Source organism: Pipistrellus hanaki (assembly GCF_964339955.1).
Source record: "Pipistrellus hanaki genome assembly, chromosome: 12".
NCBI classification, from domain to species: Eukaryota; Metazoa; Chordata; class Mammalia; order Chiroptera; family Vespertilionidae; genus Pipistrellus; species Pipistrellus hanaki.
This window is the reverse complement of record NC_140514.1, coordinates 51856271-51917218: the sequence shown is the minus strand read 5'-3', so window position 1 is coordinate 51917218 and position 60948 is coordinate 51856271. Positions and strand designations below refer to the sequence as shown.

General features: G+C 46.3%; 1 protein-coding gene and 1 pseudogene across 10 annotated transcripts; one reads left to right on the top strand and one right to left on the bottom strand.

Annotated features, from left to right (window-relative positions):
* Positions 1-2319: 2319 nt before the first annotated feature.
* Positions 2320-3753, bottom strand: LOC311631160 (corepressor interacting with RBPJ 1-like; annotated as a pseudogene). The gene is made up of 2 exons: positions 3667-3753; positions 2320-3600 (listed from the first exon to the last, which is right to left on the bottom strand). The product of its transcript is annotated as a corepressor interacting with RBPJ 1-like (transcript).
* Positions 3754-8637: 4884 nt separating this feature from the next.
* CHST10 (carbohydrate sulfotransferase 10) lies at positions 8638-38196 on the top strand. 9 transcript variants are annotated; one of them, XM_084900853.1, is made up of 8 exons: positions 8851-8928; positions 10806-10884; positions 21241-21329; positions 22090-22221; positions 29144-29235; positions 32069-32303; positions 34584-34689; positions 36074-38196. In XM_084900853.1, exons 3-8 carry the CDS (start codon positions 21287-21289, stop codon positions 36609-36611), a joined length of 1146 nt encoding a protein of 381 aa, XP_084756979.1. In that variant the 5' UTR covers positions 8851-8928; positions 10806-10884; positions 21241-21286; the 3' UTR covers positions 36612-38196. The 9 variants fall into 9 exon arrangements, with proteins under 9 accessions (XP_084756985.1, XP_084756979.1, XP_084756977.1 ...); XM_084900851.1 differs by having other exon boundaries at positions 21241-21333; positions 22094-22221; XM_084900854.1 differs by having other exon boundaries at positions 8865-8928; positions 10806-10868.
* The last annotated feature ends 22752 nt before the right edge of the window (positions 38197-60948 follow it).

Here is a 60948-nt window from a genome sequence, read left to right as displayed (position 1 = left end):
AGAAACATATGAAAAGATGTGCAACGTCACTAATTATCAGAGAAATACAAATTAACACCACAATGAGACATCACTTCATACCTGTCAGAATGGCTATCTATATAGCCTAATATATAAATTATCCCCTCAGGAGTTCCATGAGGAGACCAGGAGTTCGATTGCTTGCTATGATGTGTGCTGACCACCAGGGGGTGGTGCAGAACGAAGGGAGGCCTCTGCAGGCAGTTGGAAGGCCCCTATTACTGGCCAGGGCTAGGGACCCTCTCAGTGCACTAATTTCATGCACCATGCCTTTAGTTATCAGTAAATCAATAAACAAGTTTTGGCAAAAATGTAGAGAAAGGAAACCCTGATGCACTGCTGGTGGAAATTCAAACTGGTGCAGCCATTATGGAAAACAGTATGGAGATTACCCAACAAATTAAAAGTGGCACTGTTTTATGACCTAGTGATTCCACTTCTAAATATATATCCAAAGAAATCCAAAACACTAATTCTAAAAAAAATATGTCCTTCTATGTTCTCTACATCATTACTTATAATAACCAACCTAAGGAATCAAACCAAGTGCCCATCAAAAATGATGATATAGCCGAAACCGGTTTGGCTCAGTGGATAGAGCATTGGCCTGCGGACTGAAAGGTCCTGGGTTCTATTCCGGTCAAGGGCATGTACCTTGGTTGCGGGCACATCCCTAGTGGGGAGTGTGCAAGAGGCAGCTGGTCGACGTTTCTCTCTCATCGACGTTTCTCTCTCAATTCCTCTCTGTGTAAAATCAATAAAATATATTTTTAAAAATGATGATACACATATACAATGGAATATTACTTGGTCATAAAAAAGAATGCAGCACTACCATTTGTGACAGCATGATGGACCTAGAGGGTATTATGCTAAGTGAAATAAGTCAGTCAAAGAAAGATAAATACCATATGATTTCACTTATATATGAATCTAAAGAAAAAAATAAGTGAACAAACAAAATGGAAACAGACTCATAGAAACAGAGAACAGACTGATAATTGCCAGAGGGGAGGTGGGTGGGAGGCTTGGTGGAAATGGTGAAGGGATTTAGAAGTACAAATTGGTAGTTACAAAATAGTTACAGGGATGTAAAGTACAGCATAGAGAATATAGTCAATAATATTGTAATAACTATGTATGGTGCCAGGTGGGTACTGAAAATATCAGGGGAAACATTTTGTAAAGTATATGATTCTCTAACCACTATGATGTACACCTGAAACTAATACAAAGTAATACTCAAAAAAATAAAAATATAGTGGAAAAAAACATAAAGGTCATAATAAACTCACTAGAGATATTCTGAGGACCAGAACATGGACTCCATCCTGTTTCTGTCAGCCATCTACTGGTAAAAAGTAACAAAAACGAATAACAAAAACAGCCTTTGAGTTGCACAGCCATCTATAAATTGCAAAGGGGAATCAATTTGTGTGGGTTTGAGTAACCCCTGTTCTAACATGTCTACTGAGAAAAGCCCTCTAATTAAGCAAACATTTTATAGGTCTAGAACTACATACAGATGCCTAGCTATGGCCACCACAGCTTTCCTAAAGCCTTAACCTGGACAAAATCTCATTTCAACTCTGGTAAGCATCTCCTCATATGCCCATCAAGGGAGCCAAGTGCAATTTTTCAGTGGGCTCAGAAAAAGCAAGTGGGATATGCTCTCTCGGTGAGTAATTTACCATTAGCTTTAAAAAACAGGGTGGCTGAGAAATAATTTCCACCCACTTCTTTCAGGCTTCCGCCCATGGAAGCCTGTGAGTGTCCATTGAGATGAAACCAGAAACAAGGGCATTGTGGGAACGGTCTCCTGCTCCAGCTGACCCCGAGAATGCAGGAGCCTTCCCATGGCATAGCAAAGGGTTGGGGAAGAGGCAAGAAGGAAAAAAATGTCCATTTATAGCCGACACCAAAGGACTCCAAATTCATACATGCTTGGCTCAACATAAAGAACTAGAGAGAAATTTATAAAATGTTTTCCCCCCCAAAGTTTATGATGTGTGTGTTTTTTATATCTGGTGTAGAGAGCACAAAAAATATTTATCAACAGAAAATATTTTTACAGCTCCAAAATGGAATACTTACAAATATTTGCAAAGTTCATTCTTATGAGATCCATGTAGTTTTTCCTTGATATGACAGTTTACAGAGATTGAAAACTAAACAGAGCTTTTTCTATTAGAAAGACAATAGTACACATCAGCCCTTGCTAGAAGTATTTGGTAAGAAAGTAGAGATATTTTTATTCCCAGCTAATTGTTATGAGCAGTCTTTATTCTCTCTACTTTTTCATTCTCTATGTGTCACTCTAGTATGCTCATCTCCCCTCGAGTTTTCTCTGTGCATTTTTCCTCCTCTGTACATATCTGTGCCGTGGCTTCTGGTATCATTTCTTATATTCCACTCTTCACTGGGTCTCTGCGAAGACCATTTTCTTCCTTTCCTTTGCTTGTAACTACTATGACTTCTGCTTCGGCTTCTCTCATCTCTGCGCCAGCCTCTCCTGGTCCTCTCATTTATTTCAGATCTTTTCTCCTCTGGACTGTGCCATGGCTCCTAGATTTTTTTTGTCAAAATCAGAATAATTCCATTTGCTAGCCTCCCTAGAACTCTCTTGCTTTAAAAATCTAGGCTCATTCTTGACTTTTTCCTTATTACAGTGATTGTTAAAAAGTTCTTCATAAAATTTTCTCTTCATGAACTTGTCCTTTTCTCCTATATTACTGTTTTTCTTTCTTGCACATTTGTTTTTATTTCCTTTCTTCTTTTGTATTTTTTTGTTGTTGTTGTTGTTGTCACTCCCACTGCTGCGTTCTGAAGTCTCACTGGAGAAGAAGGAGGAAGAGGAGGAGGTGGAGGAGGGGAAGGAAGAGGAGGAGCAGTGGGAGAAAGATTTGTGTTTATGTTTTTTGTGTTTATTTCTATTCTTCTGAAGCTTTTTCTCTTTTCTATCTTTTTTCTTTTTCTTCTCAAGTCAATTCTATTTCCTGAGAAGTTTCTGGTTTTGCTTGGTTGTTAGTAATTAAAAAAAAAAAAAAATCAATTTCTGGATCTTTTTCACCCTCACTTGCAACATATTCCTGTGATGAACCATTTGTGGTCAAATCTCTCCTGAGTACATTTTGTTTCAGTGCAAACCCACTGTTTCCCAACTCCACTCTTTGCTCTGAGGGGTGCATTGATGGTCCTGAGCCATAGGTGGGAACTGAACTTGTATTGATTCCAGAAAGACCAAACAAAGGACATTCCTGATTTGTGTTGACATGACTCTATTTGTGATATTTAATGCACCTCACATTTCGAATCTGAATACCAAAGGGCTGACCTCGGATGTTCATGCCATCTTTGGCGTATTTTTCTCCTGGCTCTCCTTCCTGCCATTCAAATTTGTATTCAGCCTCTCCTGTTTCTTCTTTCTCTTTATTTATTTATTTATTTTAGGTCCTAGTGGGGCCTCATGAAATTAAGGCCATTCTTTATATGTTCATTTTCTATAAGCAATCTATTATCATATGATTCTTGTTCTTTAAGATATTGTTGCATTAATTCTTCTTGTTTCTTCTTATCACGATATATATATATATATATATATATATATATATATATATATATATATATATTTTTTTTTTTTTTTTGTCCTGCCATCCATACTTTCTTGATATTGGATTTGGAGGCAAGATGGAAGTCCTCCTTGCACATGAAATTGGTGAAGGATTTCCCCATCTTGGAGGCTGAGCTGGAGAAAGCAGCTGGTAGGTCGGAGAGCAACATAAACGAATTCTCTATAAAATCTTAAAATCCCAGAATGTTCAGATGAAATGGCAAATTTCTACTCTTGTAGGATGATGGTTCTCCATATAACTCCCTATAAGAGGCATCTGGGTTTTTCTAAAAGTATCAGTTTGATTGATGCACAGGTTTGGTTCAAACAGCAATAGTTTTTGGTTAGTGGTTAACTTCTGTCATTCCCAGTGCCACTTCCAGTTCAGGCACCTTTAGCCTTGACTTTAAAAATACACACTTGGCAGTTATGAAGGGTAAAAGAATCTGGTATATTTTTCTTTGACCATTAAAAATTTGATAAAAGAATAGCAGTTATTGTAGAATAGCAGTTTTCAAACCTATGCACAGTTCTTAAAAATTATCAAGAAACCCAGCCTGGCCAATGTGGTTCAGTGGTTAAACACTGACCTATAAACCAGGAGGTCATGGGTTCAATTCCTGATCAGGGCACATGCCCAAGTTATGGGATCAATCCTCAGTGTTGGTCATGCAGGAGGTAGCTGATTAATGATTTTCATCATTGATGTTTCTATCCCTTCCCTTCCTCTTTGAAATCAATAAAAATATATATTAAAAATTATCAAGAAACCCAAAGAGTAGGAGTTTTGTTAGGAACCAGGAACAAAGACCAAATATTAGAACACGTGATGACCCTATCACCCCTATCATTTTGGACTTTACAAAGGTTTTAGAAGTTTCAGTTATGAACTGGAGGAAAGGCCCGATATATATTTCTTATTTTGCCACAATCAGAATATCAATATACCACATATTAAAAAAAAGATTGTTAGCATGACCACTGATTTCATCAGAAAAATCTTTAAATATTGGGATGTTGTCTAACTCATAGTGGCAGATGCAGGTTTTTTAAAAATTTGAATTTTTACTTAAAAGTTTGAATTTTACCATTGGTGACAAAGGCTACAGTTGTTTTCCTTGAAGTGATAGGCTCATTTCATTCATTTGGGAGGAAATGATTGCCAAATACCCAAGTGTGTGGAATCAGTTTGTCAGTTCTTGAGAGTAAAGTTGGTGATGTTCCATTAGACAAAGCAGCTAGCTGTTTTGCATTGCAAACCATGGCCCAAGAGCTTTGCCTCCTGACAACCACCACACCTGGGTATGCGGGAGTGCTCTGTGCGCTTCCCCTCCATTCTGAAGGGAAGGTCCTCTGTGACCCTTCGGTATGCTTGTTTTTACTTTAAGTGTATGGTGGTGACTCCCAAGTCAGTTTTGTTCCACTGCTTGGATTCACGCTAAGTGTCATCGGTTTTATCCACTGTGACTTTTGCACCATCAGAGCAAATACCTGTATAGTGAAGACAACTAACATCCTAGTATTACTTGAAAGTAGGTGTTTTGTGTGTTTTTTCACTTTTGTTTTCTTGCATTCAGGGAATTTTTATTTTATTTAAAAAAAAAACACCCGATTTTAAATATAATAATGTTACATGCAATAAACATTAATAATTCAAGAAAAAATATTTTAAACATAATATTACCAAAAGTCTCTATACTAAAAAAAAAGGGTAATATGCAAATTGGTTGGGATGCCGCCACAGTAACGACCGGCATGGGTGGGCGCGGACTTGCAGCTTTGGGGACACGATGGTGGCTGCCACGTGCTCTGGGCTGGCCCTGGGCAAGTGGCAGTGGGGACGGGGTGGGGGAAGCAGGTGGAGGATGGCCTGTACTCCCCACGTGGGGGCGGAGGCGGCTGTGAGGGTTCGCGAAGGATGCTGCCGCTTGCCCAGAAGGACCACAGGCTTCTTCTGCAAAGTGGCAGCAGAGCCAGTCTGCGGGGAAACCTCCACACTGGCGGCCAAGGCAGGTGAGTGAGGGACAGCCCACCAGCAAAGGCAGGTGAGAGCAAGGGAAAGACCAGCATTGAAGGCATGCGAGGGAAAGTCTCAGCTTCATAGCTAAGAGCTCCAGACCCAACCACACCCCACTTTGGCCTCCAGCACTGCGGGTCAGAGGTTCTGAGAAAGGCAGCTCCTTCCTGTGGTTCCTCTAACTCCCAGGCCGCCTCCATTACCCCTCAACGCCCCTCGGGTCAGGGTCGGGAATCGGTGGAGGCCTCCAGGTGTCTGGGCAACCAATGTAGGGAATTTCTTCTAGCAGCCAGACCCAATGGCCCAGGGCTGGAGGGAGACCTGCACACGCCCCTGCAGCCAGGAGAACACTGGAAGACACAGTCTGCCCATCACCAGATGAGCGCACCCGACTGGTTAAGCATGGGTAAGCTCACAGCCCCTGGCCACTGCCACTTGCCCAGGGCTGGCTAAGGCTCAGGCAATGAGGGCTGGGCAAGGCTCAGGCAAGCTGCAGTGGCTGCGATGGCTCAGGCAGCCTTGCAGCTGGCAGTGGCAGCAGCAGAAGCATGATGGAGGTGTTGCCTTCTGATGATTGCAGGGTCACCTCCTGCAGAGGGAGGCCAGAGGCAGCAGCAGCGAGGGAGCAATGGGGGCAGTGCCTTTCCCTGTTTGGCCAGTCACCTCCTGCAGAGGTAGGCCAGAATGTGGCTTAGGCCCGCTCCCTTAGGAGCCATCAGGGGGACATCCCTGAGGGTTCCTGGACTGTGAGAAGGGGCAGGCCAGGCTGAGGGGTATGAAGGGCACATGTTTTGTGCACTGGGCCTCTAGTGCTAACATAGTATAATATCACAAAGGTTGTAGAAAATATTAAAATATGCAAATAACAGGATTACTTCTATTATATTCTAATATATATTTTTTCCTCTAGCTCTATTTTGGTTCATCAGTTTATGTTGTTCATTATATTCCACAAATGAGTGAGATCATGTGATATTTATCTGTCTCCAACTGGCTTATTTCATTTAGCATAATGCTCTCCAGGTCCATCCATTCTGTTGCAAATGGTAAGAGCTCTTTCTTTTTTATAGCAGCATAATATTCCATTGTGTAGATATACCACTGTTTTTTAATCCACTCATCTGCTGATGGACACTTAGGCTGTTTCTAGTAAATTGTAAATTGTGCTGCTATGAACATAGGGGTGCACATATCCTTTTTGATTGGTGTTTCTGATTTCTTGGGATATATTCCTAGAAGTGGGATTACTGGGTCAAATGGAAGTTCCATTTTTAATTTTTTAAGGAAACTCTGTACTGTTTTCCGCAGTGGCTGCACCAGTCTGCATTCCCACCAGCAGTGCACGAGGGTTCCTTTTTCTCTGCATCCTCGGCAGCACTTGAATGTTGACTTGTTGATGACAGCTATTCTGACAGGTGTGAGATGGTGCCACATTATTGTTTTGATTTGCATCTCTTGGGTGATTAGTAACTTTGAGCATGTTTCCGTCTCTCTTTTGCCTGCGGTAGGTCCTGTGAAAGTAGTTTTGACATTGTAACCTCCAGGGGTCTACTTTGAGAACCACTATTTTAGAAGCTATTCTTCCATTATAAAGATTAACTGCTAATACTTTCCTGAAGTTCATTTATAGAAACAAAAAAATGGAACTGAAATAATTTGGGAAAACCCCAAGAAAAATACTCAGTTATCTTAGTAATCAAAGTACAAGCCCATGGAAAGAACTATTATATTTTAATATTTGAACAGCTTCCTGGGGATGCAGTAATTAATAATAATGAAAGTAGCTTATGTTTGTTGTAAGGCTCACTACTGGGGAAGAACTGTGCTTTAAATGCAGTATCTCCATTACTCTTTTGCAAACTCTGAGGTAAATGCTATATAATCCCACTTTCTAGATTAGGAAACTGGACAGAGAAAAGTAAAAGAAGACAAGATCACAAGACAGATGTGGGTTTGAACTCAAGAAGTCTAATTCCCAGAGCCTGGGCCCTTAAATCCTGCATAATATTCCATGTCACATCTCTAAGGTCCAATTTTACTTAGTGTGCTTCTCCCATCTATGTGGGCCTATTCAAATCCTCAAGAGAAAGGAAATGTTTTGTGTTGACCATAGTGCCCAAAGGGCTGAATATCTTGATGTTTAGGCTAAGTAAAACATCTTGCCATTTTAAGCCATTATGGCTTAAATTTCACATTAAAAGTGAAATCTTGAACGACTGTGCCCCATTGATATATTTAACCAATTGAGGAGGGAACCAACAGGGTAGACAAAAACAAAACAAAAAAGCTGTTTTCTTGAATGCTTGACAAACATTTGTGTGTTTCTGTGCACATATCTATATTACCCTATTTGCTAAATAGATAAAGAATAGTTAGGTAGTTAACAAACATGTAGGTTATATCAAAACAACACTACCTTTCCCAGGGCAATGAAACCTCTGACACTTTTGGGAGTGACTTCCATACCAGGTTCTACAATCCTGCTGCCTCATGCACTTCTGCAGGTTAAGTTACAACTACCCGTGTTTCCCCGAAAATAAGACATCCTCCGAAAATAAGACCTAGTGCATGGAAAGATAAGACATCCCCTGAAAATAAGACCTAGCGCAACTTTGGGAGAAAAAATTAATATAAGACACTGTCTTATTTTCGGGGAAACAGGGTAGTAACTTGTACTTTTTAATCCCTTCACCTTGTACACCTGAAACGAATATATTATTTTATATCAAACTGTAATTGAAAAAAATAATTAAAGTTTGTAGTTACAATGCCACAGGACTGTGCACTGTTCTGGCCTTTCTCAGCTGTTTATTAACCAACGAAGTTAAATCCCCCGCCGACTGGCTGCCTCGGAGACTAGGTGGGCAAAGTCCCTCTGCCTCGCCACCTCCCGCCTGGGTCGGTTCGCTCCTGCCCGGCCCGGAGGCGCGCGCCGTGGGTGGGCGCGCGCACGTAGGAGCAGGCGGCGCGCGCACGTCGGGTCGGCGGCGTGAACGCGCACCGCCCGCGGGCGGCACGTACAGACACGTACGGACGCGCGGGGCCGCGGGGGCCGCGGGGGGCGGTTGGTGGCCTCGCCCCCCGAGAGGGCCCGGCGCGTGGGGCTTCCTCTCCCCGGCGCCGCGGCCGGCTCTTCCCGGGCCAGGCGGCGGCGCGGGGCCTGCGGGCGGGCGGGCGGGCTTCCCGCTCCGGATCCGGGACCCGCGCCCTTCGCCCCCAGACCCGGAGGCCGCGCGGAGCGTCGTGGAGGAGCCGCGGAGACGCCCCGGCTTCGCGGAGGGTGAGCTTGGGGCCCGGCCGGGGGCTGGTTCCACAGATGTCCACACCCGGCCCCACTCCACTCGGTGCACTGATCGGGGTGAACCGCCTTTTCTCTGCGAGCTGCATCCCAGCTGGCGACGTGAGGACCCTCCTCGTCGGCGGGTTTCGTGGGAAGAACCTTCCTCGCGTTCATTAAAGCGATGAGGCGGCTTCCTCCCCGCCGGATGCTGGGCTCACTGGGATTGTGGACACTCGGCGATCTGTCATTTACTCCTTTCATCCTTGTCTGAGATTTTGCATTAGTAACTGCGGGCGGAAAGAGGAAGAAAATGTTCCGCTTGGGTGCAGGGAACGTGCAGGGATGAGGGGCCATGTGCAGCCTTTCCTACATGCACAGTTTTGGTGGGTGAGCTGAAAGGGAAGGTTGCAAATGCAGCCTTCTTCCAGCCAGGCTCCAGGGTGCTCTCCCTCTGCTTTTGGCAATCCAGAGGCCTGTCAGAAGTTGAGGTTGAGGCATCCATTTCTGCACTTGTGGCTGGGAAGATGAGCCAGGTTTCCCAAAGCTGTCATTTTTGTTTTCCAAGTCTGCCAAAGGCTGAGGGCCCCACCTTGAGTAGAAAACCGCGCGGCCAGGTTCTGGTTAGCTAAGCGGGAGCACAGTCATAAAGGAGTTTTTGTCTGAAAAATCCAAAGTCTGGGGCTTTGAGCCATGAAAGGTTGGGTACTGGTCAAGTTTTAACTGCCAGGGTGAGAAATGTCTCAGACATTTTTAAAATTAGGCAGCTGAGTTTAGCTCCTGCTTGCTGATCTCCAGCACCTACATTTACCCTTTTCAGTGACTGGGTGAAAGAGGAAAGACACAGAGAAGTGGTCTTCTCCATTTTCCCCTTAAAACGAGGTCATAGTCCACCTTGGGTTAAGAGGAAAAGAAAAACTGTTCCAGCTTTGCTCTTGACCCTGAAGAAAAGAATCTCAAAGAAATACCGGACAGAAAAATTCTCTCCTTACCTGGAGTGAAAATTGAAGTGCTTACAAAAAACTGAGCAAAGAAAGGAGAGAATTAGTACACATCGCAGGCCATCTGCATTTATAGGCCGGTCATTTTCCAGATGCTTGATGTTATACAATAAAAAGGTGGGAGAGAGCCAGAAAAGGAAACGAGGGAGAGAGGTGAATGCAGGGCCTTAGAGACTGCAGCAGCCAAGAGAGTATGTTTTCTCCTGATACTGGTCAGGAAGAATCTGGATTGAGTACATCAAGCTTAATCTTTTTATCTACATAACATGAAACTGCTTTTAATGTTCACATTGAGTTTTTAAGAGTTGAGGGAAGCACAGCCGACTGTGCCACATGCCTCCCAGGCAGCTTGGGCTGTATTGTGTGTCAAATGAGTTGTTTATTTTGCCATGTAATTCTGTCAAATATTGTCAAATCTGTAATCTCCCTAATTCCATGAGTGTTACTTATTTCTAGTTATTCACTCACGATATGACATTTGCTAGGGTGTTAAAGCTTGGATAAATGCAAAGCCCAGGGGACACCTTGCATTGGAAGTTTTGATCATCTTACACAGGGATTCTTTATCCATAATCAAATATATAAAACAGCTATAATAGGATTTGATTATTTTTGCTACAAAACATATATATATTTTTTCACACTACATTGCAGGTCAGTCTTTTAAATAGTTGGCATTGTTGGTACATTTAGAATGCTTGTTCACTTACCAAGAAATCCAAGTGTTACCCACCTCTATAAGAAACCTGTTGTGCAAAATGTACCTGAATAATCAAAGTGGTTAACCACTTTGTATAAAACCAAGTTGTGTTAAGTAAGTTGATCTTGTCACTTTTAATGGTGCTTATTGGTTTTAAAATTTATCCTATACATTGACAGGAGGAAGCAAGAACCTCGGGCAAAATAAATACTGCTGGGAATGTGGACCCCCGGCCGCAGAAGGTACGTGAAGGAGAACGTGAGCTCACTAGTTAATTGAGATTTGCGTCATTTTGTACTCTTACTACCTCCTTTCTTGCCCATGTGGAGATTTTAGGACCATTAAAACTCTTCAATAGGAGTATGTACACGTATATTTTGAATAAATGTTTTCTTAAATATAATAGGAGCAAGTCTGACCTGGAGATGAGTTGAGTTTAGTACTTGCTAAGAGGAGTGCCTGACATGCAGCGAGCCCTACACAGGTATTTGCTAATGATTTGTTCTTCATTATTATTCATGAGAATCTGTCTTAACCTCACATCCGTCCTGAGTTAGGACAGATGTGACTAGATGAACAGTCATTCAAAGATGGTAAATTGTAATGATGACCACGTAGACACAGGAAATTTCTGAACTTAGAGAGAAACCCTAACTATGATCTAAAAATCACAGTTACCATAATTTATATATGTTATGATCACATGCAATGTTTCATTTTATTAAGCTGTAATTTAATAATTTTATTGTTTAGGTAATATATTTTATTTCAAACTCAAAGGTCTGAAAAGGTTGACTTGTTTGTAGAATGTCCCCCATTGCTCTAGCCCTCAGCTGTCTAGTTTCCCTTCTTCCTGCGAGTCCTCCCAGGCTATCAGTTTCTTGTGCATAACCGGATTACTTTTGTACAGTTTACTTTAGTGTCAAGATATGTTTAGGGAGAATGTTTTAAAAACTGAACCCTGGATACATGGTCCTTCCCCTGGAGTTCGTGTGTGATGGGGATGGGACCAGGAGCTTTCATCTTAGCAAAGAGCCATTGACAGGATCCTTCATTGGTGCTCAGTCCCCGAGGGGCATGGGTGTCCTGGCTGCTCTTGGGATTCTGGGACCCAGCCAAGGTCCTCATCCAGGTGCTGTATCATTTGTTTCCTCACTGTGCTCTGCCTCTTCTCAGCATCATCCCCTACTGGAGGCCTTTCCTTTGTCCCTTACTCTTCTTTGTTACTCTCAGTGGCATGTGTGCCCTATACATAGGTGTGAGCCTATACGTTAATGGCTCTGTTTGTTTATATCTTGTCTTCCTCTGTTAGCCCCAAGCACCATGTGAGCATGAGTGTGTATTGCCTTACATATCCCCAGGACCTAGAAAAACTCCTGGCCTAGTTGTAGGCACTTTGTAAATATCGGTGAATGAATGAATGAATGACATTTGGGAAAAAGCTGCTTTAAACAGTTCGATGGGCTTATTTACCACAGGACTTTTCAGAATGTTTGATAAGCAAATGTGCCTGGCAGAAGTGGAGCATGGCAGGTGGGAGTCAAGCTCTTCAGCAGAAATTCAGAAAGGCTTTGTGCTTTTGGGTGACAACTCAAACACTGGGGGAAAAGCCTTTGGCAGGAGTGTGATTGGCAGCTGAGTGAAATAGGTTTACAAGCATCATTTTGAAAATGTAGGGAAGAGAGAATTGGCACCCAAAGATGGTAATACAGGCATACCTCATTTTATTGTGCTTTGCTTTTTGCACTTCACAGATGTTGTGTTTTTTATAATTTGAAGGCAAGACCCTCCACCAACAAAGAGATTATGACTTGCTTTATTGCAGTACTCACTTTATTGAGGTCGTCTGGAACTGAACCCACAATATCTGTACTAGTACCAAGCCCATTGTTAGTAATTACCAACATGTAAATTGTGTGCTTTCTATTAGTTTAGACACACACACACACACACACACACACACACACACGCAGAATAGGATTTCTTGTATGTTCAGTCATATTCTTTGTTTCCTGCCCCTGCTTTCCCAGTAAGGTCTTAGGTTCCTCCTTATGGGTTTTAAAGAGCCCAGCTCTGTGACTTGGTTTTAGACCCTGCCACCTTGTCACGTGAAAATCTCCTTTAATGACTGGAAATAGGAAAGCTCTGAAGTCCTCAGGGTCTGCAGGGCTCTGTTCAGAGCAGCACACCATGACCAGAGGGGACCTTGGCAGACTTAGGTTTGCACTGTTAGCTGCAAGAGGCACTCGCAGAGTTGTCTTGTCTCCTTGAACAAAGGAGAGTTAATTACAGAAAATCTGAAGATTTTTAAAGGCCATTTGTCACCGGCTGCATAGAGAGCCGCGGCCCTTGGCAGAGCCATGAGAAGGACTGCTTACGTCAGGCCCAGTCTGTGCAGACAGAAATAGTGAGCCTTGTGGGTGTCACTCTGGACAGGAGGTAAACTCCATGGAGAACGTGTATTCACGGAAACAACGCAGACTCTGGCATAGGTTTAGAGGAGCTGCGTGAAGGGAATTTGGAATGCCTTTCTTTTTTGTCTAAGTAGTTGGGTCAAATTATGATTGTTCCCAGGTCAGACCAAACCCTAATTCTACACAGTCCGTTATCTATAGATGGGAGGGCTGAAAAACAGTGGTGGAGGTCTTTAATTCTAATTAATTTTAAGCTGTTTTTACAGAGCTCTGACATGATTCAGATCATCAGTAGATTCTAGTTGGCAGATACTATTTTGCTACCAGTTTTCCTTATAATGGAAAGAGGTGTTAGGAAAATATCTGTTATGTTAGAATGCCTAGAATCTGCAGGTTAACAAGATTCCCCAGTGGATTCCTTTGGTCATCAAAAGTTGAGAGGGGCTGAGGGCTTGGACCAGCATGTCTCAGTCCTGGCTGCTCATTGGAATCCTGGGCAGAACTTTAAAAACCTGCCCAGGATCTATCTCCAGAGATTTGTCTTGTCCTGGCTCAGGTGATCTTGGGGCCCAAGGGCATTGCTACTTACTTACTTACTTATTTATTTATTTATTTATATTGAATAAATCTTTATTGTACAGATTATTACAATTGTTCCTCTTTTTTTCTCCTATAGCTCCCCTCCACCTGGTTCCTACCCCCACCTCTGCCCTTTCCCTCCCCCCACCCCCGTCTTTATCCATAGGTGTACATTTTTTATCCAGTCTTTTCCCACACCCCCCACTCCCTTTTCCCCCTGAGAATTGTCAGTCCACTCCCTTTCTGTGCCCCTGATTCTATAATATTTACCAGTTAATACTGTTTATCAGATTTTTTTATTCCCTTGGTTTTTAGATTCACTTGTTGATAGATACATATTTGTTGTTCATAACTTTTATATTTATCTTTTTCTTTTTCTTCTTCTTTCTCTTCTTAAAGAATACCTTTCAGTATTTCATATAATTTTGGTTTGGTGGTGATGAACTCCTTTAGCTTTTTCTTATCTAAGCTCTTTATTTAACCTTCAATTCTGAATGATAACTTTGCTGGATACAGCAATCTTGGTTGGAGTTTCTTGCTATTCATTACTTTGAATATTTCTTGCCACTTTCTTCTGGCCTGCATAGTTTCTGTTGAGAAATCAGCTGACAATCGTTTGGGTGCTCCCTTATAGGTAACTAACTGCTTTTCTCTTGCTGCTTTTAATATTCTCTCTTTGTCTTTTGCTCTAGACATTTTAATTATGATGTGTCTTAGTGTGGTTCTCTTTGGATTCCTTTTGTTTGGGGTTCTGTGTGCTTCCTGGACTTGTAAGTCTATTTCTTTCACCAGGTGGGGGAAGTTTTTGGTCACTATTTCTTCAAATAGGTTTTCAGTATCTTGCACTCTCTCTTCTTCTGGGACCCCGATAATTCAGATGTTGGTATGCTTGAAGTTGTTCCAGAGGCTCCTTACACTATCTTCATATTTTTGGATTATTTTTTCTTTTTGCTTTCCTGGTTGAGTGTTTTTTGCTTCTTTGTATTCCAAATCTTGACTTGATCCTTTCAATCCTTTAGTCTGATTTTAGGTCTCTGTATAATATTTTTTATTTCAGTCAGTGTATGTTTAATTTCTAGTTGATCCTTTTTCATATTCTCGAGGGTCTTGTTAAATTTATCAGCCTTTTCTAGGAAATTCTTGAAAAACCTTATAACAGTGGTTTTGAACTTTATATCCAATCATTTGCTTTCCTCCATTTCCTTCATTTGTGATCTGCCTCTTTGTCTCCACATTTTAGCTGCTTCCCTGAGTTGATGGAGTGGCTTTGTGTGCTAGGTGTTCTAGCAGGGCCCAGTGGCTCAGCTTCCCCAGTTATCTGAGGTGGACACTCTTGGTGCACCCCTTTGTGGGCTGTGTGTGCAGTCTTGTGTGGTTAAGCCTAGATTGTTGTTAGTATAACTGGGGTGAGTTGACCTTCAGGCCAGTTGGCTGTGAGGATCAATTGTGTCTCTGCTGGGAGAGCTTCTGTGCTCAGCTTGAATGGGGCGGAGTCTCAGGGTGGAGCAGACAGCCTTGGTGTCCTATCAGCCCCACCCTAACAGGCCTCTATGTTTCAGTGTCCTGTGACAATGGCTGTATGCACTTCTGAGAAAAGGCTGCCCTGTTTCACTTGCTGCCAGAGAGTCCAGTTTCTCCCTGAATGAGTCTGGGTACCCGAAGTCTCACCTGGAACTGGAGTTCAGTGCAGTTGGGAGGTTTTGTTTTCCTCCCGAACGAGAAAGCTAGCTGCGCACCTGCTGCCCTCCCTCTCTGTGTGCCGTGAGTAAGCCAGCTGTATATTCAACCACCTGCCCTTTTCGCACCTCTGTTCTCCACAGCTCCTCCGAGTCTCAGTATCCTTTTCTCTTTCCTTCTAGTTGTAGAATTTCCACTCCACCAGCTTTCTGGTGGTTCTGGACAATGTTTGCTCTGTTTTCCTGTTGCAGTTTTGAAATTGTTGTGTGAGGCAGCAGTATAGATGTTTAATCTATGCCACTATCTTGGTTTCTCTCCATGGCTATATATTTTTAAAGCCCAGGTGATTCTAATATACAGCCAGGGCTGGGAACCACTGCCCTAAATGCAAAGTCAGACACTATTAGGTAGCTATCTAGATTCAGAATGCATGCAGTTACAATGCAAAATCATGTCGTGGCTAGTTGGACATACCATTCTTTAGAAGTTATAAAGACCTAACCTGTTGTATATCGTGGGTCTTACTGGTTCATTCTCTGGTTTTAGGCATCTAGAGTAGGGGTGTCGAACTCAATCAGAGAAGGGGCCAAAATCTAAAATCCAGCCTAAATCGCGGGCCGAATGGTTTACTGAACAGTCATAAACTGACAATGTCATAAACTGACAGCGGAGTGCAGTGATGACAGCGCGGTGCGGGCCACATTGCAAGGCCTGGCGGGCTGGATTTGGCCCACGGGCCTTGTGTTTGACACATGTGATCTAGAGGATGACATGAGATATGGAACACTTAGCTGGGCTTGCGTGTGCCTGGTAGAATGTTCCTGCTCCATTGTTGGAAATGCCTTGAGACTGGAGGGAGGCCAAGTGGACAGTTGCACTTTACATCTTTGTGCTGCCAGAGAAAAGGTTTCAAAATTTAAGGCATATCACAACACTACCCTCCTTCTTCTCATGTATTACTCCCTCTCTCAAACAAAACTCAGTTTATCTAAATTTTTAACCAGTTTACCTTGACAGCTTTTTCACTTGAGTCTGTGTACAATTTGTAAATTTTCTTGCAATACCATGAGAAAGATAAAAAAGTAAGTGCTTGATAATTGTGCTTCTCCCCATGCCAGGCTTTTTCTCTGGCTTGTCCTCATACACAGTGAAAGCATCCTTATGTAGAGCAGTATCTCCCTGCAGGTCCCACGTAAACCCACCTTCCCACCTTCCCACCTTCCCCAGTCTGCCCTCCTTTATCTGGACAGGAAAGACCACCATCTAGGCCCTTGCTGCTGTGTCTATCAAAGGAGCAATTTCTGATGTAAAAGTATAATCACCTAGATTGCGGGGTGGCTCTGGAGAGAGAAGGGATCAGGACCAGGCAGGACCATGGAGAGGTGCCAACCTTATTTGTATACTTGATTTCCTCTTAAAAAACTCAAATAAGTACAACAAAACTTTTAGAGCTGATTGTCTATAAACAGGTATTTGTTATGTTATCCTTTGTACTTTATGTTTTAAGTATTGCATATTTTAAAAACTAAAAAACAATGATAACAGAGATGTATTTATTAAATATTCAGATACATACTGACTTTGTCACTTCATATGAGTTTTTCCCATTCTTTCCCACACCTTACAAAGTGGTAGGTAAACTGCATTTGCTAGAAATGAGACAAAAAAATTAAAGACAAAAATAAAGACAACAGGGTCCATGTATATAATTGGCATTTTCTATATTTTATTGGTTTTTATTATAAAATGGATATGTGCTTATTGCAAAAATGTTTTTAAAATACAAAATAGAACAAAGAAAAAAATGATTCCACTCACCCTCAATAATTTATTCTGTGCATTATAGATGCAGTATGTGTGTATTTGCATGTGCATATAATCACATTCACACATATACAGTTTTTTAGCAAATAGGATCATGTATTCAGTTCTGCAACTTTTTTTTACTGATGTATCTTGACACTTTGGGCCTGACATTGGCACACCTTTTGGCATTGAGTTTTATTTATAGTTCAAAAACATTTTTTAGACTTCTGCAGGATTTATTAATTTTCCATTCTGCATGTTCTAAGTTCCATGTCTATTAAAGTGCATGTAAGTTCTATGACTTAAAAATATAATTTTATTTTCGAGTAATACTGAAGCTCTAGTAGCTTGTTTTCTAGTTTCAGTTAATAGATATTAGATATATAACTGTTCTCATGTGGAGACTGAAGAAATATTTTGAAGTTGAAAGGGAGCGTCATATTAAAATACTTTAGTTTGGAAAATCTTAGGTAGAAAGTTGAGCAAAGTGTCTGCTAAAGTGTCTTTCAACTCTCCTAAGTTTTCCTTATGGCTCTCATTTTTTCCCAAAAATGTTTTACTGTCTTTTTAAATTGAATTTATTGGGTGACATTGGTTAATAAAATCATGTAGCTTTCAGACATACGATTCTACATTACCTCATCTGTATATTGTACTCTGTGTGGGCCACTCCAAGTCAAGTCTCCTTCCAGCACCATTTATCCCAACTTTGCCCTCTTCTACTCCCCCGCCTCCTCCTTTCATTCTGAGGCTATGAGGGTTTTTGTTTGTTTGTTTGCTTTGCTTATCCTTCACTTTTTTTTTTTTTTTTTTTGCTTAATCCCAGGCCATCCCCTCTCCCTCCCTCCCTCACCTTCCATTCTCTCTAACAGCTGTCAGTCTGTTCTCTATATCTATGAGTCTCTCTCCCCTTTGCTTGTTAGTTTATTTTGTTCTTAAGATTTCACATAGCAATGAAATCATATGGTACTTGTCTTTCTCTGACTGGCTTATTTCACTTAGCATAATAATATACAGGACCATCCATGCTGTTGCAAGAGATAAGATTTTAATGGCTGAATAGTATTCAGTTGTGTAAATGTACTTCAGCTTTTCAATCTACTCATCTACTGATGGGCACTTGGGCTGCTTCCAAATCTTGGCTATCTATGTAATAAAAGCCTAAGCAACCATTATGGCAGAACGATCAGAATGACTGGTCACTATGATGCTCACTGACCACCAGGGGAGAAAAGCCCAACGCAGGAGCTGCCCACTGGTAGTCAGTGCACTCCCACAGCGGGAGCATGCTCAGCCAGAAGCCAGGCTCATGGCTGGCAAGTGTAGCTGCAGTGGCAGGAGCCTCTCCCACCCCCACAGCAGCGCTAAGGAGCAGCAAGCAGGTGGGCAGTAAGGAGAGAGGGGTCCCGGCCTGCTGAAGGACCCCTCCTGGTCCTATCCCCCCCAGTGGCCACTAGTTGTAAATAATGCTGCAATAAACATATGGGTGCATCTATTCTTTCGAATTAGTGTTTTGGGTTTCTTTGTATATATTCTCAGTAGAGGAATTCTGGGGTCATTAGATAGTTCTATTTTTAATTTTTTTGATATAACTCAGTGGTTGCACCAAATCTGCATTCCTACCAACAGTGCATTAGAGTTCCCTTTTTCCCACATCCTCGCCAATACTTTGTTGATTCATTGATGATAGCCATTCTGACAGGTGTAAAGTGATATCTCATTGTGGTTTTAATTTGCATTTCTTTAATGATTCGTGACTTTAAGCATCCTTTCATGTGTATTGGCCATTGTGTGTCGTCTTTGGAGAAATTTCTATTCAGAAATTTCTTTGTTCATTTCTTAATTGAATTATTTATTTTGATGTTGAATTTTATAACTTCCTTATAAATTTTGGATATCAAACCCTTATTAATATATAATTATGTCTGTGTCCTCCCATTCTTTGGGTTGTCTTTTCATTTTGTTGATGGTTTCCTTTGCTGTGTAAAAATGTTTTAGTTTGATAATAGTCCCATTTGTTTATTTTTTCTTTTGTTTCCTTTGCCTGAGGCAATATATCAGAAAAATATTGCTATGAGAAATGTCCAAGATTTTACTGCTTATGTTTTCTTCTAGGATTATCATAGTTTTGGGTCCAACATTTTAATCTCTAATCCATTTTGAGTTTATTCTTGTGTATGTGAAAGGAGGTGGTCTGGTTTTTTTTTCTTCTCTTTTGCAAATATCTGTCCAATTTTTCCAACACTTTATTGAATAGTCTATCCCATTGTATGTTTTTGCCTCCTTTGTAAATATTTACTATAAAGGTGTTAGTTTATTTCTGGGCTCTCTATTTTGTTCTAGATTTATATGTCTGTTTTTATGCCAATACTATTCTGTTTTGATTACTAAGGCCTTATACTATAGTTTGATATCAGATAGTGTGATTCCTCCAACTTTGTTCTTCTTTCTCAAGATTGCTGTGGCTATTCAGGGTCATTTGTGGTTCATATAAAATTTTGGAGTATTTGTTCTAGTTCTGTGAAATATGTTATTGGTATGTTGATAATAATTGCATTGAATCTATAGACTACTTTGGGTAGTGTGGACATTTTAATGGTGTCAATTCTTCCTATTCATGAAGATGGTATATGCTTCTACTTATTTGTATCTTCTTCAGTTTTTTCTTCAGTGTCTTATAATGTTCTGAGAACAAGTTTTTTAAATTGGTTAAATGTATTCCTAGGTATTTTTTTTTTTAGGCAGTTGCAAATGGGTTTATTTTCTTAGTTTCCATTTCTGATAGTTCATTATTGACGTGTACAAATGCAACTGATTTCTGGGTATTTTTTTTTTGTATCCTGCTACTTTACTGAATTCATATGTCAGTTCTAGTAGATTTTTGGTTGAATCTTTAGGGTTCTCTACATACAGTATCATGTTATCAGCAAATAATAACAGTTTTACTTTTTCCTTTCCAATTTGAATGCCTTTTATTTTTTATTTGATTGCTCTGGTGCTGGGACTTCCAGTACTATGTTGAATAAGAGTGATAGAAGCCAATATCCCTGTCTTTTTCTAGATCCTAAGGAAACCACTTAGTTTTTGCCCATTGAGTATGATGTTGCTGTGGGTTTGTCATATATGGCCTTTATTACTTTGAGGCATGTTTCCTCTATTCCCATTCTCCTGAGAGTTTTGATCATAAGTGGATGCTGGATTCTATCCAGTGTTTTCCTGCGTCTGTTGATATGATCATGTGATTTTTACCTTTCTTTTGTTTATATGATATGTCTTATTTATTGATTTGTAGATATTGTACCAATCTTTCATCCCCAGAATAAATCCCAGCCAGGTCCCTCTGGCTTGTGCAGTACTGTCTCAAAAGATGACGACAGAGGAGAAAGGGGACTCGGCTTGGAAAGGCCAGCTGACTTTAAGCAGGTGGAGAGGGAGTGGCATTCCCTTTGTTGGGTAGTGTTGCCCAATAAAATACAGGACACCTGGTTAAATTTGAAATTCAGAGAGATGGCAAATAGCTTATTTTGGTATATCCCATGCACTATTTGAGACACATTGATAGTTGTTCCTCTGAAATTCAGACTTAACTGGGTGTCTTGTGTTTTGCTTAATCTGTTTAATTTGGTCCGCTGCTTGGGACCTCAGGAAGCACACTGGGCCTACTGTATGGGCAGCTGAGGATGACAGAAGGTGATGCACAAGCCACCTGAGAAAGGCTGCACATTAGGTGGTGAATTCCCCGCTGCAGGGCGTGTTCAGGTGTAGGCTGGGTAACCACCTGGTGGGGGACATTTGGGTTTCAGATACCTGGTCCCAGTGAGAGTCTATGACATAAACATTTTTGAGACAAGAGGAGAGTTGATCCTCTGGCTCCACCCCAAGCTCTGTCCCATCTAGTGTTTAGAAGCTCTCTGATGCTGTTTGCCATCAACACATGCTGAGAGGACCAGGTCTCCCCACTGGCAAGTGGTGGATGACCTCAGCCTTTTGGCAGAAACCAGCCCAGCCAGCCTGGCCCCTTTAAAGGATCTGGTTTGGCCTGAAGAAGCGCTTTGTTGAAGGTGAAATGAAACATGCATTTTTGTCTCTCTTGCTGAGAACTGACTTGACTTCCTGGTTCTTTATCTGTCTCCTGCAGCAGAGTGGGACTTGTGTGACCTGCATCCCTCCTGAGCAACAAAAGCATGAAAAACACCCACCCCCCAGTTTCTGCACTGGCCCTTACAGGCAAGTGAATGGAGATAGAGAAGTTTTGATGTTCATTTCTCCTGGTTACAGATTCTGTGTACAGATTCTCTAGGTGTGGCTACCTCTCGTCAGCAAGTCAGGGTTCTAAGCAGCTTGCTTGGGATTGCCCAGTATGGCTTCTGCCCTCTTCAGAGGTCTAGCCCTTGGCAGGACTCCTCTTGCCCGCCTGCTTCCAGGCCCTGGTGGACTCTGGGTAAGAGAAACATTTTGATGCATGAAGTGCTAGGTACCTGCAAAGAGATGCAGTGGTGGTCATCTTGAACCCCAGATCGACTCTTCAGAGGCAGAGTGAGACAGTTTTAGGTTGGCCTGAGGAGGTCTGCCTCACAGAAGATGATTGTGACCTTGGGTGTGCTCAGCATCCTTATTCTGCACGACAGTACGCACAGCCTCCTACAGATGGCGATCCTCAGCAAAGGAAATTAGAAACATGTTGATGTTAGTCTGATCCAGAAAGCAATCAAGAGGCAAAAGTAAAATTTTACCACAAGTTCCAAAGCAGAGAGAAGTGGCTCCTTTCCCCCAGATGTGTTACCTTTGACTTAATTATCAAATTGAAAGTTATTAATTAAAAATAAAATGTTAAGTTAAAGCTAAGTCAAAATGCCCATAGTATCAATAAAAGGTTTTTAAAAACTATTTGTACTGATGCTATTAACTAGAATCCCCTATTGTTTTTCTGATCACTTGCTTAGTTGATGTATTTGTAAGCAGCAGGAGCACTCCGCTTGTTTTCCAGGAAGAATCACTGAATGGCTGACGTTTGACAACATGCACCACCAGTGGCTTCTGTTGGCTGCATGCTTCTGGGTGATTTTCATGTTCATGGTGGCCAGCAAATTCATCACCTTGACCTTTAGAGACCCGGACGGTAGGTATGCTGCCTTGTGGAGTGAATTTTGGCTAATCCAGACATTGCTGTGATAGTTTTTCTGAGGACATGCACAAATGACCTCTGTCACAGAATCTAAGGACTTTAGTTCTAGAAGATACCGGGGAGGTTATGGCATCCACATCCTTAACCATATAGAGGTGCAGGGTGAAAAGGCAGGGGATGTTCTCACCAGCTCCGCCTTTTGGGTGGACAGAACATGCTTTTTTGGTGGGCTCCTCGGCGCCTCCTCCATGGCATCCCACAGGCTCAGAATCTGGGAATGTGTTCTGCTTGGCATCATCGTGAGACAAGACTGTGGTTGATCAGCATGCCTGAGTGCCAGGTGGTGCTGTGCACTGTGGCCACATGCTTGAAGGTCACCTCAGTGCATCAGAAAGAAGGTGATTTAAATATGTGCATGTCAGGTTGTGCTTGAGGGTTTTCCACTCCCTTGACATGATGTGGACGGTCAGAGGAGGACACAGAGAGCACCAAGCCCAGCTTCAGCAGAGCTGCTTCTAGGTCTTGCTCTTGTCCTTTGCTTACCTGGGTCTTAGCCTCTAAGACTCACCTGAGTGCGGCGAGGCTCTCTGAGTGACCGGTGAAGTGCTGGGCATGCAAAGGAGGTGCAGTGATGGTCATCTTAAACCCCAAAGTGACTCCTTTCAGAGGCAGAGTGAGCAAAACACAGGGGAGATGTCAGAGGCTTAGGAGCGGTTTTAGGTTGGCCTGATGAGGTCTGCCTAACGGGAGATGTTTGTGGCCGAGGGTGTGATCATCATCCTTATTTTGCACGACTCTTTGTACATCCTGCAGATGGTGGCCCTTAGCAAAAGAGTTTAGAAAAATATCACGTGAGCACTTTCCCGGTTTTCTCCTGCAGGCCCTGCTATGCCTGGAGCTCCTGGGTGTGTCCCTGCAGCACTGAGGGCTGCCTTGTGCGCGCGCGCCCCCCCCCCCCCCCCCCCCCCCCCCCCGTGTCCTGCTCCCGTCCCTCTGCGTCTCCCTGTCTGTTCAGTAATAACAGGGTTGGAAGGCAGATCTGCAGGCAGAAGAGGATAGACCTGAGATCAGCACCAAGGAGGGAGTGCTTAGCTCCAGGGTTTCCACTAACAACAGTTATCAGTTACCGGGCCCTCAGTACTTGAGGCCCCAACAGGCTGTCATCACAAGTCACCCCTCATCATCCACGGCCCTCTAGATGAGGCTTCGCAGACTCGGAAAGGTAGTGTCATCCATGCAGGTACCCACGTGGCCAGGATCACACAGGTAACTGGCTCGCCCTGGGCACTGGGGCCTCTGTCAGACACCCGGGCTCAGTCTTGTTGGACTTTGAGGCGGTATGCTCAGCTTGGCAGTTTGGACATGGCTCCAGCGTGGTTACCAAGAATGGAGGCCCCTTGCTGAGAGGTAGAGCAGTGGTTCTCCTCCCGCTGGAGTTTCAGAATCACTGGGGGGCTTTGAAAACCTTTGCTGCTTGAGGCCAACCAGAGACTAAGTTATCTTGAATCTACGTAGGAGTGAGGCCCCAGGGGAGAACCTCAAGTGTGAACAGAGCTGGGAAGCTGAATGATAATTAGAGCTGCTGATACTATGAAACCACACATTTTACTTGTGAGTTCTTTGAAAGTCTCCTCCTGGTAAAGAAGGCACCTACAGGGCAGGTCATGAGGTTAAAGTGTTTATGGTTTATTTTGTTTAAAAAAGTAGAATCGGTAATGTATTTATGAGACTTACATAAAAAATAATTAAATTAGATGTATGTTTTGAGTTATATTATTCTCTGGCTCCTCTATAGAACACCTTATTCCTCAGTGGTAGCTGATAAACGAGGTGTCATTCTGCTTTGACATGGCAGATTTTATGCTGAATGTTTTCACAAAAGTGTTAAAACTTGGAGGTTTTGTAAAGGGGAGTAAAAAATTACAGGGAAAGAAGAAAAAACCTACAGAGAAGGATGGAAAGCTTTAGAATTTTATTATTTTAGAAATTTGTTATTGAATCTATTGGATGTTCTGGGATTTAAGACCTGAGAAAAGCTCACCAAGTATCTCCAGCCCTTTAAGGTGGGTGGTGATTCCTTGTGCCCTTCGATTCCGTGTGGCCATGTGATGCTGTGGCCAGTGAACCACTGCAGGTGGGAACTTTGGTGCCAGCGCACACTGGGTCTACCAGTGTAGATGATTGAGCTCCTTGAAGTTAAACAGTCCCCTGAAGGCCATCAGAGAAGACAGTGGGTGGGTGGTTCAGGCATCTCCTATCCTTTTAGTGGGAATTGTCACTTAGCCTTAGGGTTCCCCTCTGTCTCAGAGGGGATCTTAGAGCTGAACAGGAAACAAAGAGTTTTGTAAACCTGTGTCTGCAAAGACTTTTCTCATGTGTTAGGCTTTGTTTCACTGGTGTTCACAGTATTTTCACCTTTGAACCAAAATCTTTGTTTTTATCACAAGGAATATTTATCACAAGGAAATAACTGGCAACACAGCAGGATCATGCGTGATGAAGGTTCATTTCCTAAAACGTAGGTAGCGAATCCTTAGTCCTAGCACCGAAGGGCTGGTTGTAACTCAGAGTCTGTGGGAAGGCTCTATTCTAGACTCCCTCAGTGGATGTGTGTGCTTTCTTCTTACCTGCCTGTTCCTAGTGATTCCCTTACTACTTAAGCTGATAGGAAGAGCAGATATGTCCTGAGCTGCTGTTTACAGCAATGCTTACCTTGTTTTGTTTTATTTGTTGTTGTTTTTTTAATAGTGTTGTGGTCTCTTTTCAGCTCAGCAATGAAGCTACAGTGATATTTGTGGCAATGATTTATCTTTGGTTGACAAATTCCAGTGTCATGTTGAACTAGGATCGGGTGTTGTGACTAGCTTTATTATAGGAAAATAGATCCAGTCCAGCAATGGGAATTTCATGACAGGGATGTTGAGAATTGTGCATCTGGTGCATAAGTGTAGACTCTGGTTTTAGGCTCACTTCTGTTTGATTTCCTCTCCCAAACTTTTGCTTCACTTAGTCCCTCAGCTTGGTTGTAAGCTGCTAAGGGCAGAGCCAATGATTCAGAGTCTTTACCTGCCTCCTGCCTGTCGTGTGAAGGGGGAGAGATGGTTGACTGGATACAGCGTGGTCAGGAAGATGAGTGGATATGATCCCTTCTAGAAAAACAAAGCAGTGCATCGCTTGGTAAATTTAAATGCATAGTGAATAGAATGAGGCCTATAACAAAAGTGAGCTGATACGTTACGAAGGCACCTGGCCATAACTGGAGGATCAGAATCCTTGGTCTTGTTCCTGAGGGCCGGAGTGGGGAAGGGAACCACGGTTTGATCATAGTGGGCATAATGGTATCTGCTGAAAATAAATGGCCATCGACAAAGCAATGGAAAAGCCAAACCAAACATAAATTATATTGTCAGTTTATTTCTGTCTCTTCGAAGCAGGCTCAAGGGGAGGTGGGGAGAAAACACCAGGAAGTTTAAAATCATAAAAATGTTAAAAATTGGCAGATGACTGGCCAGTATGTGAGATGTCCCACAGCTGACAAAGCCCATTTATTTTGCTTCTGAGTACATGAAATGGGCTGCTCTTCAAAAACTGACTGATAGGTCAATTTTTTAAAATTCACAATACATTGTCCTATTTAAATGTTATTAAGAAGCTTAGATTTCTGCAAAAACCTGTTGAACCAAGTGTTGAACTAGCTAAGCATTGTAGTGCTAATAGACGATGCTGCGGGAACAGGACAGGAGGGAATGTGACCTTTTTATCAGCACCTTAGTGCTCCAAAGGTGGTAAGATTGCCCAGGAGGAGGATAGACAGACGTTGGTCTCAGAGCCGGAGGGTATCCGGCGGCTTTGGGCTGATGGCACTGACGCCTTTGTCTAGTTTTGTACCATAAACAACACTCTTGTCCCTGTTGCCGGTCCAGAACAGCTGCTGTGCACAGCTTTGGTTAGGTTGCCTTTTAACCCAAACCTAGAAAATGGGGGAAAAGTACTTTAGTGGGATTCATAAAGGTGCACGGCAGAGAGATTTCTATTGGAGTCCGAAAAGGAAGCTGTGGGAGATGGGGCTACTGTTGTCAGGGGTTGGTAAGGAGTTCTTCCTGTGCTCTCTCCTGGCAGTGCTGGACGGGGAGGGGGACGCGAGGACTGGGCAGGTGGGGCTGCAGGAGAGTGTGCAGTGTTGGTATTAATGACCTAAGGGGAGAGGTTTTGATTTTTTAAAAAAGTGAACTGTGCCTTTGTCCATGCTTCGTTTTGCTGATTTTTATAATTTTATTTGCTCTATTTTTTCTAGCTATGTATTAGTGTTTGCAAAGTTTTGGAAATAAATGTTTGATTATAAAGGTCTGAAAGTTATATTCAAATTTTGTTCCAAAAGTCTTCTAAAAATCAGTTGGCTATAAATTATTATTTTGGACTAGCATTTTGTAAGATTTCTCTAGCCTCATCTCAGTTCCCATGAGGTTTTTTAAAAATATATTTTTATTGATTTCAGAGAGGAAGGGAGAAGTAGAGATAGAAACATCAATGATGAGAGAGAATTACTGATTGGCTGCCTCTGGCACGCCCCGTACTGGGGATCGAGCCTGCAACCCCAACATGTGCACTTACCAGAATCAAACCCAGGACTTTTCAGTCCCCAGGCCAATGCTGTATCCACAGAACCAAACCGGCCAGGGCAGTTCCCATGAATTTTTAAATTAATGTGTAAGCACTAACTTGACTTCTAGTCTGGCTTTTAAAAAAATTAAATTTCTTATTTGGGGAATCATTATAGAGTCACATGCAGTTGCAACAAATAACAGATTGAATTCTATGTCCCTTGACTCAGTTTCCCCAAGTGGTAACATCTTGCAGAGCTATGCTGATGTTAATACATGAGCAGAATCATGAGCAGGGTGCTGATGTTAATACAATCAGGAAATCCCTTCTGTTGCCCTTTTATAGCTATACTCACCTCCTCCTCTCCGCCCCCGCTTATCACTAATTTCTTCTCCATCATTTTGTCATTTCAGGAATATTATAATGGGAGGGGTTTAGGGGCAAGGTAAAATAACTGAAGGGATTAAGAAGTACAAATTGGCAGTTACAAATTAGCCATGGGAATGTAAATAGAGACTACAGTCAGTATTGTAATTACTGCGTATGGTGCCAGGTGATGTATGCTGCCAGGTGGGATCCCTACATAAGGTATTTAAATGTGTAAACAGTATGCTACACACCTAAAACTAATATTGAGTGTCAACTGTAATTGAAAATTATTTTCACTTTTTAAAAATTAAGTGGGAAAAAAAGAATATTATATCCAGTATGTGACCTTTTGGGATTGCCTTTTATTTCTTAGTATAAAAAAATCCCCGGGGATTCATCCAATTTGTATGTATCAGTAATTTGTTGCTTTTTATTGCTATATTCCAAGGTGGATGTCCCCGTTGTTGAACCTGTTGGAGTATGTCTGGATTGTGGCCATTTTAGGGGCTATTACAAATGGAGCGGCTCCAAACATTTGCGTGCAGGGTTTTACATGAACATAGTTCTCATTTCTCTGGGATAGATGCCTGGGAACAATTGCTGGGTTGCATGGTAGCTGCAGTTTAGCTTTTAAAGAAATGACCAAGTTGTTTTCCAATGTTATGCAATTTTACATTCCTACCAGCAATATATAAATGATTCAGTTTCTCTGCATCCTCACTAGCATTTTGTATTTTCACTATTTTGTATTTTAGTTATTTTGCTAGGTGTGTAGTGGTATCTCACTGTATGTTGATTTGAGTTGTTCCTTTAAAAAAATTAAAATTGACATACAATAGTATATTAGTTTCAGGTGTACAACCCCATGATTAAACGTTTATATAACTTACAAATTGATCACCCAGATAAATCTATTAGCCCTCTGACACCAAATTCCCTATATTGTACTTTACATCCTTGTGACTGTTCTCTAACTACAGGGTGGAACAAAAGTAGATTTATAGTTGTGAGTACATGAAACACAATTTATTCTTATATTATTGTTTATTAATTATTGTATTGTTTTTCATGCCAAAATCTGTAAACCTACTTTTTCCCCACCCTGTAACAATTCACTGTGGTTTTAATTTGCATTTACCTGATGGCTCATGATGTTGAACATCCTTTCATGTGTTTATCTGCTACCTGTTTATCCACTTTGGTGAAACATCTGTTCATGTCTTACCCACTTTTTAATTGGATTATTTTTTTTTTACTGTTGAATTTTGAGAGTTCTCATGTATTCTAGGTATAACTCCTTTGTAAATTTCTTCTCCTAGGCTGTAGTTTGCCTTCCTGTGATCTGTGCAGAGCCGAGTATTTATTTTGAGGAGGTTTACTTTATCAAATTTTCCAAAAAATTTCTACTATGTTTTTTATTTTTAAGGTTGTATGTGTCTACTACAGGCCCGGTGCATTGATTTGTGCATCGGTGGGATCCCTAGGCCTGGCCTGTGCCCTCTTAAAATCTGGGATCCCTCGGGGAATGTCAGAGCCAGTTTTGGTCCAATCTCCACAGGCCAGGCTGAGGGGCCCACCAGTAAACTAATCCATGCAGTGGGCCTCTAGTATGCATATAAGATATTTGGTTAATCTCTTCCTGCCCTCCCCCCTTCCCTCTGAGATTCATCAGTCTGTTCCATGTTTCCATGCCTTTATATTGAGCGTCTGTCTCCTGGTGGTAGTGCACGTCATAGCTACTGGTTGGATGGTTGAATGGTCGCTTAGGCTTTTATACATATAGACAGATGTCCAATTGCTCAAGTACCACTTATTGAAAAGACTGCCCCCTCTACTGAATTGCTTTTGCACCTGTCAAATACTGGTTGGGTGTGCCCATGTAGGTCCATTCTAGGTCTCTTTTCTGCTCCTCCATGAGAAGAGTTCTCACCTCTCTGTCTCTTAGCTTACAGCGCCAAACAGGAGTTCCTGTTCCTGACAGCCATGCCGGATTCTGGGAAGTTACAGGGAGAGCAGCAGTTTCCTGAGGAACTGAAGGTAGGCACAGCCAGGTAGAGGGCTTTGTCCCTTCCGGCCTGGTCAGCAGAGGAGCAGGGCCGCCTCTTCCCATTCTTCCCTGTGGTGTCTCGGTCTGTGTAACGTGGATTGAGGAGAAGGGCAGGGTTTGGAAGTTTAGCCGCTGTGGGTGAATGCTGGAGCACCTCCTAACTTTTCCTGTCTCAGATTCCTGAGCTGAAGATACAGGCAGAAAGGCTCACTGTATTCTGGGCAAATCAGTGAAGAGACTCGCTCTGACAATTCCTGGCAAAGTGTTGAAGGTGTTAGAATCATAAGAGGAGAAAATGCTATAAGCCACCTAGGTATTAAAATGGGTGGTTACCCATGGCCAGGTGGATCAGTGGTTAGAGCATCCCCTGGGTACCAAAAGGTTGTGGATTTGATTTCAGGCCAAGGGCATGTACCTAGGTTGTGGGTTCCATCCCTGGTTGGAGCTTGTATGGGAGGCAACAATCGTCGTCTCTCTCTCTCTCAAAATAAATAGAAACATATCCTCAGGTGAGGATTCAACAAGGAAGGAAGGAAGGAAAAAAGGAAAGAAGGAAGAAAAGGAGAAAGAAAAAAAGAAAGAGAAAGAAAAGAAAAGAAAAGAAAAGAAAAGAAAAGGAAGATTGATTTCTTCCCTGGTAGCCCAGTTGTCTTGATATGCCAAGATTGTGGGTTCAATCTCCCATCAGGGCACATACAAGAAGCAACCAATGATTGCATAAATAAGTGGAACAACAAATCAATGTTTCTTTCTCTCTCTCTCTCTCTCAAAAAATCAATAATAATAAAAGATTTTTTAAAATGGGGTGCATACAAAGAAATGACAGTCAGGTGGGGTTGGGGTGCAGTGAAGCCTCAGCTCTGGAATTGGGTGGCAGAGCCATGACTCCTTTTTTGTGTGTGTGTGTGTGTGTGTGTGTGTGTGTGTGTGTGTGTGTTTTAATTGATTTCAGAGAGGGAGAGATAGATAGAAACATCAGTGATGAGAGTGAATCATTGATTCATTGATCGGCTACCTCCTGTACGCTCCATAATGGGGATCAAGCCCAAAACCCAGGCATGTGCCCCTGACTGGAATTGAACCCGGGACCCTTCATTCGCAGGCTGACACTCTGTCCACCGAGCCAGAACAGCTAGAGCTGTGACCCTGTTTTCATTTAGGCTGTGCTCCGTGTGGAGGCAGCAGAGAGCCTGTCTCAGGTACACACGGGCTAGAAACTATATCTCCTATGTACTATGTTTTTGAGGGGAAAAGCTATTGAAGACCTATTCCAGATAACAGAAATGGTCAGAACCAACACTCAAAAGGTGACATCACAGAGAAAAGAATTGTAGCCCTTCCCCAGTGTGGCTGGACCCCAAGCTCAGAAACCCAACAGGAGGCTGTGCTCCTGCTGCCTCGGGCTCATGGGGTCTGTCAGCACGCCCGCCTCTGCGTGGTCTCGGGCCCACTTTCCTGCTGGGCATAGGCTTCTGGCATCAAAGCCTTCATTTCACAGTCCTGGATTTTCTCATCTGGTTGATAACTCCTTAGAGAATAGGCAAGTGCTGGCGTGCTCCCTCCCGCATGTGCTCACAGTGGCTCAATGCCTCCCTCCCTAACCTGCATCTCAGGAAACACCGCTGTGTGCTTATTGCTGCTGGACAGGGGCTGCCTCTAGCAGGTCTGCCTCAGGCCGGCCTCTAGGTGTGGGTTCTTGACTTTGTGTAGGGAAGATTTTGCAACATGAGTCCAAATGGGTTTGAATGTTTGTTTATTAAAGCTGGGGACAGTGAAACGAAGGAAGGAATCGGGTAAAGAAACAATGGGGGAAGCCTAGGCAGGGCTCTGCTTTGGCTCTTTACAAATGTTCAAGGACAGAGGTGAGCCTGGGCGGGCTGCTTGAGCTCACAGGGAAGTCAGAGAATTAGGGGTTTTGGAGACAGGCGGTGAGCCCAACTTGAGTGGTCTCTGTCCCCTCTTCTCTGGTTACGTCTTATATCTTAGGTCTGTTGAGCATTAATGGGGTTTTTGTTATTTGTTCCTTCATCTGTCCTTGGGTCTAGCTGGCACAGGTGGCATTGATTGGGTCTTTGTTTTCCCAGGCCAGCGTGATTTAAGATCTATTCTCTGGTTAGGGAGGAGGGTATAAACCATTTGTTCTCAAGTGTCCTTCGTTGGGGAAGATAAGGTCTTTCGATTCACAAGCTGCTGCAAGCTGCCCAAACTATCTGGCCTTGTTTCATTTTTTTGTCCCAGTTTCCCCATTCCACTTACCCCGGGATTTTCCTAGCTTCTAACTCTCCTGCTACACTTACCACTGAGGAAATGGAGCCATGGCTGCTGCATTTTCAAAACATGCTAAATGACATAGGTGTTTTTTAAATTAATAAACCAGAATATCTTCCAAATAGTCACCATGTAGTCAGCTGGTCCTTCAATACAGGCCATGCAGGCACACATAGAATCACTGGGAGGGAAATTCTATGGAGAATGGGGGGGTGGGGGTGAGGGGAATAGGGAACTGGCATTTTCTGAAGCCCTGAATGAAAAGTGTCCTACAGTTTCAGAAAATTATGGCTCATAATTTCATCAGCAAAGTGACTAGCAGACACCCCACCCCTCATTTTGTCCAAGCGGAGGATGAGGAACAAGAGGGCTCGCTTTTCTTTGAACATGGACTTGAGTCCCAGGCCTCTGGAGGTGAATCCAGTCCACAGGGCCCTGCTTATGTCGATGCAGCTTCTCTGCCTGCCCAGCTGGAGGCCAGAGCGCAGGGCTCCCCAGCAGCAGCCTCTTCTGCTAAGGAGGCTCTCATGCCCTTTTGCCTCCCTGTCCCTGCAGCCAACCGGGAAGGTGCTCTCAGACGGCCAGCTTGTTCAGCCCTTGGTCTATATGGAGCGCCTGGAGCTCATCCGAAACGTCTGCAGGGACGAGGCGCTGAAGAACCTCTCACACACGGCGGTGTCCAAGTTTGTCCTGGACCGAATATTCGTCTGTGACAAGCACAAGATCCTCTTCTGCCAGACTCCCAAAGTGGGCAACACACAGTGGAAGAAAGTGCTGATCGTGTTAAACGGTACGTTCCGTGCCCGTAGTGTGCCCTCCCTTGGTGACTTTGGGGTTTGCCCTGGGAGGGCCACTGTGACCTGGGGTGGCGGGAGGCAGACAAAGGGGGTAAGGGAGGGGCCACAGGGAGGGACATCTCCTAAGAGGAGCTGGTAACCTGTCAGACAGTTCTGTGTTGTATTTGGTGGGGTTCATTTAGATGCTGAATGTTTTCAAAGGGGCACCCCTAAGGCCAAGGCCACGGTCTCCTCACTTTCCACAGCAGAGTCCCCATCTCAGGCAGCCTGATCACCTGGTGGGTCCTGTTTCTTCTCTCCAGATTCACAGCGTTAATTCTTACTAGATACTGGCTCTGTCCTTGTCATCCAAGGCCCCATGCTCACTGAGTGCCAGGAAGCCGCCCCACAGCCGCCCTTCCTGTAGTGAGAAGGGCCCCTTCCCCAGGCCTGGGAGGGAGCCTCTACCCACACACAAAGGATTCAGTGCCACGTGGGCAGAAAGAAATGGTCCTCATTTACACCAAGCATCATATTCAGAGGATTTAACTGACTTGCCTCAGGAAATCTGATGTTTTCTTGGGAACAAGTGAGATCACTGACAAGTGACCTCATACAGTAGCTTTTTGTTATTCACTGCTCTTCCAGACACCATGTCTATTAGTTTAAACTCTATTTACTCTGAGCTGACAAGATACTTATGGGTTCTATGTCTTAAATTCAGCTGTAAAAGAAGCACAGCAGTGTGACCTGGATGAAGAATGCGACCTGGCAGCCCTGAGGGTGGTGGCCCCGACTCTGGCCCCTGCCCTCAGTAAGGGGTCAGAGTTTGTTGTCACTGACCTTTTCCCAGGTTGGCTGGGGAAGGAGAGAGACACTCGCCTCATTTTCTGGTATATAATGAATATGCTTGGGTAATCTGAATGCATGTTGGATTTTTGATGTCATAGAATGAGATTACAATCAAATTTGAAACAATGAATATACAATTCTTACAAATCTGCCACCACTGTATGCAATATCAGTGGAGGGCAGGACAAAAGCAGGAGCAGGTGGCCAGGCCGTGTGTAGGCGCACCGGAGAGGCACCGCGGCCCTCCCAGGCACTGCGGCAAGGAGGCGGCAGCGGAGCCAGCCATAACTCTCCTGCTGGTGGAGGTTCTTGCCTTCAATTGTAAAAATTCAGTTTGTAAAAGAACACAGCATCTGTGAAGCGTGATAAAGCAAAGCACAATGTAACAAGGTATGCCTGTAAGAGGAAACAGGTGGTCCTGTGGCTGCCTTCTGCCGGCCCCCTACCTGCGCCTGGATGGGGACAGATATCTGAGCAGGTCCATGTGCAAATCCACAGGTTGGTTCATTTTATAGACTTGCCCATGTAGAGCCATCCACAGCAGTTAGTGTAGAGGTCTAGACTGGCACTTAAACATTTGGGGGAAGAATAAAAAAAAATAGACAAGTTGTAGCCACTGCTTAGATGGCCCAAGAGAGATTTCCCCCCACCAGACTCCACGTGTAACAAGACAGGAGTAACACAAAGATGGATGTAAAGGTTTGCAGAGTCTTGGCTAAAAGCTCAGGTAATGACACTTTATTTCCATTTGTCTAAGTTTGGAAAAGAATGAAAACCTGCCCAACCCACCAACCCAAGGATGCCCCTCCCCAGGTTACATTCATCAGCCTGCCTCTGAGCACTGTGGCTCTTGACCTTGCCATTCTCTTCTTAGTTACTCCGTCTCATCCTTAACCCTTGCTTCTGTCTATCCCACAACATTAGCTGGGTTGTTCGGGACCAAATATCTGTGCCACTTGCCACATCTCTGGGGTGCCCTGAGGTTACCTAGGAACCCACGTTAGGCCCAGGGATGTGGGTCCTTGCCTGTCGGGAGTGCCGGGCCTGTGAGTGCTGTGGGTGAGCAGGTGGTTCTCTTGTGCCCAGTTTCACAGAGTGAGCGTGGGAGGTCGTGGATATCCTGTTTGCATGCAGCGATGTGTCTGTTAGCAGGTTTAGCCCGATTCCAGTGCGGTACCAGGGTGGGTATCATCCTTCCTTCCACCCCTTACTTGTTCCCTTGCCCTCCTCCTCCTAACTCCTGTTTCCTCCTTTTGGCTTACAGGTGACCAGAAGCTTGTCTGCACTCTCATTTTGCCACGTATCACTTGTCTTAGTTGGAATTCAATAGCACATGGATATTGGATCTAACTTGTGGGGAACATGGGCCTAAGTTAAGAGACGGGCATCTTTAAAGGTAGCACTGAGGGGGCCACACCACTTCTCTTTTGTTTACTTCCCAGGTGCCTTTCCTTCCATCGAAGACATCCCTGAGAATGTGGTTCATGACCATGAAAAGAACGGCCTCCCTCGTCTCTCTGCCTTCAGCGATGCAGAAATTCAGAAGCGGTAGGAACAGGTTCCTGCAGGGAGGGGCATTTCGATACATCCCAGGCTCGGTTCTGTACTTGCCATATGTCCCAAGCTGCACCAAGGACTCCAGAGGGCTGTTGGTTTGCATTGGAGAGAGGCAGCTTTGCACATGCCCAGAGTTCAGTGCATTTAATCTCAGAAATCTTGATGGGAATTTCGGATGGCTCCCCACCCTCACCTTCATGCAGTCCATAGGAATGAAGGAAGGTCATTCTCCCAATAGAAGTGAGTGGTCATTTTTGTTCTGCGTTGGTTGTGTTTAGTTTTCTGGACTCCTTACTGAATATGATTGTTACTTCATAAGAAAGGGGTTTAGGTTGCAGGGAAACCCCACTTAGTTTTCATTTTCCTCAACGGCATCGTGCCCGCTTCCCCGCCACTGCCCTGGGAGTGGCGGTGTGGACTGGACCTAGCACAGCCTGGCAGACAGACACACCAGTCACAGCAGGGAGGGCACTGGCACTTAAAACTTAGCTATAAATGGAAAAGTTCTCTTTACTAGCTATGAAATGGCCCGCCAGAGCAAAGTTCAACAGGAATAAGAATGTCAGGACCCACCTGAACTTGGCCCTGCCTCGCTCATTAGCACCTTCTCTTCCTTCCAGCCCTGGTTCCAGGGGCTTTCCAATGTGTCCAAACCCTTCAGAACGCAGCTGTTCAGTGCCAGAGCCGAGCTGGGTCAGGCTGCCCTGTTACCATCCTGGGCTTTTGCCAGGAAATGGTTAGGGCCTGCGAAGCACTGAGCCGTTTCTGGCAGGGGGTAAGCCTCTGCAGTGACAGCAGTGGCCTCACGTTGTCATGGTCTCCTTGGGGCCCCGGCGCCACCACTGCCTCCCTCAGTCTCCTGGGCCAGCTCTCCGCCTGCTGGAGCCTCAGCCTCGCTCCATCTCCTGCCACCACCGCTCTTATCTCTCCTGCCCCTGGCAATTTTGAATTGCGTCTTTTAAGATATAAAGTAATTTTCCTAGTCTCAGTTGTTCCTAGCTCATTCAGAGTTCCTGTCCTTAGGATTTTCTTCCCAGGAACAAAACTTTTAAATGTTCTTAACATTTTGAAATTCTCAAGTAAAACAAAACGTAGGTTAAATAGATGTTTTCACAGCGGCCCCCTGGACAGTCACAGTCTCTGAGCTTCCATTTCCTCACCTATAACATGGGTGCTAACGAGCAGGTTGCCTTCAGTGGCATTTGATGGATTAAGCGGGCTGTGTGTGATGTGCTCATCTCAGGGCTTGCCCGGGTGAGGGTTCAGAATGTGGCGGCTGCAGCTGCTCCAGGTGTTTCTCCAATCTTCCCCACTCACAGCCGTCACCACCACTAGCACCGGCTTCACCTCTTGTTTATCTACATTTTTCCCTTAGCTTGAAAACCTACTTCAAGTTTTTTATTGTAAGAGATCCCTTTGAAAGACTGATATCTGCTTTTAAGGACAAGTTCGTCCACAATCCCCGCTTTGAACCCTGGTACAGGCATGAGATTGCCCCCGGCATCATCAGGAAGTACAGGCGGAACCGGACGGAGACCCGGGGCATCCAGTTTGAAGATTTTGTGCGCTACCTGGGTGATCCAAACCACCGATGGCTGGACCTGCAGTTTGGGGACCACATCATTCATTGGGTGACGTACGTCGAGCTGTGCGCGCCCTGCGAGATATCATACAGTGTGATTGGTCACCACGAGACCCTGGAGGACGACGCCCCGTACATCTTAAAAGAGGCGGGCATAGACCACCTGGTGTCATACCCCACCATCCCTCCGGGCATCACCGTGTATAACAAAACCAAGGTGGAGCACTACTTCCTGGGCATCAGCAAACGGGACATCCGGCGCCTGTATGCCCGTTTTGAAGGGGACTTTAAGCTCTTTGGGTATCAGAAGCCAGATTTTTTGTTAAACTAATGTGTAGATCTGTGAACACAGATACCTTTGTTAGACCGGAGGCTAAGCAAGTGGAGATCTGAGCACAGAACTGACACTCCCTCCCTCTCACTCCTCAAGACTCCTGCGGGCCCCTGGGGGCCATGGGCGCCTCGGCTGGTGAAGCTGCACCCGACGGTTCTGGCTCAGTGTGAACATCAGGCGTATTGAGGGCCTTCGCCCCCACGCCTGCCAATGCCATGAGGCCTTGGTCTCCTGGAAGGGTAAAAGGACCACACATTTGCAGGAGCGAAAGTTACACGCACTAGGGGTCATTTCCCTCAGCCGACAAGGCGGGGAAGGCCTGCCTGTCACCCGGGGTCGGTGGGAAGAGCACCTCGCACTCTCAGGAGACCCGAGAAGCTGATGGTGTGCAGAACTGGCAGGAGCTCATACGAGACCAAGTCTGTGTAATAAAATGTCAGCTCTGGCTCTCTCCTTGGCGCTGCTGTAATCACAGAGGTAAACCGTTCTTTCCACGACTGTCCCCTTCCTGTGGGATTCGGGGGTGACCCGAGGGCACTTTTTGGCATCCGTCCTTTAAGAATACACGCCTGATACCGCTAGTCCCTGTTTCTGATCCTCTGTCTGCCAGGTGGTTACCTCATTCAGCCCAAGAGCTTTTGGGAAGGGGAGTGGAGTGTTCTTCCCACCTGAGAAGCGAATGTCTTTGGGAAAAGGAAGAGCTGGTGGGTTCTGGAGCTCAGGCTGCTGTGGACGTGGGCGTGCCGGTCCCGATGGCTGTGCCTCTCTTGTCTCTGTTCCACCTGGAGGGGCAGCGGGGCTTCCTTTCCTTCTCCCCAGGCCCTCCGCTGGGGCTGGAGGCCAGCAGGGCAGCGTGGCAGTCCCTGCAGTTTACATGGTTCAGTTTCATCTCAGCCAATGGCTCCCCGGACCTGCTTTGTTAGTGCCGTCATCCCGGGCTGAACGTTGGATGATGAGGTTCACCAGCAATAAAATCCTGGGCGGAGGCAGCCTCCAGGAACGCATCTCCCAGGCACTGGCACCGAGGAGCGAGCTGCGGCCACCATGTCAGGTGCCTGCTGACGCCGAGGACCGTTTCCCTGTGAGAAGTCCCACGTGCCATGAGCCCAGCTTTTCTTCCAGGCAGCTTCCACCTTCTCTTTCTCAGAGGGGCTGCCTGAGTCTGTAAATGTGAAAGTAATAAAGTAATAAATAAAAACTGTCCAACCTGACACGTGCTGCACTTTGAGGGGCTCTCTGTGGCCCCACCCGGTCCCCGCGGCCTGGCCCCAGTGAGGGGCCTGCAGGACTGCTCTAGTGGCTGCTGGTGGCAGGACCACAGAAGGGAAGGCCCACGTGTGACAGGCCCCAGCGCTGACCAAGGGACGTCAGTGTGGTGGCCTGTCAGCTGACAAGCGGGATGTCACATGAGCTCTGTTTTTGTAGTCTTGTGAAAATCATTTCACACCTAATCAGACAATTGATTACCTCTTTCCTATTTGAAATGTAACAGTGTGAATAATATATTTGAGTCTAAGGCCTTAAAGTTAGAACTAATTTTTTAAAAATATCTTTCTTCTCAGAAATAAAGGTCAGAAAGCTGTGTCCTCATGTGTCCCCAATCCTCTGGCTTTTAGATTTTGGTCACTTTTCTTTGGCATTTGGGTCATTTTCCTAACAGATTTTGCAAACAGGTAGCGCTGGCCACCAGAACATCTGGACATTTCACAGTATGTCCCAATGTCATTCCCCATCACCGCCCCATGCGTAGTAGATCTTGACCCCGCACAGCGCCCCACTGCAGTCACCTCCACCAGAATCATTCACTTCCTTCCCTCCCCCGCCTCCCCCCGGACCTGAGGAGGAGGTGCCAGTTCTCCTGTCACCCAGACAGTTTCCCCCTCACTGCTGCCCAGAGGAGCTTTGCAGACGCAGCCTGGAGCCAACCCTCACACTGCTGGGTCCTTCCTGGAAACACACACTGCCTGTGCCGGGGACCTCCCTCACCTGGCAGGTGTCACTGGGCAGCTGTCTCAACCTGTGCCTATGCCCGCTCCAGGAGCCCCGTGTCCTCAGCCCTGGGCCTTTGTGGCTGACGCTGGACCTGCCAAGGGGTAGGATGGAGTGTCCCTACAGGGTGGGCACTAAGGTGGTTGTGGGCTGGGGTGCCACCAAGGTATAGTGCTCACAGCTCATTCCCTTCCCAGGTAAGGGGATGGGCAGCACAGGAGATGGTGGCTGGTGGGAAATGTCAGGGTGAGAACTCAGAAGTAACATTAAGCTTGGATTTGAAAGAGGAATAAATAAGACCTGGCCCGTGTTGCTCAGTGGATAGAAAGTCATCCTGTACACCAAAAGGTGTAGCTTTGATTCCTTGTCAGGGTGCATGTGGGAGGCGGCTGATCGATGTTTCTCTCACCCTCATTTTAGGCTTTCTTTGTGTCCAATGGCCTGAAGTCTCAGAGTGTAATAATAAAAATTTTACTCAATATTTGTGTACATTGTGTTGTTGTCTCATAGCAAGACTGAGGAATCAGTGGGTGTGGGAGAATATCTCGGTGCCGCCCTTGTTCCGTTTCATTCAGGCCCCTGGGACAGTGACTACAGGGACGTGCCCACTGGCATATTTGCGATGAGTATGTAGGCCCTGTTCACATGGGATTCACACGCCCTCTCCTGCACCCGCCTCCTGCTGGTGTGGCACCACAGCATCGTGGGTTCCTGTTCGCCTCTGATGCTATGTAACAGCACTTCTCTTTAATTTGCAATCTCAATTGGACCATAGGTTTTATAAAATATTAACTACTTGGACGTGGTAACAGCTAAAATGTAGAGCATTAGAAGTTGTTACTCTTCGTGAAGAAAAAGTCTGAACAATTTGAAAACCAACAACTTTTCCTGCACCCATCACCCTGATGCCTGCCGAGGCCCCAGAGCACAGGCCTTCTCGTTTCTGTGGGAGTCGGAGCTGCCGGCGTCTTGAGCTCTGAGGAACATTAAACGGTAATTGTGACAGATTGCTGAACACTGAGTGTGGATGCGGTTAAGAGAGAGGAACTGCAGGAGGCTGTGGTCTTAGGGAGGTTGCTTCTCTTTCGTGGGTTTTACTTCTGGAACCCCACCACATTCTTGTGATGAAGAATCTGTCCAGATAAAGATACCACAACGGAAGAAAACTGCATGTTAATAAACTGGATAGTTACAGGTGTAAAATCCTCAACAAAATGTTATCAAACCGGTTTCAACAGAACATTAACAGGGTCATATACCATGACCAAGTAGGAATTATTTCTGGTATGCCAGCAAGGGTCAACATATGCAAATCAATCAATGTAATACACCACATAAATAGAATAAAGGCCAAAAATTCCTCGTTCATATCAATAGATGAAGAAATAGCTCCAAGAATCTATGGCACAACATCATGCCTGTAGTTAATAAATAATGTATTGTGCACTTAAAAATATGTTAAGATGCTAGGTATCAGGGTAAGTGTTAGCACAAAGAGAAAAACCCATAAGTAATGGGATATAAGGAACTCAGAGGTGATGAAAATATTTAATACCTTGGTTGTGGTATTAATGATAGCAATATACAACTCCTAAATTGTATACATTAAGTATGTGCATTTTGCTATACTAGTTATACCTCCATAAGTCTGGGGAAAAGAACGTAATGCTCAGGAAATAGGATACCATTTGTACCTTGGTTTTGGTTCTAATGTCATTCTCCAATAAAAGGAACAAAAGCTTCTTGAAGAAATGGTTGAAGCTAAGACCCAGGTAATATGCTATATAATAAAAGGCTAATATGCAAACAGACAAAATAGTGGGCAAAACGAACAACTGGTCACTTTGATGTGTGCTGACCACCAGGGGGCATTTCCAGAACATGGTGGGTGTTGTCTGGTGGGATGGTGAAGCAGGTGAGTGGGGGCACTAGACCAAGTCAGGGCACCAGTCACTGTCACTGGGGCAAGCCTCTGTGGTTACTGAAAATTCTTTGCTCCTGCACACTGTGGTCCTGCCTGGCACTCACACTCCTGGCCAGCACTATAACCACCACTCACATTCACTGCCAGCTCCAGCTCTGCTTGTATCCAGAGCCGGCACCGGAGTTGCCACTCACACCTGCTGCTGGTGCCTGGCGCTGGTCCCAATCACACAGTGCCATCAGTGGGTGTGAGCGGCTGCCAGCCCTGATCACCCCTCAGGGCTTCTCCACCTCCCCCTATTCCTGAGGGGCTATCAGGGCAGCAACTGCCGCTCGCACCTGCTGACAGTGCCGGCCCTGCTCACACCCACTACTGGAGCCGGCCCCAATTGCTCCACACTGTCAGTGGGTGCAAGTGGGGTAGGTGTCAGCACATGGAAGTGGTAGTGGCGGAGCAGAGGGCACTGAGGGCTGCAATGGAGGAACCTTGATAGGGTTTGGGCAGGAGGCAGCTGATCCACATTTTATCCATGTTTGTTTCTCTGTCTCTCCCTTCCTCTCTCATATATATGTATATATATGTGTGTATGTATATATCTATCTATATATATACATATATATGTATATATATATATACATATATATGTGTGTGTGTGTGTGTGTGTGTGTGTGTGTGTGTGTGTGTGTATGTGGTCTTAAGATGTTTTATATTATATACTAGAGGCCCAGTGCACGAAATCCAAACACTGGGGGAGGGGTCACTCAGCCCAGCCTGCACCCTCTTGCAGTCTGAGATCCCTTGGGGGATGTCCACCTGCCAGTTTAGGTCCGATCCCTGGGATCGGACATCTCTCTTGCATCCAGGATCCCTTGCTCCTTAATGCCAGCTGCTCACTCCTTACCACTCAGCTCGCTGCTCCTTAGTGGCAAGCTCTTTACCGCTTGGCTCGCTGCTCCGTAGTGCTGCCTCGGAGGTGGGAGAGGCTCCAGCCACTGCCTCTGCACTCACCAACAGTGAGCCTGGCTTCTGGCTGAGCACTGACCACCAGGAGGCAGCTCCTGTATTGAGTGTCTGCCTCCTGATGGTCAGTGCACATCATAGCGACTGGTCATTCTGGTCGTTCCACCGAAACGGTCACTTAGGCTTTTATTATATAGAAAATTCATGCAAGAGTAAGCCTTCCTTCCCCTGGCTGTTGGCACCAGCTTCCCTCCAGGACCCAGGCTGCCGGCACCGGCTTCCCTGCAGCACTTGGGACCTGAGCTTCCCTCTGGCTGCCGGCAGGCACCGGGACCCGGGCTGGCTTCCTTCGGGCCACCCACAGGCACCCGCGACCCACACTGGCTTCCCTCCAGCCCAAGCTTGATCAGGAAGGACATCCAGAATGATGTCCGGAAGACATCCAGTCTAATTAGTATATTACCCTTTTATTATTATAGATATGACATATATATATATATATATATATATATATATATATATATATATATATATATCCCTAATATGCAAATAGACTGAACAGTAGAACAACCGAACAACTGGTCGATTTGACGTGTGCTGACCACCAGGGGGTGTGTGTGGAACATGGCGGGTGTCGGCCACAGCTGGGTGTTGGAGCAGGGGAGTGGGGCAAGCCTCTGGTGGTTACTGAAAATTCTTCGCTCCACATGCTGCGGTCCTGCCTGGCATTTGTACCTGCTGCCTGCACCTGCTCTACTTGCACTCTCTGCTGGCGCCCGGTGATGGTTCTGATTGCTTGGCTCCATCAGCAGGTGTAAGTGGCAGCTCCTGGCCTGGATCACCCCTGAGGGCTTCTTCACCTGCCCCTGCTCCTAAGAGGCAATCAGGGCAGCAACTACTGCTTGTACCCATTGTGGCACCGGCCCCAATTGTTCTGTGCTGTTAGTGGGTGGCAGGGACGGCGACAAGAGTGGGGCTGCTGGCAGATGGGACCAAGAGCTGCGGCAGATGGGGCCAGGTGGGGGCGTGGAGGATGGGCCGAGACTCAGCCCTGCGCCCACCACAGCCTCGCAGCCCACATTTCCTTTCAAGGTGCACAAATTCATGCACTGGGCCCCTAGCAAAAACCAGAACCTCTAATAAGCAGAAAAAGAAGAAACTGTCACTTCTAGTATTCCCACTTCCTAGAGTTCACTAGTGTTAGCATTTTATGCATTCCAAACTGTATTTCATCATTTTATCAGTTTATACTTGTTTAATTATCAGAAAAAAGTAAACGTTTCAGAAGTTATTTTTCAAATGTATGGTATAGTGAACATCCTTCCATATCAGTATATATACACAATCACATGTCTATGTACATCAGTAGATATCATCTACACATTTTAAATCAACAACTTTAGTCTATTTAAGAGTATTTAATAGATTTTAATTTATGCAGCTAGGTATTTTTGGAAATGATAATTATTTGCTATTATAAATATACAGTTGGGATGTATTCCTCTTAGTTATTTCAAGCAATGCCTAGAACTCTTAGAACAGAGAGAGAATGCTTCCAGGGCATGCCAGGGCAGGGCCTCTGGCTGGACCAGGCTCTGGCTCCTGAGCAGGCCCTTCCTCTGGCTCTGGAGAGCTCTGGAGTTCAGGTTGTGGACCTGGAGCAGGAGAAAGAGAGAGATTTACTCACACACCTGGCTTTCCCGTGACTTTCCACAGACAGGAAAGATGCCAGCCCATGAGCCTGCCCTCCCCGGGTTTATCTGCCCGGGTTCTCAGTCCCCCTCACCTTCCTGAGTTTCCTCAGTGGGCTCAAGATGCCCAGCTCTACCCATCGATTTTGGGCGTGGCCCACCAGGTGTGAGGCAGGGGAGTTGATGGGCACCAAGGCCTATTCTATGTCGAACAAGATGAAAGTAAAGAGCTGCCCAAAACCCTGGAACTGGTCCAGCCAGATTCCCACCATCAAAGCAATGACCCTTGGGAGAGGCAGGTGGGCAGTCAAGTCAGAGTTCCAGTCTTTCCTTCACTCTGCCCTCCCATGACACTCTTGTTTGGGACTGAGCCTCTGTACAGTCCCCTCCACATCCAGGGGACAACCCCATGCCAACTCCAGCCCCCCTGTGGCTGTTCTGTTTGTAGCAGGTGTGGGATCCAGCAGGTTTAACACAGAGACTGTGTGAGACCCTTTTTCCCTCTGGCAGCTCTCCTGAAGGACCTGTACGCTGCCCACCCCAGCCCTCCAGGCCCCTGGGCAACTGGGCTGAGGACTGACAGACTCCTGAGCTGCCTGCTCACCACCATCCTGTTCTGAGCTCACCTGTGAGGAGGGGCAGGCAGAACGGGATAGGTCTGGGGTTGGGGGGAGGGAACTCTGAGGGACAACTCAGCCCAGCCTAACCTCTGGGTCTGTAAAGCCAGGGACCCCATCACTGTCCTCTTTGACTCATGTCCTCCTGAAATAAGCTCAGATCTCCTTTGGGAATCAGAAGATGTGGAAGATCAGGGTTCTGCCAGGCACCCCCCAACTCACATTCCCCACTCTGCTGACACAGGGGGTCCTCCTTTTGGACCCAGATGCCACTTACTTTATGACTTGGTCCGGCAGTGTGTCACCTTGGTCATGATAAGTTTGCTTCTTGATGCAGAGAACAACTTGATGACATCAGATCTCAAGGATAGTAAACAGGACTGCGAATGATATACAAGCATGTCAAACTCACCGCTGGTGTTTGAATTGTACAGTGTGACTGTCTGACTGAGTGACTAGAACTGAGGCCAGAGATTGTGTCTGCTTTATTCCTTGAGTCAGGCCGTGTCTGCAAAAGTGCCTGCCTGAAGTAGAAGCTTAGTGCACATTGTCAAGTAAATGAGCTCCAACCAGAACCATCCCAGCCACCTGAGTGGGCCTGGGGCCTCTTATCCCCAGAGATCCCCAATGTGCTACACAAGAACCAGGACAAGGCCAGCTGGTGAAATCTCAAAAGTGCTAGACAGGTTGCTTTCCATGTGCTTTTCCAAACTCAGATGCCACAGGCTGCTGATGGGGTGGTGGAGGGCAGGGGGTGGGGGGAATTTGTCAGGGGACTTTCCATGGGACAGAGAGACATAAGTGGAATGAAAACCACAGCTGGTCCAGCAGCCCTTTCTGCCGAGTCAGGCAGCAGGTAAGCCCGGTCATGGCTTGTCCCTACTGCAGTGCCTACAAGAGCTTTATGATGTTGATCCTGTACCACCCCACTTTCCAGAGGAGCATTCTGAGGCTCAGACTGATGTGATGACATTGTTAAGACACACAGATAGCAGTGGGCAGAGGCCCCACTGCAGTGAAGAGGGGACCAACGCTCACCGTGTTAATAGATCTTCCAGGAACCATTGGGCCCTGGAGAAGGCCGGGTGGATGGGCATCAGGGTGCAGACATGGGGGATGTTTCCAGCCGGGAAAGCTGGGACCAGGGACCCCACCACCTTCTCCAAGGTGCTTTTCTGGAGGGCCCTCATCCTGCAGGCCTCACGAAGTCTCTGAGTTAACTCAGCGGCACACTGTGTGGAATAAGGTGGGACATCTAGTCAGTGGCATCACCACGAATGCTAGGAGGATGGAGGTCTGGAGCTCACACAGGAGTCCCAGACCCTCAGGAATGTGTGCAAGAGGAGGGACTGGAGGGCCCAGGCTGAAGAAGTTTCTAGGTTTTCAAAGTTCCACTTAAGTTTGGTGGGTGGGGGTGTTCATAAAATTGTTACAATCTAGGCATTATTTTAGTTTTTTGTTTTTTCATGTTTGAATATTTTGCTCTTTTTATTTTATTTTACTTTTTTTAAATTAAATTTTTATCTGTGTACATATACCATTGCCCCCCCTCCCATACATGCCCTCCCTCCCCAGGGTTTTGTGTCCATTGGTTGTACATATATGCATGTATACAAGTCCTTCGATTGATCTCTTATCTCCCCCAGATCTCCCTACCCTCCCACTGTAATTTGACAGTCTGCGTGTTGCTTTACTGTCTCTATATCTATTGGTTCATCAGTTTATAATGTTCTTTATTATCCATAAATGAGTGAGGTCATGTGGTGTTTCTCTTTCATTGACTGGCTTATTTCACTCAGCATGATGTTCTCCAATTCCATCCAGGTTGCTGCAAATGATGAGAATTTCTTCTTTTTTATGGCAGCATAATATTCCATTGTGTAGATGTACCATAGTTTTTGGATCCAATCATCTGCTGATGGGCACCTAGGCTGTTTCCAAATCCTAGCTATTGTAAATTGTGCTGCTATGAACATAGGGGTGCATATATCTTTTCTGATTGGTGTTTGTAGTATCTTGGGAAATATTCCTATGAGTGGGATTACTGGGTCAAATGGGAGTTCCATTTTCAGTTTTTTGAGGAAGCTCCATACTGTTCTCTACAGTGGTTGCACAAGTCTAAATTCTCACTAGCAGTACATGAGGGTTCCTTTTTCTCTGCAACCTCGCCAACACTTGTCATTTGTTGATTTGTTGATGTTGGCCATTCTGACAGGTGTGAGATGGTACTGCATTGTTGCTTTGATTTGCATCTCTAGGATAATTAGTGACTTTGAGCATGCTTTCACCTGCCTCTTGGCCTTCCCTCTTTCTTCTTTAGAGAAGATTTTATTTAGATCCATTGCCCATTTTTTAATTGGGTCATTTAACTTCCCATAAATTTCTTCTTTGTGGACATGTAGAGGAAAGATGTCCTGGAGATTCAGGGATGAGTGTTTTCAAATCTGTTTCCTTGTGTCTTGAAGGACTCTGTCTAATAGGGCCCATATTATACATATGTAAATTTTTAAAAAATCTATGTGTTTATTGATGCCAGAGGGAGGAAGGGAAACAGAAGGGAGAGAGAGGAGGGTGGGGGGAGAGAGTAACACCAATGATGAGAGAGCCTCATTGATCGATCACATAGCCCCTAGACAGCAAGCCAGGCATGCGCCCGGACTGGGAATGAAACTGGGAATTCCTGGCTCAGGGTTTGACGCTCAACCCTTGAGCCACAGCAGCATGGCCAGCCCATATAATGTTCTAATTTTAAACTTTCATTAATTCAAATTAAGTAAACGTAAAAATTCACTTAGACATTTAGGTTTCTCTTGTTGGATACACAAGGAGGAGTGTTGGCTTTGTGTATAGACCAACCGGTTTCCCTGGAAAGCAAGTATGAAATGGAAGAAAGGAAATATGTCTCCCCTCAGAGTAAGAGTGTTCACGTGAGAACGATGAGCTTTGGACGATTGGGCCACGGCACTGCGTGGATCACTCTTGCACAGCATGCCTCCTTTGGAAATACTCACCCACTACTCCTTTTTCCTTTTTGGCTTAGAAGGTTTTGACATAATGGTTTTAATTTTAATTATAGATTGTTCCAGTGGTGACAGTGAAGCGTGACCCCCCCCCCCACCCCCTGTGTACCCTGTTTCCGTACCGTCCTGAGCTGGTGGAACCATTGCCTCTTGCTAAGAGGAGTTTGACTGGTGAGTAAACTTCTGGGCTCATTGGGGAAGGAAAATGTTTAACGAAGTGTTGAGTGGAGAGAGTTGTTTTGAATTATTCCTGTTGCAACCAAAGCAATGCTCTTTGCATCCCCAGTGGTTTTTAATATTGTTAACACTTATCCTAGTGGTTGTTGCTGCTCAAATGGCAACTCAAGCTACACACGGAGTGAAGTGGAACGCAGCCCAGTAAGTAATTTTTGCTCTTCATGAGAGCATTTGAAGATATAAATTGGCACACGGGAAAGTTTGGAAAGATATGATTGAGTCTGGCCAGTGTTGTACAGTGGTTGAGGGTCCCCCTGTGAACCAGGCAGGCGTTCACAGTTGGTTTGATTCCAGGTCAGGGCACATGCCCGGGTTGCAGACTGGGTCACCACTGGGTGTCGTGAAGGAGGCAGCCGAGGAATGATTCTCTCTCATCATTTTTGTTTCTCTCTCCTTCGCTCTCCCTGAAATCAATCTAAGTATATTTTTTAAATGTACATTTAGCCTAGCCCCGGCTGATGGGTCTCATTGGGGTGGGTATCTCCCCTTGCACTGAAAGGTTTCCGGATCAGTTCCCAGAAGGGGGGCACTTGGCAGGGTTTTGCAGTCAGTTCCTTTCAGGGGTGGGCAGGAGGCAGCTGACCCGCCTTTCATCGATGTTTCTCTGCCTCTCCTTTCCTCTCTCTACTCTATATTTATATATTGGATATATGATCCTAGTGTAAAACCAGAAACTATACATAAGAAAAGGAGAAGATACTGTCACTTCTAGTAGTTTCAATTCCTCCAGTTCACTAGTGTTCACATTTGGATGCTTACATTTCCAGATTTCATTTCTCCGTTTCATCAGTTTATACTTACCAGAAAAAATGAAATGTTTCAAACATTATTTTAAAACTGTATGATGCAGTGAGCATCCTTCCATGTCGACATATGTGTGTACATATGTATGTGTGCATATATGTGTGTGTACATATATATATTATGTCTATGTACATGAATATATCAGGTCGACACATGTTTTCAATCAACAAGTTTATTTCTATTTATTCAAATAAGTTCTTAATATAATGGATTACAGTCTACATAAATAGCTAGGTACTATTGGACATTTTCATTATTTACTATTATAAATATACAGTTGGGGTGTATTCCTCTTAGTTATTAAAGATAATCGCCTAGAACTCTCATGACAGCAGCAGAGAAGGCTTCCAGCAGCTGGCTCCATAATGGCCTCAGGTACTGCCTCAGGCCATGCCATGCCAGGGTGGGGCGAATGGCTGGACCAGGCTCTGGCCCCTGAGCAGGCCCTTCCTCTGGCTCTGGAGAGCTCTGGAGCTCTGGGTGTGCACCTGGAGCAGAAGAGTGAGGGAGAGAGGGTGGGAGGGAGGGGAAGAGAGAGAGAGAGAGAGAGAGAGAGAGAGAGAGAGAGAGAGAGAGAGAGAGAGACTTTGTCACACAGCTGGCTTTCCGTGACATTCCACAGACAGGAAAGATGCCAGGGCCTTTAAGGGAACTCCAGCCCATGAGCCTGCCCTCCCCAGGTAATGTGCCCAGGTCATCAGTCCCCCTCACCTTCCTGAGTTGCCTCGGTGGGCTCAAGACGCTGCAGCTCTAGATTTTGGGTTTGGCCCAACAGGTATGATGCCGGGGACTTGATGGGCACCAAGGCCTGCTCTGCCTCCAACAAGGCAGAAGGAAGGGGCTGCCCAAAACCCTGGACCTGGTCCAGCCAGGTCCCGACCATCGAAGCAATGACCCTGGGGAGAGGCAGGTGGGCAGTCAAGTCAGAGTTCTGGTCTTTCCTTCTACTATACCCTCCCATGGCACTCTTGTTTGGGACTGAGCCTCTGTGCAGTCCCTTTCCTATCCAGGGAAAGCCGCACTCCATACCCAGCCCCTAGGTGGCTGTTCTGTTTGTAGCAGGTGTGGGATCCAGCAGGTTTAACGTGGAGTCTGTGTGAGACTCCTCTTCCCACTGGCAGCTCTCCTGAAGGTCCTGTACACTGCCCACCCCAGCCCTCCATGGCTCTGTGCATCTGGGCTGAGGACTGAGACAGACTCCTGAGCTGCCTGCTCACCATCATCCTGTTCTGAGCCCTCCATGGTGGTCAGAGAAGGTGGATGGAGAGAGGGGCAGGCAGAGGACAATGGGTCTTGGGGGGAAGGAGACTCTGAGGCACAATTCAGCCCAGCGTCCTCTCTGGGTCTACAAGACCAGGGACCCCATCCTCTGTCCTCTTTGACTCCTGTCCCTCTGGAATAGAAGCCAGCAGAGTTCAGGCCTTTCATGGGGATCAGAAGGTGTATAAGATCAGGGTTCTGCCAGGCAATTCCCCCAACTCACAGTCCCCACTCTGCTGACACAGGGGGGCCTCTTTCTGGATGCAGAGACCACTCACTTTATGACTTGGTCCTGCGGTGTGTCACCCTGGTCCTTAGGAGGAGGTGTGCCTGCAGATGTCGAAAGCACCTTGACGGCATCAGCTCTGATGGACGGTGGACAGGACCTGTGAATGATGGACAGCGTGACTGCGGGACCCACTGCCTAGAACTGAGGCCCAGAGGTTGTGTCTGCATTTCTTGAGTCGGGCTAAGCGTCTCCAAACCTGCTTGCCTGCAGTAGGAGCTTCATACACATTGTTGAGTAAACAAACTCCAACCAGCACCATCCCATCCATCTGAGTGGGCTTGGGGCCCCTGCTACCCGCCCGAGATCCCCCATGTGGCTACACCAAGGCTGAGGACCAGCTAGGTGAAATCTCCTACTGACTGACAGGCTGCTTTCCATGTGTTTTTCCAAACTGTGATGCCACAGGCTGCTACTGGGTGAGTCAGAGTTCTTTCCAATGTACAGAGTGAAATCATTGCCACAAACGACTGGCACACATCCGACAACCCTGTCTTAAGAGCCAGGGGGTAGGTAGGACCTGCCATGGCTTTGCCCCACAGCAGTGCTATGAGGCTTATCCCTCACCACCCCACCTTTCAGAGGAGCATACTGAGACTCAGAGAGATGTGGTGACATTTTCAGGACGCATAGCTTGCAGCGGACAGAGTCACGAGTGTGTGCTTACCTAGCTAACAGCTCCTCCAGGAACTGTTGGGCTCTGCAGAAGGCCAGGGTGGAGACCCGGGGGACGTTTCCCCCCAGGAGAGCTGGTACCATGGATGTTGCCACTTGCTCTAAGGTGCCTTCACAGAGGTCCTGCATCCTGCAGGACTCAGGCAGGTTACCAGTTACCTCAGCTGCGCCCTGGGAGGGACAAGTGAGGACATCGAGTCAGCGACATGGCCCAGAATCCCACAAGGATTGAGGTCTGGAGCTCATTCGGGAGGTCCCAGCCCCACAGGGACGTGTGCAAGAGGAGCGACAGGAGCGCCCAGGCTGAAGGACGTTCTAGGTCTTCAAAGTGCCACTTAAGTTCTGTGCATGTTCATACAAATGTCACCTTCTAGGCAGCTTCCCCCTCTCCCTTTTTTTCTTTCTTAGCTAAGGAACAGCAAACCTTCCTGTAGGTCTAGTCTATATGAAGAGCATGGGCCCTGCGAGTCCTCTAGAAAGCTCCCCTTATAGAGCTGAGAACACAGAGGCTTCAGGATATCAAAAGTCTGGTGAAGAGCATGCAGGTCAGAACTGGGGCCAGTCCTACATGACATCATTCCCTCTCAGGTAATGGACACTTATCTGTTCCTGACTTGGGTGGAAAGGGTCTGGGAGCCTTGTCCCTCCCCAGCGTGGGAACCATGTACACGGTAGACATGGCCTATGGAAACCATTGACTTGAAAGGAGAAAGTTATGTTTCATCCGTTTACACTAAAGGGCATTTTGAGACCCTCATTTTGAAGATTCCCAGATTCTGCAAGGTGGCAAATGCTTGAAGACTGCAGACTGGAGGAAAGTGATCACCAGAAAGTCATCTGAGCAGAGGACGCAGGAAGGAGCAAATCTATGTGGTGGCTGACAAGGGACAGGTGACTCAAAATACCCATGAGGCAATTGCCAATGAAGGAACACTGTGATAGAGTTGGACAACCTGGCATCGGACAGGACAGGTGAAAATTTCAATGAGTGAGAAATCCCCGGGCCAGGCTGGGAGCAAGGCAGGGACAATCATCAGAAACTGCTTTTGGCTATGTCCCTGGAATCCACCTGCAGCCATTAAAAGTTTCCATGTGCACGTCCTTCTTCCAGCAGTGGGTGTCCATCTCCAGCTGCGGATACTACATGTACTGTGGTCTGAACTGTGTCCCCTAATCCCATGAATTTGCAACCCCTAGAACTTCATTATGTGTCCGCATTTGAGTGTGAGTCTTCAAGCGTGCAATTAAGGTGAAGTGAACTCAGTGCTGTGGGTCTTAATCTAGTGTGACCAGTGTCCTTGGAAGAGGAGGGGAGGACACATGGCAGTGCAGAGGGGAGTCCATGTGACACACAGGGAGAAGACGGCCATCTACAAGCTGAGAAGAGACCCCTCAGGAGAAACCAGCCCTGCTGACAGCCTCCTGTCTCACTCCTAGCCTCTGGAATAGTGAGAAAAATGAATGTCTGCTGCTGACACCACCCAGAGTGGTCCTATGTTAAGGCAGCCCGATCAGCCTAAAACAGCCCATTCCAACGCACTTCAGTGCTCTGGGCAGCACTGCTGATATGGCAGCCCATGTCCAACAGCACTGAAGGGCTGCATGTCTGAGGGAAGGACATCTGCTATTGGCATAGTTCTGCAAGGACTGTGGACTGAGTGGCAGTAGTTTAAACAACAACAACATCATCGAAATGCCCACGTGTCGACGGAGTCTACTGTGAAGTCAAACCACATCTCCCTTTCTCTCTCATATTTCTACAAATATGTGAGGAGTGTCTTTCTACCCTCCCATGTAGATGGAGGGCAGAGTGGAGATCCGGATTCCTTTGTCATGGGGCTGTGGGAGAGTCTAGGGAGAGTCCTGGGAGGGTCCCTGGGGGCGGAGGAGGGGGGCAGTCCGCAGATCTGAGTGTGTGTCTGGGCACTGCCAGGTCCTCTTGGGGTTGTGGGTGTGGAGACCCTCGAGGCCGGCTCTCACCTCTGACAGGCACTGGACTGTTTCGTCAGCCTGGTGCACCTGCACCCTGACCGCGTAGGTGGTGTAGTCGGGTCCTTGGGCCAGCACCTCAGTGATGTCCTCCTGGGAGCTCTGCAAAGACAGAGTGGGCACTGAGCCAGGAGGCCTCAGGAACCTCCCACCCAGTCTGCGGTCCTGTGTCATGGCAGACCTCGTCCATCAGGACCCAGGGAGGATGTTCCTGGCAGCCCTCTGAGCTAGCAGCCATTGGTTTGTGTCAAGGTCTAGCAACGGGGAAAGCCCGAATCACTGATGACAACTGTGCCCCTGTTGGGATGATATGGAGTTGGGTTAGGCCACAGCTCCTGACCTGGCCTCACCGCAATGGTTTGTCGTCCTCTGTGAGGTGAATGGTTGCGGAGAAAAGTATTCAAGACCTCAATCCCTCCCTTACCCACAACCCTCTATTTTTAAAATACACAGCACTATCAAGTGGGATGATGTTTAAGGCTTGGGAAAGGTCGACAAGGACAGTGGAGCCGGGACCAGGCCACAGGTTACTTGGGGGAAGGGAGTTGATAATCAACTGAAAGGAGCATAAGGCAAAGCCATCAACAAATGCCTCCTCTATGATCCCAGCAAAACATGAAGAAAGATTGCTTTTCTACCCTCCCAGGGACCTGGTCGGGTGGATTGAAGGTACAGGTTTCTTTGGGAGTGGGTCTGTGAGATCTTGGAGGCCCCTGGTTTGAGTCTGACTTCTGGTGCCACCCCAGTCACCTCAGGATCCTGGGTGTGGGCCAGCTCTCACCTCCTTTTGGCCCTGGACGGTTTTCCTGGCCTGACGCACTTGTCCTTTGTACCCGTTGATGGCATAAGTGAACCCGTCTGCCAGCTCCTCTACGCTGTCCTCGTTGGAGCTCTGCAAAGACGGAGCCCGCTACCAGAACAGGAGGCACCGGACCAGTGCCAGCGGGACGGATGCCCGCCACCCGCTCTGCTCCCCAGATCAGGCAGAGAGGGGCATCTGCAAAGACCTCCAGGCAGGGAGTGAAGTTGAAGACCCCTAGAATACCGCCCCATACATACACCATCTTAACAAGCGGGTAGCAGATCTCCGAACCCAGCACTCACATGACACACCCTCCAGGCTTCTGACACCGACCAACCTGCTCCTGCACAGGATGTGAGTCCCTCATGCACGCAGTCCCTCACAATCCCTGACACACACACACGCACTCACACACACACATACATCCCCGGGATGAGGGGTAAGAGGTGAGGGGCTCCCTAGGTGTGACTCCAGCTGGTGCCTGGCCCGGGCTGCCCTCAGTTACCTGTGGGTGCCTCCTGCCAGAGGGTGAGGGGTATTGGTGATGGCGCTTGCGCCTATTTCTGCACCAACAGAAACATCTCTCAGCCTTGGCTTTCTTCTGCCCAGAGCTTCGGAAGGATGGGAAGCAACACAGAGACATCTTGTCTCCTGACCCTCTCCACTCAAGTGAGCTGCAAAGGCAGTTGCCTCCAGAATGTGGGTATCTGGTTACCATGGTTCCAGTTTCTCTCAGCAAGGAAGCGAGGTCACCCCTTCAAGGTTCCACGACCTGTGCCCCTTCCTCCAATCAGAGTCACCCAAAGGCCCCGTGGGCTGTTGACATCTCACCCTCTGGGCCCATGTTACCTCCACACCTGTACACCAATCAGTACCCAGTATCCAGCACAGCCTTCTCCCCAGCTCTCTGGGAATGTGTGGCTTGGCAGAGAAAGCTGTGTTCACACCTCCTTTTCCTTACTTGTTCTGTGTCCTGAGGAAGCCTCTGTGCCTCTCAGGGCATCCCCCAGTCTGCAGAGCTGCCCAATGAGGATGATGCTAGACACCATTTCCATAGGAAGTCATCAGGTGTAGATGAGACAAGGCCCCTGACACCTGTGGGCTGGCGTCCCCAAAACCTGATGAACAAACGTAGAGGTGGAAGCGTGACAAGAATGAGTGGGACACAGTATGGGACACTGGACAACACAGGCCTGAGGTCCAGCCTGAGATCTCAGGGAAGTCACTGCTCAAGTGGGCCTCATTTTCACGTCTGCACCTTTAAGGTTTGAAATGACAGGAAATTCAGAGCTTGTCACTCATGGCCTAAAACCTCGCAGTGGTGTCTTTTTACACTTAGCATCAGAGCCAGTGCCTTATGTGGGCCCAGGGGACAGGGGCCTTCACAGTGGCTTTCATTGAGTCCAGCCTCCTGGTGGGGACATCCTTGTGTGTCCGCCGAGAGCACAGTAACTGGCTTCGGAACAACATAGTGTCCACCCCAGGGGATGGGATGTCAGGTCCTGTCACTTCTCTCATACTCTCTCTCATTCTTGAGGTCCTTTCCTTCCTCTCAGCCTCTCTCTCACTTTCACCCTGTATGTGTGTCCCTGAACTATTGTTCTGTCTTTACACGGAGTCCACACCCTTTTGCACCCCACTTTAGTAAATCTTGGTTTTGGTAAGTTCTCTCCTTTGTTCTTAGAGTCTCTAGGTCTGTGAAGAGATATGGCATCTTTTGCTACTTTAGTATAACTTGTAGACATAACCTGTCAAGTCCCATGAGCATGATAGCTTTCAACGGTGACATTCCCGATACAACCATTCTAGTGTGAAACCATCAACGTTAGCACCAAGAGTACTAACCCCATTGGCCTCAGGGCCTCTTGATACCACTTGTTCTCTCTGACTTGTCAACCTCTAGTATCGCTGGGTCCCTAACCATTCTCTATTGGCAGCCCAAAGGATCTTTTGAAAATGTAAATGTGATCATGCCCCTTATGGAAACATACCATGGCTTCCTATGGCCTTTAGAATTAAGTCCAAAATCCTTAGTGTGTCTGTCCAGGCCCTCCATGATGTGACCTTATCTTCTATCCACTCTTGTCTCCCCCTCACCCCTTTTCTCTGGTCACACTTTTGAGATCCTCATTGGCATCACACTCTCCCAGCCCAGCTGTGTCATTGTCATGCCCCATGTCCCAACGTTTCCCTCGGGAGTTGTTGGAAGACTGGTGTTCTTTCAGGCATCTGTGGTCTTTCCTCTGTCCTCCTCTCTGCTTCCATACTGTTTTGTGTGTGCGTGTGTGTCTGTGTGTGTCTGTGTGTGTGTGTGTGTCTCTCTCTGTGTGTGTGTGTGTGTGTGTGTGTGTGTGTGTGTATCTTTGTTTGTTTTTTGGTTTGTTTGTTTTTTTGGTATTTTTTGTTATAGTATGAAATGCTATACCGCTGTTCACCCTCAGGAGTTTTAAGGATCTCATTCAGTGTGGAAGCTGAGAATTATAAGCAGCAGAGTACTGATGAAAGTAACAGTCGGGATGTGCTTTTCTCACAAAATAACCAATCCATGGGTAGGAGGATCCAATGTGGAATTCAACTGCTCAGTGATAGCGACAAAGTGGCTGCAGCAACAGCTCCCAGCATCCAAGAGAGGAAAAAGGTTTTGTCCTCGCTGTTGTGCTTTTTATCAGGGAGGAAAATAGTGTCTCAGAAATCAATTATGAGACCCTTGCGTGAACCCTTGGCCAGAACAGGCCAAATTGCAAGGGACACGGGGTCATTTAGTAGCAAAGTGCTCCTGAAGGAGGTGCCTCAGCCCCGGAGGAGGAGGAGGATTAGCAAGACAAGGAGGAAGAGGAGGCGCAGGAAGAGGACAGGGACAGGGCAGTTGGGAAGTGTGTGATCGTGAGCTTCCTGTTTCTGCTGTGAACACTAATGGCCCCATACATTTCTTCTTTGTGGACATGTGGAGGAAAGGTGTCCCGAGATTCAGGGATGACTGTTTTCAAATCTGTTTCCTTGTGTCTTGAAGTACTCTGTCTAATAGGGCCCATAGTATACATTTGTAACTTAAAAAAAAAATCTATGTGTTTATTGATGTCAGAGGGAGGAAGAGAAACAGAAGGGAGAGAGAGGAGGGTGGGGGGAGAGAGTAACACCAATGATGAGAGAGCCTCATTGATCGATCACGTAGCCCCTAGACAGCAAGCCAGGCATGTGCCCTGACTGGGAATGAAACTGGGACTTCCTGGCTCAGGGTTTGACGCTCAACCCTTGAGCCACAGCAGCATGGCCAGCCCATATAATGTTCTAATTTTAAACTTTCATTAATTCAAATTAAGTAAACGTAAAAATTCACTTAGACATTTAGGTTTCTCTTGTTGGATACCCAAGGAGGAGTGTTGGCTTTGTGTATAGACCAACCGGTTTCCCTGGAAAGCAAGAATGAAATGGAAGAAAGGAAATATGTCTCCCCTCAGAGCAAGAGTGTTCACGTGAGAACGATGAGCTTTGGATGATTGGGCCACGGCACTGCGTGGATCCCTCTTGCACAGCATGCCTCCTTTGGAAATACTCACCCACTACTCCTTTTTCCTTTTTGGCTTAGAAGGTTTTGACATAATGGTTTTAATTTTAATTATAGATTGTTCCAGTGGTGACAGTGAAGCGTGGCCCCCCCTGTGTACCCCGTTTCCGTACCTTCCTGAGCTGGTGGAACCATTGCCTCTTGCCTAAGAGGAGTTTGACTGGTGAGTAAACTTCTGGGCTCATTGGGGAAGGAAAATGTTTAACGAAGTGTTGAGTGGAGAGAGTTGTTTTGAATTTTTCCTGTTGCAACCAAAGCAATGCTCTTTGCATCCCCAGTGGTTTTCAATATTGTTAACAGTTATCCTAGTGGTTGTTGCTGCTCAAATGGCAACTCAAGCTACACACGGAGTGAAGTGGAACGCAGCCCAGAAAGTAATTTTTGCTCTTCATGAGAGCATTTGAAGATATAAATTGGCACACGGGAAAGTTTGGAAAGATATTATTGAGTCTGGCCAGTGCTGCACAGTGGTTGAGGGTCCGCCTGTGAACCAGGCAGGCGTTCACAGTTGGTTTGATTCCAGGTCAGGGCACATGCCCGGGTTGCAGACTGGGTCACCACTGGGTGTCGTGAAGGAGGCAGCCGAGGAATGATTCTCTCTCATCATTTTTGTTTCTCTCTCCTTCGCTCTCCCTGAAATCAATCTAAGTATATTTTTAAAATGTACATTTAGCCTAGCCCTGGATGATGGGTCTCATTGGGGTGGGCATCTCCCCTTGCACTGAAAGGTTTCCGGATCAGTTCCCAGAAGGGGGGCACTTGGCAGGGTTTTGCAGTCAGTTCCTTTCAGGGGTGGGCAGGAGGCAGCTGACCCGCCTTTCATCGATGTTTCTCTGCCTCTCCTTTCCTCTCTCTACTCTATATTTATATAGTGGATATATGATCCTAGTGTAAAGCCAGAAACTATACATAAGAAAAGGAGAAGATACTGTCACTTCTAGTAGTTTCAATTCCTCCAGTTCACTAGTGTTCACATTTGGATGCTTACATTTCCAGATTTCATTTCTCCGTTTCATCAGTTTATACTTACCAGAAAAAATGAAATGTTTCAAACATTATTTTAAAACTGTAATATGCAGGGAGCATCCTTCCATGTCGACATATGTGTGTACATATGTATGTGTGCATATATGTGTGTGTGTGTACACATATATATTATGTATATTGTACATGAATATATCAGTTCGACACATGTTTTCAATCAACAACTTTATTTCTATTTATTCAAAAAGGTACTTAATATAATGGATTACAGTCTACATAAATAGCTAGGTACTATTGGACATTATCATTATTTACTATTATAAATATATAGTTGGGGTGTATTCCTCTTAGTTATTAAAGATAATCGCCTAGAACTCTCATGACAGCAGCAGAGAAGGCTTCCAGCAGCTGGCTCCATAATGGCCTCAGGTACTGCCTCAGGCCAGGCCATGCCAGGGTGGGGCAAATGGCTGGACCAGGCTCTGGCCCCTGAGCAGGCCCTTCCACTGGCTCTGGAGAGCTCAGGAGCTCTGGGTGTGCACCTGGAGCAGAAGAGTGAGGGAGAGAAAGAGAGAGAAAGAGAGAGAGAGAGAGAGAGAGAGAGAGAGAGACTTTGTCACACAGCTGGCTTTCCGTGACATTCCACTGACAGGAAAGATGCCAGGGCCTTTAAGGGAACTCCAGCCCATGAGCCTGCCCTCCCCAGGTAATGTGCCCAGGTTATCAGTCCCCCTCACCTTCCTGAGTTGCCTCGGTGGGCTCAAGACGCTGCAGCTCTAGATTTTGGGTTTGGCCCAACAGGTATGATGCAGGGGACTTGATGGGCACCAAGGCCTTCTCTACTTCCAACAAGGCAAAAGGAAGGGGCTGCCCAATACCCTGGACCTGGTCCAGCCAGGTCCCGACCATCGAAGCCATGGCCCTGGGGAGAGGCAGGTGGGCAGTCAAGTCAGAGTTCTGGTCTTTCCTTCTACTCTACCCTCCCATGGCACTCTTGTTTGGGACTGAGCCTCTGTGCAGTCCCTTTCCTATCCAGGGAAAAGCCCCACTCCATACCCAGCCCCTAGGTGGCTGTTCTGTTTGTAGCAGGTGTGGGATCCAGCAGGTTTAACGTGGAGTCTGTGTGAGACTCTTCTTCCCACTGGCAGCTCTCCTGAAGGTCCTGTACACTGCCCACGCCAGCCCTCCATGGCCCTGGGCATCTGGGCTGAGGACTGAGACAGACTCCTGAGCTGCCTGCTCACCACCATCCTGTTCTGAGCCCTCCACGGTGGTCAGTGGAGGTGGATGGAGAGAGGGGCAGGCAGAGGACAATGGGTCTTGGGGGGAAGGAGACTCTGAGGCACAATTCAGCCCAGCGTCCTCTCTGGGTCTACAAGACCAGGGACCCCAACCTCTGTCCTCTTTGACTCCTGTCCCTCTGGAATAGAAGCCAGCAGAGTTCAGGCCTTTCATGGGGATCAGAAGGTGTATAAGATCAGGGTTATGCGAGGCAATTCCCCCAACTCACAGTCCCCACTCTGCTGACACAGGGGGGGCCTCTTTCTGCACCCAGAGACCACTCACTTTATGACTTGGTCCTGCGGTGTGTCACCCTGGTCCTTATGAGGAGGTGTGCCTGCAGATGTCGAAAGCACCTTGACGGCATCAGCTCTGATGGACGGTGGACAGGACCTGTGAATGATGGACAGCGTGACTGCGGGACCCACTGCCTAGAACTGAGGCCCAGAGGTTGTGTCTGCTTCATTCCTTGAGTCGGGCTAAGCGTCTCCAAACCTGCTTGCCTGCAGTAGGAGCTTCATACACATTGTTGAGTAAACAAACTCCAACCAGCACCATCCCATCCATCTGAGTGGGCTTGGGGCCCCTGCTACCCGCGCGAGATCCCCCATGTGGCTACACCAAGGCTGAGGACCAGCTAGGTGAAATCTCCTACTGACTGACAGGCTGCTTTCCATGTGTTTTTCCAAACTGTAATGCCACAGGCTGCTACTGGGTGAGTCAGAGTTCTTTCCAATGTACAGAGTGAAATCATTGCCACAAACGACCGGCACACATCCGACAACCCTGTCTTAAGAGCCAGGGGGTAGCTAGGACCTGCCATGGTTTTGCCCCACAGCAGTGCTATGAGGCTTATCCCTCACCACCCCACCTTTCAGAGGAGCATACTGAGACTCAGAGAGATGTGGTGACATTTTCAGGACGCACAGCTTGCAGCGGGCAGAGTCACGAGTGTGAGCTCACCTAGCTAACAGCTCCTCCAGGAACTGTTGGGCTCTGCAGAAGGCCAGGGTGGAGGCCTGGGGGACGTTTCCCCCCAGGAGAGCTGGAACCATGGATGTGGCCACTTGCTCTAAGGTGCCTTCATGGAGGTCCTGCATCCTGCAGGACTCAGGTAGGTTACCAGTTACCTCAGCTGCGCCCTGGGAGGGACAAGTGAGGACATCGAGTCAGCGACATGGCCCAGAATCCCACAAGGATTGAGGTCTGGAGCTCATTCGGGAGGTCCCAGCCCCACAGGGACGTGTGCAAGAGGAGGGACAGGAGCGCCCAGGCTGAAGGACGTTCTAGGTCTTCAAAGTGCCACTTAAGTTCTGTGCATGTTCATACAAATGTCACCTTCTAGGCAGCTTCCCCCTCTCCCTTTTTTCCTTTCTTAGCTAAGGAACAGCAAACCTTCCTGTAGGTCTAGACTATATGAAGAGCATGGGCCCTGTGAGTCCTCTAGAAACCTCCCCTTATAGAGCTGAGAACACAGAGGCTTAAGGATATCAAAAGTCTGGTGAAGAGCATGCAGGTCAGAACTGGGGCCCGTCCTACATGACATTCCCTCTCAGGTAATGGACACTTATCTGTTCCTGACTTGGGTGGAAAGGGTGTGGGAGCCTTGTCCCTCCCCAGCGTGGGAACCGTGTACACGGTAGACATGGTCTATGAAAACCATTGACTTCAAAGGAGAAAGTTATGTTTCATCTGTTTACACTAAAGGGTATTTTGAGACCCTCATTTTGAAGATTCCCAGATTCTGCAAGGTGGCAAATGCTTGAAGACTGCAGACTGGAGAAAGGTGATCACCAGGCAGTAATCTGAGCAGAGGACTCGGGAAGGAGAAAATCTATGTGGTGGCTGACAGGGGAACAGGTGACTCAAAGTACCCATGAGGCAATTGCCAATGAAGGAACACTGTGATAGAGTTGGACAACCTGGCATCGGACAGGACAGGTGAAAATTTCAATGAGTGAGAAATCCCCGGGCCAGGCTGGGAGCAAGGCAGGGGCAATCATCAGAAACTGCTTTTGGCTAAGTCCCTGGAATCCACCTGCAGCCATTAAAAGTTTCCATGTGCACGTCCTTCTTCCAGCAGTGGGTGTCCATCTCCAGCTGCGGATACTACATGTACTGTGGTCTGAACTGTGTCCCCTAATCCCATGAATTTGCAACCCCTAGAACTTCATTATGTGTCCGCATTTGAGTGTGAGTCTTCAAGCGTGCAATTAAGGTGAAGTGAACTCAGTGCTGTGGGTCTTAATC

What these genes read in the sequence shown, in the direction of transcription:
- CHST10 (XM_084900853.1), top strand. Translation starts at nt 21,287, where the DNA reads ATGAAAAACACCCACCCCCCAGTTTCTGCACTGGCCCTTACAG. An exon ending in AGTGCTGATCGTGTTAAACG is followed by an intron (nt 32,304 to 34,583) that starts GTACGTTCCGTG and finishes TTTACTTCCCAG; the next exon opens with GTGCCTTTCCTTCCATCGAA. An exon ending in GATGCAGAAATTCAGAAGCG is followed by an intron (nt 34,690 to 36,073) that starts GTAGGAACAGGT and finishes TTTTTCCCTTAG; the next exon opens with CTTGAAAACCTACTTCAAGT.